The sequence below is a fragment of the Melospiza georgiana genome, chromosome 10, assembly GCF_028018845.1.
Source record: "Melospiza georgiana isolate bMelGeo1 chromosome 10, bMelGeo1.pri, whole genome shotgun sequence".
Classification (NCBI taxonomy): domain Eukaryota; kingdom Metazoa; phylum Chordata; class Aves; order Passeriformes; family Passerellidae; genus Melospiza; species Melospiza georgiana.
In genome coordinates, this window is record NC_080439.1 from 849941 (window position 1) to 919639 (window position 69699).

Consider the following 69699-nt stretch of genomic DNA (forward strand, 5'->3'; position numbering starts at 1 on the left):
CTCACTGTCCGTGCAGGCTCCCAGCTTGCTCGAGTTTCTAATGGCAACCACAAAAACTCTTCAGCTATGGCAAGCAGTGCCTCCATCCTTTTGTTAGGTCATGTTTGAAATCCTGCAAACTCTTTAAATAGCAACATCTTATGAAGTACAGTCATCAGATTAAAGAGCTTTTATCTGCATTTTCTAGGACTTTCTCTTAACTGTTCTCCTATGGAAAGAATGGTCTTTGAGTTACTGAGGGGAAATTCACTGTCAGAATTTTAAAATGGAATTGTAAAACTGGAAAAAAGAACGTATTTAACTAAACTGGAGATGAAGGGACACACTTCCCAGTTTCACAATTCTCCTTTAATATTCAGATTCATTTCATATTCACTGAACAGAAATTAGAAATAGGTGGAACTTTTGGAAAGTTTGATAATCTTTGACAGAAATCACCTACTTTAATGTTACACTGACCTAATTTTACTGGGCATGATTATCTACCTTGAAGCCTGTGGGAGTTTTACTGGTGAAAGTATTGGGAGATACAAACTGTGTTGGAAAATTAAAAGCAAAACCAAAGAAGAACATGTAATTCAAGCAAGGTGGGAAATGTTTTTCACATCAAAATATGAAATGCACACACACAAAATACAGTTACAATATTGAAATCTCAAATACTTCCAGTTGGAAAACTCCCTGTCAACTCTATAAATGTTGGAGCTGCCAGGCACCCTCCTTCTCTCACAGAGGAGACAATCTCTGCACACACCTCTGAGGAGGAAAGGAAGAGACATGATCAGGAAATCAGCTGGGAAATAAGTAATATCAGTCTAAATATCAGCAAATACAAAGTTCATTTTACAATCGTAGACAAGAATTTGTAACCTCCATGACAAGAGTCACAGGGACAGCAGCACCTCAGTCCTCAGTTGTGTTTCTTGGGTACACATTCTTTCTTAGTCTTTTTCTTGCATGCCAGTTCAGCAGTAAAACAGCATCTTGTTTCAACTTTGATGCTCCATGGGCATTACCAGGTCCTTTATTCCTGCAGTACAATGAGATGTGCTTTTCCCCTAAAGCTTTTAGTGAATGCTGCAAAGCTTTCTATTATTGCTGAGTATTTTAGCAACACCAAAAAAAAAACAATTAAGAGGAAAATAGGAATAATTAAATGTCTTCTGCCATCTTGGATTGATTTACAGTTATAATTTGGCTGGGCAGTGTTCACAGTAAAGTCTCTCACAGCCTTCGTACAGTTGTGGAGAAAAGAAGGAGGGGGCAGGAGGTCGGAAGGCTCGACCCCTCCTGAGCTCTGGCAGTGCTGTGGGATTGCCTGTGTTGCTGGAGTAACCGTGTCCTCCTTGGGAAAATGCTGCTGCTTGCATTGGAAGGAGGCTCCACTGCCTCGGCTCATGTCCCTGGAGAAGCAGTGAAACCAGTGACAGGGATGTCCCCAGCGCTGGCTCTGTCACACTGACACCTCGTCTTTTCTTTGCTTGGGGTGACCCCTGCCACTGCTGGGCTTGGGAAGGGTTTCTGTGGGACAGAGGGAGCCTTATCCCCTGCATGCTAATTCTGGGACAGAGAATGCTCTGAGCAGAGCACGCTGCCTCTTCAGCTGCCCATGAACAGGCCAGGGAAACAGGAGAGTTTCAGAAGAGTGTCATTTACACTGCTACTCCCTAGCTGGCAGTCAATGCCGATGGGACATGCAGTCAATTCCTCTGGGGATTAACCAGCAACTGGGCACTTCTCCTGGAGCCACTCCAGCCCTCCCCTCTCTGGGAGGCACAGAGGGGACAGATGTGCTGGGAATGGCCCTGGGGAGCCCAGAGGCAGCAGGGCCTGGGCTCCAGCCAGCAGCCAGGGTCACCTGCACGGCAGGACATGGCCAGGACCATCCTACAGGACACTGTGCTTGAGACATGAAACATTTGGCTCATAAATAAAGCCAGGTCTCACTGCTGGATTTGCTCTTTGATTGCACAGAGAGGCAAAGTGTGCTTTTGATGTGGATGTAGGGAGAAGAAGAAGATTCCTCCATTTTCCTTGGTAGATTTTCAGGCAATAAAAATGTTCCCCACTGAACATATCTGTGCACACCTGCCTCATGCTGGTTGTGATAAACAGGGGCTCTGGGTATCACAGAGTGTTTGCCTGCAGGCAGGTAAGGACATGCTTCTGGTTTGGTGCTGATTCCTGACACCAGCTTTCAGGTCCTGTGGCTGGGAAATGGGAGCTCTCCCTCACAGATGCTCAAGGTTCCACATCTGGGTTACCTGGAGTGCTGTGGAATGGGTGGAAAGCTGCCCTGCAGGTTCCTGCCCCCAGGCTGTGTGCTGGGCAGGGAGCTGCCCCAGGAAGGACTCGCTGGCCTGCCTGGGCCCTGAGTTTGGGATTTCAGTCAATTCCTGCCTTTGTCAGAAGGCTTAATAACCACGTGTACATTTATTTCTTCTCTTAAATTACAGAGTTGACTTTACTTTTCTTATGATGGCAATTTTATTGTAAGGTTTTGTTTCTCTTTCACTGTGCATGAAATGGAACACTGAGGTGGCTGTTCAGGAATCAAAATTATTCCTGTAATTGTAGCACAGTGAATAAGTATGTGCAAGAGAATAATCTTGTAAAAGCTGATTACCTCAGTCATTAATAATTAGGATTTATGAGTTAAGTAATATGCTTCAACTATATATCCAATACCTTGGCAATTGCACGTGGAAAGTTGAGAGATAATTTTAGAAATAATTCATTGGGAAATCCCAAGTGACAACTAAACCAGCATCTTAGGTTCTGCCTGTGGCTTCTCCCTTCAGCTCTGACTGTTTGAAGATGGAGTGGCAATTTGCAGTCTCGTCTCATTTGTGGACATACACATTTGTTCATTTTAATTTCTTTCTGCATTGCTTAATTGGATTCTTAGCAAGATTTTTTGTTTTACTGGGTTCTTCTGGCAGAAGAATTAATAATACATCTGAAGTTTAAGTGGATGTACACAGAGTTGTCTGATCCTTATATTTTACTCTATATTTTTTTCTGATTGTTAACAGACTCAGTATAAATTAAATTTTCATATATTTAAAAAGACAAGAAAGCTCTTTCAATCTACTCCAATTTTGTATCTTATTCAGTGATATATGAAATCTGGCAAATTCAAGTCTTGCAAGTATGGAGAGGACAATTACCAATCTAACAATATTTTTCTGTCCCTTCTCCCTTCAAGTTCATCCAGGAGCCTAAGTGGGTGAGTGCAGAGCTGTCACTGTGCGGGCAGGGCCTGCCCTCCAGCACCTCCAAACATTCCAGCTATTTCTGCTCTGCCAATTACACAGGAGCAGAATCACACCTAGATTTTGTCTTTCGTGCCTTTGAGACAGACAAATAATCCAGCTTCGTGATTCAGTACTAGGGAAGCATTCTATATTGTATTTTAGATTCCTAGCCAATGTGGCGTTTGATAGTGGAGCTCATTTCTCATGTGGATGCTCCCTGTGCTGTGACAAAATGGCTTTTAAAACACAGGACTCCTTATTTTTTTCCAGTGGAAGCAGAGACAGATTTTAACTGTAGAGGAGCAGAGAGCAAAATAAGGGCATGTTGTAATTATTACTGCATGTAACAGAGCAGAAAAATGCCCGTGTCTCTTTATCTCAGGACTCTGTGCGGAAGCTCTCCCCTCCTGGGAGTGCAGAGACCCTTGCCTGGGCTGCTAGAGTCGACAGAACTCCTGCCCTGGCACAGAAACGAGCATATATTTTGTTTTCCTTTTTAAAATCTACTTTGTTCTCCACTGATGTATGTTTAAGCTGTATGTTGTCCCAAAGTCACAGCCAAGTTTTACCATTTTTACAGACACAAGTTTTTCAGGGTGATGTAGTTTGTCAGAATTCCCAGCAGGTACTTTGTCGACGCCCCATTTTTTTAGCACGAAGCTGTTCCTTTCCCAGCCTTCTCCCAGCTCGTTGCCGGCAGTAAGGCAGCCCCAGCCGGCCAGGTGTGGGGGCACAGCCGGGGGGTCCCGATGGTGGCACCACCGCACGGCTGAGGCACGGCCGGGGGCACTGCCGTGTGCCAAGCGCGCAAGCCAGCGCCTTTCCCGGCAGGACACCCGCGGGTGTCGCCGCGGGAAGCACCGGGCAGCGCTGCCGCCAACCGGGGGCCGGGCAGCGCTGCCCTGCTGCCCGCGGCTCTCCTCGGCCAGCCCCGGTAACGCGGCCGGCTCCTGCCCAGAGCCCACCCCGCTCACCCCGCGGGCCCGGGCGCAGCCGGGACACAGCCGGACCCGCCGGTACCGGCGCGGGGCAGGGGAGGGCCCGGGCACAGCCGGGGCACAGCCGGGGCACAGCCGGACCCGCCGGTACCTGCGCGGGGCAGGGGAGGGCCCAGGCAGGGCAGCGGCTGTGCCGGCGGCTACGGAAGCGCCGCTCCGCCCGCCCCCAGCCGAGCCGCAGGTGGGGCGGGAGCGGCACGGCAGCGGGCGGTGCGGCTCTGCCCGGCCCTCCCCGGCCGGCCCGGCCCGCGCTGGCCCCGCGCCCGGCGGGGCTGTGGCGGCGGACGAGCCGCGCTCCGCGCCCGCCTCCCTGGCGAGCGGCGCCGGGCGGGCGGCGATGGACGGGCAGCCCCCGGCGGGCCCCGCCGCGCCGCGCTGGAGGCGGCGAGCGACCCCCCGCCCGCTGCCGCTCGCCTGGAGCAAGCCGCGGCCGCAGTCGTACCAGAGCCCCAGCGGAGTGCTCGTCACCGACTTCCCCGTGGAGGACAGGTGCGCCTTCCCCGTGACTCAGCCCGCCGGCACCGGCGGCCCCGCCATGGGATCGGTGTCCAACGGGACCGTGCGGCCGCCGGGCTCCCCCGCGCTGTCCCCGGAGCGGCGCTCCCGGCTGCTCGCCCTGCCACCGGACGGCCCCGTCGGTTCGACCGCCAACGGCACCGTCTCCCCGCCGGGCAGCGGGCAGGGCCGCCGGCCGCGGCCGCCCAGGACAGCGGGGCTGCCCGCGCTGGCCCCGCAGCAGGAGCGGATCGTGTTCGGAGCCAGCGCTCAGCCCCCACCGTGCCCCCGGGTTGGTGAGCCCCCGGAGGAGCCGGGAGGATCTCCCGGGCGCGGCCGGGCTGCCGGGCCCCCGCAGGAGCCGGTTGTGCTCCCCGGGCGCGGCCCCCGGGCTGCCGGGCCCCCGGAGGAGCCGGGAGGATCCCCCAGGAACGGCCGGGCTGCCGGGCCCCCGGAGGAGCCGGGAGGATCCCCTGGACGCGGCCGGGCTGCCGGGCCCCCGGAGGAGCCGGGAGGATCCCCCAGGAACGGCCGGGCTGCCGGGCCCCCGGAGGAGCCGGGAGGATCCCCTGGACGCGGCCGGGCTGCCGGGCCCCCGGAGGAGCCGGTGGTGTCCCTGGGGAGCGGCCGGGCTGCCGGGCCCCCGCAGGAGCCGGGAGGATCCCCTGGACGCGGCCGGGCTGCCGGGCCCCCGGAGGAGCCGGTGGTGTCCCTGGGGAGCGGCCGGGCTGCCGGGCCCCCGCAGGAGCCGGGAGGATCCCCTGGACGCGGCCGGGCTGCCGGGCCCCCGCAGGAGCCGGTGGTGTCCCTGGGGAGCGGATCGGCCGTGGCGGGCGCGGAGCCCCCCGCGCTGCTGAGCACGCACAGCCCCGCGGCGCGCAGGGTGGGCTCGCAGCAGCTGATCCCCCGCAGCCTGGCCGAGAGCCGGCCCGCGGGCCGCGCCCAGGGCCACGAGCGGGGCCTCAAGGCGCGCAGCCTGGTGGAGACCCCCCGGCCGGCCCTGGGCAGCGACCCCGAGGACGAGCCCGAGGGCGGCCCGGGCGCGCTGCGGCGCGGGCTCCGCTCCACGTCCTACCGCCGGGCCGTGGTCAGCGGCGTGGACCTGGACGGCTCCGCCAACTGCAAGAAGAAGAACAGAATGTCCCAGCCCATCCTGAAAGCGGTGGTTGAAGATAAGGAGAAGTTCTCGAGCCTGGGGAGGATAAAGGTAAGGTGTGCTGATAGGTGAAGGTGTTGGCTCCGTGGGAGTGTGGCCCTGCTGATCCTGCATTTCCCATAGATGCTGGGAGTTTTCAGATTGCTTTTTTGCTAACGCAAAACTTTTCATGTGACTGTGAGTTTTAAAAGTGCTGTTTTCCAAGTGAGGTCTTGGAGATGGAAGGCTCTGTTGAAACCCAGGAGGTTCAGAGCCTTTGCTAGCTGCCTCTTGCTCGCCTTTCCTGCTGGATTCTCCAGCTTTCACAGCTGAACCACGGGCTTAAAACCTGTCCCCCAGAAAGGAGTAAACAGGAAAAAAAAGGGACATTGTCTTAATAAAGTCTGTGTGCTAGAATAGCGACAGAAAAATGAACTTCCTCCCTCACTTCTCTGAGACATTACCTTTAAAGTATTTTTTAAAATCGCTGAGTGATTTTTAAATTGATAGAAATCACTTCAGGTGTTTTAATGCCTGAAAGTAAAAGCAGCATGCCTGTTTTTAAATCTTGGTTGTAATCCCTAGGAATTCTGTAGTAGAGTTACATTGAATGTTAATGTATTAAATTGCAAAGAGATACTGATAGTGTTCTTTCACTTATCATAATGTAATATTGTATTTCCTTATTTTAGATATAACTTGTTACTGTATGAAATGTATTCACAGATTTCTGTGTAATGAAGTACATCCAAGAGCTGATGCTGTAGCTTTTAAAATAATTATCAGCTTTAAAGCAGTTTTCAGCCAGTTTGAAATTACGGTAGTGGATGCTTCTGTGAAAACACTGCAAACAGCGAAATAGAAATTGATGAATTTGTCAACAGCTGCAGAGTGTGTTTGGTTTGGTAGTAGACTTAAAACAGTGAGTTAAGTTTAAGATAGGAGGACATGAAACTGTGTTGTCCTCACAGAGTTCTCTGCAAGTGGTGTTTTATGAAATAGACTCTTGGCCCTGGGACTTGTTGCACGAGAGCAGCTGTTTTATTTCAGGGGTTTGTTGTGCTCTCAGAAGGCTCCTTTACACAGTGCTCAGAGTGGTTTTGTTTGCAGAGGGGAAGGGCAGCCTCTCAGTGCTGCGCCTCCGCAGACAGCCCTGGGACAGGGGGATGAGCCGAGTTCACTGAACCCCTCTCCAGCCAGTGCAGTCTGTTTTTGAAACACAGGGAAAATACATCTAAACAAGGCATGAGAGAAATGAAACTAGTGTAGCTTTTCACTTTCTCTTGTGACACAATTGTTTTTACTGAACTCTTGTCCAACACATGAAGTTTACAGATTAGGCCCTGTTGATTTGGTGCCCAAGTCTTGAATAAAACAGACATTCTTGTTACTGTGATTATTTTGCATTCTCCTCCTTCTAACATATCTCTCTTTTCTCTTAAAATTACCTGCAGAAGATGCTGAAAGGACAAGGGACGTTTGATGGGGAAGGTGAGTCCTGTTCTGTCCAGACTTGCTAATAACTCCCAGGGGAAATGATCTTCAGGATCGTTTTGCTCACTTCCTTTGTACGGAGTCAGAGACTCAGTACCTTCTTTTTTAGTAATGCAGCTGAGATTTGGGACTATAATTTTGGCATTAGACCTGCCTTAGGGCTATTTTAAAGACTATGAAGTGACAGACTAAAAAAGGTGTGTCAAGGGCTTCTTTCCTGCATAAGCTCCTGTCCCTCCCCAAACCGGAGCTGTTGGCTGTGTTTGCCTCAGCCCTGACAGCTCTGTGCAGTTCCACAGTTAGCTCCTCCAGGTGGGACTGCCCTCCTGCCTGTTCTGGGGCTGTGCCCAGGTGCAGGACATTTGATCCATCAGGGGTTTGGGCCCTCCCTGCAGCACACACCTGAGTCATATACCCTGGGCTGGGGGGTCACACAGCTCTTTGTGCCTTCTCATCAGCTCGGGGTGCTGGGCTCAGCCCTTGGGCTCTGTAAGCATTTTCATTTCTTGCTGCTTAGGCTTCAGATGTAAGTGTCAGGAAAACACTGTCTGTGGAGCTGTATTTTTGTGGTACTTGTTAATTCTGGGTTTGCCAAGTTTGCTGCTTTTCCTGATACTTCAACAAGAAAACATCTATGATAAGTCCACAGAAGTTCTGTTGTAATAACTGCTACTCTCGTGGCTTTTCCCTGTTTAATGCCTCTTTGAGGTCATCTCAGCTGTGTTACCTTCCTCTTGTTTCTGTTTTCAGAGCTTCCCACTGTGTTCTCTTTGCATCATCCCCTTTCCTACTCTTTATTTTTATCTCTTCTCACGCTATCTCCTGATGATGTTTTCTGGATTCTCTTCAATGGTCCCATCTGTCTGGGGTGATACCAGCTAATAACGTTCTCTGGAATGCCTCCCACAATTGAGTTGCTGTGACAGTTTCCTCAGTTAAAAGTGTATAAACTCGACAGGCCCTTCCCCAAAGTTGCTCCAAGGGCCACACCTGGTCTGAGCAGGTGGGACAGACCCACCCAGCCAGGTGAGGGGCTGCAGGAGTTGGGGCCCTGCCTGGAGCAGCCAAACTTCCACTTCAGTTCCCCCTTCTCTTGTAGGGGAAGATTGGATGTTATCCAAAGCCTGGCCCACCTAAAAGTACCTTTCAGAGCCTGCCTGCTTAATGGCTGAGTTGGCCTGTGGGTTTTTGTGGTGTAGAATTTCTGTCCTTGCTCATTGCTGTTGCCAGGGGCGTGTGGCCAGGGAGGTTGGGAAGCAATGGGAGCGCTCCATGCCTGTGTTCCTTTGCCACTGATAGTTCTCAATTAATGATGGCACAACTCAAATACACCAGGAGGGTATTTGGTCTGAAGGTTCATAGATCTCCTGCTTACTCAGACAGGCTTTGTCTTTTAACTTTCTATTTGGAATAGTTCTGACCTCAGATCTCTGAAACTGGGAAACAGTGAAATGTGAAGACATATTTAGAGTTGACAGAAGAAGGGGTTGAGCAGTGTGCTTTTTCTGGACATGAAAATAGTGAGACCTGCACTCAGTGGCTGCTCCACTGACACACAATCCTGTTTTCTAATTGCTGGTTAATTACAGAACTGGGTACAGCAAACCAAGGAAGAAAAAATTGTTTGCTATTTTTTTTCTTGACAAAGGCCACATCTGTTCTTTAATTCGGTCTGGGAGGATCTTTGGGTACAGTGATCCATTGTCACTGTACTGCACCATTGTCCAGCCCAAATCAGTTGCTATCTTTGTCTCGTGGAGTGTGAGCAGCACAGTGACACTTTGGTTTCTTCCATTGTTTAAATGTTAGTTTAAATTTTTATGAGACCAACTAAACTAACTTTCTAGCAATGACTGACATACTGTTGTTATTTGACAGAAAATGCTGTATTATATCAGAACTATAAGGAAAAAGCTCTGGACATAGATTCTGATGAAGAGTCTGAGCCCCAAGAGCAGAAGTTGGATGACAAGGTTGTTTTTCACTATAAGCCCCTGAGGTCGACGTGGAGCCAGCTCTCTGTGGTGAGTTGTATGGCCAGAGACAGCATCTCAGGGTGGGTTGAAGCAAAGTCTTCTCTTACTCGCCGCTGGAGTTTTTGGCTGAAATTTGTCATCATCTTTGTCACTTTATAACAACGACATGGAGGTCCCAGTCAGTTACTGGTCTTTGTTTCACATAAAAAACAATGAAACCAAGTTCATTTTAGAGTCCTGTACTTGGCAAAGACACAACTTTACTGATTCATTTAAAAAAGAGTTGTGTGAGTTCACTAAAAGGGTGAATTATACTAAAGAAAGGCTTCAGTTAGTTTCAAACAAGTTGCTGCTGAATTGTTCTGTATCACTGCACAGCAGCTCTTAGGCTGGCTCGAGTGCAGATGTTTAATGGAAAGCGTTTTGAGAAGTGCAGAGCAGAGCTGGTGGTGCTGTGCTGTCCCTTGCACAGGCTGGGAAGTGTCTGCAGGGCCTTGGCAGGGCAGCATCGTTAAACAAAGTGAATTCAGCTCTTCTGCTCGGGGCTGCAGTCTCACTGCCCTCCCTGCTCATAACCTCACAGATCACTGAGAGCAGCTGCTACTGCCACAGCTCTTTCCCGTACATGGGATTTTGGGACTGAGGGAACCATAAAAATTCTGAACCATTTCTGTGCCTTCTGGAGGGATATCCCTATAATGAAGGGTTTGGGGTTGTTTTTTGTTAATGTAACTTGTAGGATGTTGTAGATGCTCATCTCAGGCATTAGAGAGATTATGCCATGACAAGATCACCTGGAGTATTTGACCATCGGCTCTGTATATCCCAATAAATGAGGGATTAAGCCTCAGGGAGCGCCCCAAAGGCTGGTTAGATGGTCTGATTAGCAGAGCTGTCTTACAGATGCTGATGATCCTTTGCACTTGAAAGTATTGAAAGATGAATATCTCTGATTCAGTAATTATAATGAAGGCAAGACAATGTGGGTTTGTAAATACGTGCATAATTTTCTTTTTCCAACAATCAGATACTTAAAATACAGTTCATTGGCTTCATGTTGCAAAAAAAAAAAAAGTGTTTATAATGAAGTCAAATTGTTTTTTTCTGCCTTCTGGGCAAACTAGCAGTTAAATGTTCAACAGCTGAGGTATTTTGGAAGGAACGCTATTTAGTAATAATAATGATAAGTTCAAAACACTAATTTGCTTTTAGACAGAAATAGCATGAGGACCACCTCAGGAGGAGAACTGTGCTGTGCTTCACTTACAGAAACCAGCTTGTTCTTTACTGCTCCTCACACACAAACTTGTGCACTGTCTGTATTTGATTTGCAAAATTGGAACTGGGGATTATATGGGAGAAGGTGGTGCATGGAGAAAACAAAATCTGGGAATGTGAGACTCATAGTGACTGTGTTTATAACTCTGGAAAAATTACATGCTGTCAATGTGTATTAAGAAGTTGAAAAGTGAGTCTGGAGTTGTTGCAGGAAGTCAGCTGGAAAATGTCAGTCCTGGGTTTCAGCACATGCTAGGAAAGGAGGAGGAGAATGCCTGTGGTGTTTGTGAGCAGTGCCTGTGCTGGGAAAGTGAGGGCAGGGGCAGAGGATCCCTTCTGTCTGCAGGAGGCTGCCCTGGCAGTGCTGCAGCTCCCACCACGCTGTGCCTGAGGGTAGTGCCCTTCAGGTAGGGAGTGCTCAGATTCTTCGTGAGAACAGTGATAAAAAGGGTGTTTCTGTCTTCCTGAAGTGAATTCACACATGTTGATCTCAGATGTGACTGGTTTCTCATTCATGTAAAATTCAGATGCTGTGAGTGGCTTTAGGGAGCCACTCACAGGTCACTGTGCAGGGCCACCCACAGGTCACTGCCCAGGGCTGCCTGCCCTCCGTGGTACCGGCCCAGACCCCTGGTGTGACTCTCTGGGGCTTTCAGGGCTGATGTCTGCACCTTTCTCTCCCTGTACTAAAGGGCTTGTGGTCACTTTGGCTGTGGTGCAGCCACTTAGTAGATTCCTGTTGAGTTCCCCCTTTCAGCACCTCCTCATTTTGGAGGCACTTTTTGTCCCTGAATGGAGTTCACCTGTCCTCCTCTCATCCTTTGCTTCTCACCTCCATGGTTGAATCAGTCATTGCTGAGGAGAAGCCAGTCCAGTGTTGGTAGTAGTGATGTTGGGCTTCTTCCATTCCTTCTGATCATATTCTTAGCTCAAATGAAGTTTTTGTTTGCTTAGTATCACACATGTGATGTTTTTTTAGATTACTTCAGCTTAAACATTTTGGACACATCAAAAGTAGGTATTGAATTTTCTTTGGCAGAAATGGCCAGAGCAGTCTCCATATCTGGGTCTCTGTCTTTTGGAAGTGTTGCTGTTGGTGGGGAGTGTCAGGCTGGGCCCTTGGCTGTGAGTTCCTGTGCCCTGAATTGCTGTGTGCTTAGTGGGACACACCCGTGTGTGCCAGCTGCAGTTTGGAGCAGGAATTCAGCAGGTGCCCATGGAGCTCCCTGCACTCTGGCACTGTCTGTGTTAACAGGGAGCACTGAAATCTGGGGGATGTGTTCCTAGCTATTTCCTGTGCTGTGTATTTTTAGAAAACTCTTCCACGGCATCCAGAAAAAAGTTACATTGCACCTTTCAGTGCCATTGCACTTCCTCAGGAATGCTCTGAAGCTTTCAGGCTCCTGATTAAGATGTACTTTAATTGTTAAATAAAAAGCCATCTAATTAGCTCTTGCTCAGCATCCAGAAGTGTCTGCTCGTGGTGCTGTGGGGGTCTGGGAGTTGTGTTCCGTAGGCTGGTGGCTCCCACACTGGAATGTTGCTGTAACTTCCACAGGCATTTACCTGTGACTCTGTGCTTTGGTGTGCAGACCAGAGTGTGGCACCTCCTTATTCCTGCTGCCCAGCGTTGTGGGGCCTGCTGTGCAGGTGTAAAATGAGGAATAATATATCCTTTAAAATGCCAGGGAGCAGGTGGAGCAAGAAGAGAAAGCTGTTGGTGATAGCATATTAGGAGAAGACTGACAGAAATGGGTGTGGGTCTGGTGTCTGTGATGTGCCTCTGCTCCACAAAGAGAGCAGGGCTTTCCACATGTGTGGTGCTGTGCCCTTTCCTTTCCCTTGCCCTGGTGTCCCTCCTGATCTGGGTCCTGTGTTTAGAACTCCTGTAGAGCCAGGCCCTCCTTGGTGCTTTGCTTTCTAGGTTTTGATAGTCCTGTCTCTCTTTTTAATCCCATTTTCCCACAAAAGGTATTAAAACATCGATTGATTTGTCTTTTCAGGTGAAGAAGAACGGCCTGTCAGAAGCCATCAGCCAGGAGGAAAGGAAGAGACAGGAGGTACTCTGTGTTTTGGGGCTGCTGCTCAGGGCTGCACTGCACGCCTGCCTCAGAGCTCTGGTTGTTGATAAGAGTTCATTGCTTGCCTTCCTGCTCTCCAGTGAAGTCTCCTCTCTCCCCAGGGAGAAAAAATGGGCCCAGAGTGTGCTGAGGTGCCTGTGTCCATGCCAGGGGCTTCTGGGCTGCTCCAGCCTGGCAGCACCAGGGTCGCTGCTGTGCCAGGGAAGGGGTGACAGGGACTCCGGCTCACAGAGGGGAAGGAAATGTGGCACAGGAGTTTCCATAGCAGTGGGGAGCAAAGAGCAGCTTTTACAGAGCTGTACCTACCCCTGTGGGCAGTGCTGGGCACGGGGTGTGCCTGCTGGAGCCCAGCTGGTCCCTGAGCCCTGCAGCAGGGCAGGGGCTCCCTGATGGCAGCAGCAGCATCAGGGTGCTTGTCTGTTCTCTCTGCCCTTTGTTCCCTGTGTCCTCTCCATCCACTTTCCCTTTCTCTTTGCTCCTTGTGTCCTCTCCATCCACTTTCCTTGTCCCCTTTGCTCCTGTGTCCTCTCCATCCACTTTCGTTTTCTCTTTGCTTCTTTGTCCTCTCCATCCATTTTCCCTGTCCCCTTTGCTCCTGTGTCCTCTCCATCCATTTTCCCTGTCCCCTTTGCTCCTTTGTCCTCTCCATCCACTTTCCCTGTCCCCTTTGCTCCTGTGTCCTCTCCATCCATTTTCCCTGTCCCCTTTGCTCCTGTGTCCTCTCCATCCATTTTCCCTGTCCCCTTTGCTCCTGTGTCCTCTCCATCCACTTTCCCTGTCCCCTTTGCTCATTGTGTCCTCTCCATCCACTTTCCCTGTCCCCTTTGCTCCTGTGTGCTGTCCCTGTGCTGTGCCCCCGTTCCTCCCTGCAGGGCTGTGTCCCAGGGAAGGGGAGCTTGCCAGGCCTGGCCAGGGCAGCTGTGTCCCTGCAGCTCCTCCCCAGGTGTGTCCTTCCCCAGCAAGCAGGGCTTGGCTAGGAGCCCTGCAGCATTACCAATCTGCCCCAGTGCCTTCTTTCCTCTTCAGGACATGGCTCAGCCTCCTCCTGCTGGGAAGCTTTTGAGACAAGGCATGTATTTCAGTGATATCCTTTAGGAGGCCTTAGTCAGTGTTTCCTGGAGCCACACTTGCATCCTTTCAAAAAGAACAAGTTCTTTGGATTCCTTTTAAATGTAAAGTCTTCAATGTTACCAAAAATTTTTTTCATGCCTGAGGGCTTTTAATTTGAATTTTAGAGGCCAGTTCTTTCAGTGGGAGCCTAAATAAATATTTTTAAGCTGTAGGTACATTACCAATTCATGCTTTTGCTGTATTTCTTTTAAACTGCCTTTTATCCATGTATTCTTTATCCATTCTTTGAATTGCTTTTTAGAGCCTATTAGATTATTTTATAGTTATATACATTATCACTGCAGAAAAATATATTTGTTTGTCTTCTGCCTTGATTAATGTCCATGTCCTGTCTTCATACACATCCCATCTTTCAGAATCTGTTAGTGAGATGGGTATCTGTGCATTTTTTGGCTAAAGAAAACGTGTCTCAGACTGGTTTGACCTATTTTCAGTAGGTGTTTCCTTGCAAGCCTGAGGTCCCGTGTGTGTGTGTAGCAGCTGCAGGGTGCCCATTGCCCCCTGAGAGCGTAACTGTCCTTGGGGTTCACACATCCCCTGACCCTGCTCTGTGCAGAGGAGCCCCAGGGTGGCTCCAGGTGCCCCCAGCAGTGCCCAGCAGGCACCAGGGAGCTGCCCCAGCCCCTGGCCGTGTGTCAGGCACCCTGCTCTGGATTTTGTTCTCCGCAATGTGTTGGGCTCAGGGTCAGGTGATTCTCTCTGCCTGCCTTGCACACCAGGAGCAGAGTGTCTGCCCCATTCCTGCTGTGCTGGTGACTTTGTTCCCAGCCTGGCAAGAGCTCCACCAGGGACCTCAGCCTGCTCCCTCCAGCCTCACTGCTGTGCTCTTGGGGTCACACCTGTGTTGAATTCTCTTCCATCTCCTGTTTGCAGTTGCATTGAAAACTCTGAATATAGACTTGTTAACAAAGACTTTTTTCCTAGTATTAAATAACTTATTTATAATTAATGATGCAACTATTATAGAGATGAATATTTAAGTCATAATCTCTAGCTTACATCCAAAACTTTGCTTTGCACTCCTGCTCAACATTTTCTTTTTGTTTTTAAGGAAAAAAGCCCAGTCACTAGTAAGTCTCTTATTTCCCCCTTCACTTTGCAGGCAATATTTGAGGTGATATCTTCTGAGCACTCCTATTTGCTGAGCCTGGAGATTCTGATCCGGATGTTTAAAAATTCCAGGGAACTGAGCCTCACAATGACCAAAACAGAGAGCCACCACCTCTTCTCCAACATCACGGATGTTTATGAAGCAAGCAAAAAGTGAGTGTGGCATTTCTGTACTTACCAGAGCTGTGCATCCTTAAGCATAGCAGCAGGTTTCTCTTTGGATGCTGAGTTATCCATTTTAGTTGTGAGCATTTCTTCCCAAACTCCTGCTGGTTTGCAGGTGGGAAGTGCAAGTGGCAGAGATCTGCACAGCAGTGTGAGCAGGGCTGGCCTGGGATTGGTGTCTCTGAAAATGGGAGGGAAGGGAACCACAGAGTGAATCATAGTGGGAATCAGCATCCTTCAAATGTGAGCAGTTGTGGGCTAAATGCTGCTCAGGCATTCAGACCTGCTCCTTGCAGGGCATCAGATGAAGCTCAGTGTGCCCTGCTGAGCTGTTGAACTGGAGCTGGAGTTCCATGCTTGCCCTGCAGAGCTGGCTGGTGCCAGGTGGTGCAGAGGTGCTGTCCTGAGGTGTGCTGTGCTCTGGGACTGTCACTCACGCCTGTGTGAGCACCAGGGCCTGGCTCTGCTGCCAGGGCCATCTCTGGGACCATCACCCACCCCTGTGAGCCCCAGGGCCTGGCTCTGCTGCCAGGGGCATCACTGCTCTGCTGCTTTGGGGCACATTCCTTCAGTCTGCAGCCAGGCAAACAGACACTGCAGATAGTGCCTAGAGAGGAGGAAATGGCAGATCTTACAAGATACAAGTGCATAGGAGTCTTGTTGCTGGCTGGTAATTACTGCCAGTGTTATTTAATCCAGGACATGCATATGTATGTGCTCTCAGAGTACTTCACACTCTCTTTCACAAAGTTACTGGAAGTGGCTTGGCTTCCTTGCAATTTGTTCTGTTCACAGCAGCAGGTGGATTATGTATTCCACATAACTAAAGCATCAGACTGTCTGTGTTGCTTTTCCTGTCCCTGATTTGCAGTCTGCAGTGAGCACAGTGGCTGCAGTGGCTGGTGAAGGTACTGAGTGCTCGCAGCTGTGGCTCTGTACAGCTTTACATGGATCTCTTTACCCGTGGAACAGAGAAATATTGGGCTCCTTTCAGAAAAGGGCTGAGGGTCGAACAAGGATTCTGAATGGTTTTTTATTTTGCTCCCCCTTCTTTTGTCCCCTTTGTGAATTCTTTAGCATTAAACCCTCATTTACCTTGGTGAAACTTGTGAAGGTCCATGTCCCCAGTCACAGTAAAGTCATTTCTTGGCTTTTTTCTCTGAGACACCACAGAGTCTGTGGAATTTAACATCTGTTGTGCAGCAGTTTGACTTTTGTCTTCTGAAGTTCATGCAGCAGCAAGATCTTGTTTTTTGGAGGCTGATGTGCTGTGTCAAGTGCAAACCCAGTTCAGGAGCTACAGAGCAGGAGAATGTTTGGGTTTGGCTGGGGACCCTTCCTTTCTCCCTCCCTACCCCCGTTCTTTGTCTCTTGCAGTTGAGCTCTTTTGTCAGAGGCTGGGGTTGTGTGGCCCCAGAGCCACCCCAGTCTGGTGGTACTGGTGTCAGGGAGTGCAGCTCATCAAAGGCTTCATTTTCCAGGAAAAGTTCCTTTTACAGGTGCTCCTTACACAGTGGGAGTTGTGAAAGTAAAGGACAATGGGGATGGGGAGAGCAATGCTCTTAGGGGAACTCTAACATCCCTTTTGATTAATAGTCTTCAAAGGAAGTGGGAGGGAGAGGAAAGAAAGGGATGGAAAAATACCACATTAGCCTACAGTTGTAATCTTATTCTTTCTTGTGTGTGAAGTCTCATGGTTTTAGAACTTGGATTTTTATGACTTGGGGTAAAATCAGAAGTCATAACTCCTTTTTAAACCTAAATGAATACATAATTTATGTCCCAAGTTTTGCAATACTGTTAAACTAAAACAAAACTGTGTGCTGGCTTTGAGCAACGTCATTTCTGTAAACAATGGAAGTGATTTTAAACCAGATACCAGCTTGGTATCTCCAAACTGCTGCTTTCTGTTTTCAAGGGGTTTCAAAGTAACAAAATCCACCTTTTCACTTTAAAATGGTTCTGCTGGTTTTTAAGCAGCCTTTGCCTAGTACAAAACCTGGGTATTAGTGTAGTTACCAGTGGTTTTGGTTGCTGGGACAAAAGATTGGTGAGCTGAAGAACCTGTGCTGATGAAAATACTTCATAAAAACCTTTATTTGAAACTGCTTAAAGCCTCTGTCTAGGAACTTTGACTTGGAACACGTTTAATGGAAACTCTCCAGTAACACCAGGATGGGCCTGTAGTGCCTGACAGGGCATTCCTGGGGAACAAAGCTGCCTTTGTTGGGAGCAGAATGCAGAGAGCAGAGACTGTCTGTGCCTTTGGGAGCTCCCTGGAATGTCTGTGGCAGAGGAGTGGGGATGAATAACCTGTGCAGCACCTGCTGTGTGTGTTTGTGGGAGCTCCTGGAAGGTGGCTTCAGAGAGCTGGAGCTCATTGACCCTTGTGTGATGTGCTGGAGCTCTCACTGGTCAGGGCTGTTGGGCTGGGCTGCGGGGATGCCAGGGAGCAGCTGAGCCAGGAGTGAGCCAGGAATGCAGCCTGGGAAATCTCTGTCAGGTCAGACAGCTCCCCAGGAGCCTCTCTGGGGAAAGAGGAGTCCCAGGAAAATTAGGGAATTTTCTAATTTTTTTTCTAATTTTCTAGTCTTCAGGAGCAGTTGGTCTGCCGGGTCACATCCCCAGTTTATAGGAAGAATGAAAGCTTTAGCATTTGTGCCTTCTCTGCCATTAGACCAGCAAAAGGCAGATGATTCTGTGATACCAGAGCAGCATTGGCAGAAGAAGATCCTGACAAAACCATTTTAACAGATTCTGTCAGGTTTTAAACTCTGTTTTAGTCGCAGAGTGACAGGATTGAGCACTCTGGTTGTGCCGGGTTCATGACTTGCAGACATTCCCATTTCGTGTTCCCACAGCCTGGGGCTGGGCTGGGCACAGGGGGCACGCAGGGGGCACACAGGCTGTAGGGCCAGCTGCTCCTGCCGGGCCCTTGCCCAGTGAAAGGAGCTTTGTGGGCTCTCAGTCTGCAGGCCCAGGTGTTACATTTGTGTGTGTAGCAGTAATGTGTGTTGGCTTCCATTACTGAGACTGTGGGAACTCAAACTGATTTCACTTCTGCACTTTAATAACCCTCTCTCCAGCCCTTTTTTATTTTGATTCAGCATGAAGATTCTATGGAAATAAGACTATTTTTCCTATTTTCACTATTTTAAATCCCCCTCCCCTTCCCTAGAGATGACAGTCATGTTGCAGATGTTCAGCTTCTGTCCCTGATGAGAAGGTTCAGATTTGGAGAGGTTAATCAGAAATCTCTGAAGTTATCTCAAGGTGGCAGTTGTTACTGTGGTAACAGCTGCACATATCACAGCCCCTATCTCCAGGGGAAGAGGCTGAGTTCTGCTTGCTGCCCTCCCCTGGTTTCTGTCCCTGCTGGTGCCAGCAGCACCCTGGAGCTAAACCTGCATTTTGAATTTGGCCCTCGGCCTTCAGGAGTGCTGCAGAGTGGATGGTTCTTTAAACAGTGTAAGGACAAGATGAGGGAAATGAAATTCTGTCCTACAGTGCTGTTTGACTTTCTCTGAATTGGATCTAACTTTAACCAGAAAAGTCCTGGATTTAACAAAGAGATGTTTGAAGTAAATCCTTCTGACATTCAGCAAAAATAGCTGCACACATCACAGCAAACTTCTTGTTGGTTAAATTGAATGGAATCATTCCATCCCTCAGTCTTGAGCTCTATGGCAGAATCTATCCTAAAATTGTAAGTGAAAGGGTTTATGATGTGTCTGGTTCACTGATTGTATCCAATAATTAGCAGGTTGCATATGGAAAACTACAGCTTTTGATTCAAACTTGGATGCAGGATTTCCTTATGGGACATATTGGGAAGTGGGACTTTGATATACTGCTCCTGTTTGTCTCTCTTTTCCCTTTTTTCTTTTCTTTTTTTTTCCTGTCTTCTCCTCTCCCATGTCTTTACTGTTCTTACAGGGACTGTCTGTCTGATGTCACTGATGAAGCTCCAGATAAATTCTAAAGGTGGAAGCTGTGGCCCAGCAGGGTCCAACACCTTGTCAGTGTGCCATAGCACTGCAGGAAATGTTGGATTTCCTCATTTCCTGAGCAAAGTGAATTGGCAGCAGTGGGAGGTTCTCCCAGCCATAAACATGTCTGAGCAGAGAGAAACAAATCCCAGTGTGGGATGGGGCTCTGCTGTGCCTCCTGAGACACTGCAGGCTCCGTACTTACAGGCTCTTTTTTCTGTAATTTTATGATTTGTGTGCCCCTTGGGGCTGGCCCTGGCACTGAACCCAAGCGCACAGGACAGGTCTGTGGCAGCTCAGGATGTGCTGTGCCCTGGAGGGGCTGTGTGGGGGACAGGAGGTGCTCAGGGCTCTGCCTGCTGCAGTGACAGGGCTCTAACAAACCCTGCCCAGTGCTTGCAGGCTGAGCCCTGTTAGTCAGCCAGTCCATCTGCACTTCCCGTGTCAGAACACCACAAAACCCAAATCCAGACCAAAATCCACTCGATTGTGGTGGCTCTGCTGACCCACCGAGAGCCTGGCAGCCACCCCGTGCAGCAGCTGCTTCTGAGCACACCTGGAGAGTGCCTTAATTTAGTTAAGCTCTGTTGCTGCACACACTCGGCTGCTGCTCAGCCTGTTCTGCTCCTCTAGCATGTTTGAGGTGTGTTTGTAAAGCAAACTGTGGAGAGCATCACTTGAAAAAGGTGCCAGATTTGAAGAGCCAGTGTTAGCGATAAAAAAATTGAATAAAGGGCTGAAATTAAATAAAGCAGATTTCAAAATATTGGAGCTTAATGTGAGCTCATGTGTTCTGAGTATTTCCTTGATATTTTCTGTGCTGTATGAGGATTTTTGTATGAACTTGTTGCCTGCAGGGAGTTGGGGGTTCTTGCAGTGAATGCTAGTGTACAAAGGCTTCAGCCAGGGCAGCATTTCATGTGTGAGGGGTGAGCTGCAGAGCTGCTCTGTGAGCTGTTCCACCCCAGCCGTGGGCATTTCCAGTGGGCACCAGGGAAACCAGGGCTGCTGCTTTGGGAGTGTTGGGAGTGCAGAAGGCAGTGGGAGGCATCCAGTGGCCAGACTCACATGTGGGACAGACACAGCGGGGAAGCTGTCAGAGCAGCATGGTCAGGGGAAGGGCCAGCTCAGGATTTGGGGTTCTGTGCCCATTTTCAGTGCTTCCAGTCCCTGTTTGGTTCCGGTGGAGGGCTGCAGGAGCACTGTGTCCTGCTCCACCACCACATGGCTCAGAACCCCACATACCTGTATTCCATCGAGCACTTCTGGTGCTGTGCTGCCTTTAATTGCAAGAGGAAATGTGTTTATGTGTGTATGAAGTCGCTTCATTTCTTTTCCAACCCTGTTTCTGGAAATTCTGGTCTGACCAGCTCAGTGATGCTGTTTGGTTGTGGCATGGGGGAGTGGGAAGTGGCTGTGCAAGTGCTGCTGCTGAGCTGCCAGGGGCCGTGTCCTGTGCCCTGGGGCTGTGCCCTGGGGCCGTGTCCTGTGCCCTGGGGCCGTGTCCTGTGCCCTCGGGCCGTGTCCTGCCAGCACTGCCCTCGCTGCCCTGCCAAAGGAGGGATGGCCTCGCCCTGTCAAGGCCAGCCCAGCTGGCATGGGTTGGTAACAGGGCTGTGTCAGGGGAATGCTTTGAGAGGAAGATGCTGTTTGCATGTGAAAGTGAGCAGTGGATGTTAACCCCCAGGTTCTTTGAAGAGCTGGAGGCCAGGCACCAGAACAACATTTTCATCGAGGACATCAGCGACATCGTGGCGAGGCACGCGGGCTCCACCTTCGACCCCTACGTCAAGTACTGCACCAACGAGGTGTACCAGCAGCGCACCCTGCAGAGACTGCTGTGAGCATGGAGAGCCCTCTGCAGGGCTCCCGGGGCTGGGGGGCTCTGGGTGCACCTTTTGGGTACCCCGGTTTGGGGTAGCTCCCAGCCGGGCTGGGCTGGCCCTGCTGGGCACCTCCTCCTGCCAGGTCGTGGCTCACACTCCCCTGCCTCTGTCAGTTCAGTGTCACACAGTGGGACAGTGGCCCTCCCTGTGTGGCACACCTGGGTCTGCCCTCACAGTCAGGGGTGGCAGCTCCTGAGCTTTGATGTCAGTGCTGGGGCTGGTGGATCTGAGAGAATAAAGCTCAAGGCTGGGGTGGTCTGACTCCTGAAAATCACATTCCTTTTTATAAAATCATGGTTTATTTAAAATGTAGCAACTCACAAAATCGTTTGGGAGAACATGCCATTGAATTGTTCCATCCTCTTTCCCCCAGAGCCACAAACCCAGCGTTTAAGGAGGTGCTGTCCCGGATCGAGTCCCACGAGGATTGCAGGAACCTGCCCATGATCTCCTTCCTCATCCTCCCCATGCAGAGAGTCACTCGGCTCCCCTTGCTGATGGATGTGAGAGCACCTGCTTCCCTCTTTCCTGCTGCTTGTTCTCACACTGTTAACATTATCTCAGTTCTGGGTCTCTCCAGTCTCTTCCTGCCTTCTCCCTTACAGTGCTCCTGGGCTGTGGATTATGGATTCTTGCTGCATTTTTTGCTGACTGGGACTGGGCCCTCCTGCTCCCCCATTCACAAGTTAAATACTTGGATGTTCTAGTGGGGAAATTGTACAGTAAAGGGTCAGAATGGTTCTGAAACTCAGGAGGAACCAGGCCAGGAATTGCATGTAGTGCTAGGATTGAAATGAACCCCGCAGCTCAAGTACAAGACCTGCTGTCCTGTAGGATGGTGAGGGCCCTTAGGCAGGGAATACTCTGGGAAGCTGAAGGATGGACTCCATCCCGAGGGAGCTGTGTGTGAGTGGCACTGAGCTGTCCCTCCCTGTGCAGGGACTCAGCGTGATGGGGGTGCCATCATGGTGTTTGTCAGGCAGAATTCACACCAGGAGCTGGGGTATTTCACTTAAGGTGCCAGGACTAAGTGAGGAGCTGGATCACCAGCAGGAGTGCAGATTGTGATCAGGCTCAGATTCCAGCACTGGTGGGAGCCACAAACAGAACTGATAATTTTGTTTGTATATTTTTAAATTGAGCAATGAGTAATTTGATCACCTGGACAGTTAGTTCATTCATGGGTATTGAGTTCTCTCTTCTCTGCAGTATGTTTCTAGGTAAAAAATGGAATAATAATCTAGTATTCCTGCACAGTGTCACTGGGGGTGCCTTCCCCTTCTTGGGTTTTTTTTTCCTATACCTCCTTCCCCTCTTTGGCTGAAATAATCTAAACAATCAAATCTAGCATTTTTTTTCCCACTCTTTCAGTTTTGTTTTTTGTATAAATCTCATCTTGAGAGGTTTTTCATTGCTTTGTTCCCAAACATTTGCAGGGAGGCTTTCCTCAGTGTGACTGAGTGACCGGAGTTCCCTCTTTATCTCAGTCCACAGCTGTGATTCAGCTCCTGGATTTCAGTTAAGATGTGAAATCTCTGTGGGTTGCAGTCTGTGCTGCTTGGTCCTCTGAAGTAACTGATGTTTTGTTCCAGACTATTTGCCAGAAAACTCCCAAGGATTCAGCAAAATATGAGAACTGCAAGCAGGCTCTGAAGGAAGTCAGCAAGGTATGCTGTCAAGTCATTCCTGAGTACTTCCAGGGAAAAATGGATGTTTTCCATGCATAAATACTGCATTGTTGTATTTAAGGAAGGGCACTGGGGATTGGGTTTGTGCAGAATTACTGCCTCCTACTTGGGAAGGGATCCCAAAGTGGATGATACTGTGGGGATTCTGGGTTTGTGGGGGAGCAGTGTGGCAAGTGAATCCAGCTGGGGGGAAGGTGTGTGTGTGGAGCTGATCATCAGCCTGGGTCAGAGCAGTGCCCTGCTCAGCCAGAATGGGGCTGGAGAATCACAAATGATGGGGTTCCTGTGGGATCACTGGGGTCAGGGGGAGCTGGGAGCAGTGCAGTTACGGGGCCAGGCCTGGTCACTGTGGCCCTGAAAACACCGTGGTGAGGTGGATGTGCTCCTGCTGCCTCTCTGCCCTGCTGGGGTGTGTGCCCCTGCTGGCTCTGTGCCCCAGCAGTGTCTCTGTGCCCTGCTGCCTCCGTGCCCCAGCAGTGTCTCTGTGCCCTGCTGGTGTCAGTCCCCCAGCAGTGTCTCTGTGCCCCAGCAGTGCCACTGTGCCCTGCTGGCTCTGTCCCCCAGCAGTGTCTCTGTGCCCTGCTGGGCTCTGTGCCCCTGCTCGCTCTGTCCCCCAGCAGTGTCTCTGTGCCCCAGCAGTGTCTCTGTCCCCCAGCAGTGTCTCTGTGCCCCAGCAGTGTCTCTGTGCCCTGCTGCCTCTGTGCCCCTGCTCGCTCTGTCCCCCAGCAGTGTCTCTGTCCCCCAGCAGTGTCTCTGTGCCCTGCTGGTGTCAGTCCCACAGCAGTGCCTCTGTCCCCCAGCAGTGTCTCTGTGCCCCAGCAGTGCCTCTGTGCCCTGCTGGGCTCTGTGCCCCTGCTCGCTCTGTCCCCCAGCAGTGTCTCTGTGCCCTGCTCGCTCTGTCCCCCAGCAGTGCCTCTGTCCCCCAGCAGTGCCACTGTGCCCTGCTGGCTCTGTCCCCCAGCAGTGTCTCTGTCCCCCAGCAGTGCCTCTGTGCCCCTGCTCGCTCTGTCCCCCAGCAGTGCCTCTGTCCCCCAGCAGTGCCACTGTGCCCTGCTGGCTCTGTCCCCCAGCAGTGCCTCTGTCCCCCAGCAGTGCCTCTGTGCCCTGCTGCCTCCGTGCCCCAGCAGTGCCTCCCAGCAGCAGCAGGCTCCTGTGCTGCAGGCCCTGCTCAGCCCTGTCCCGTTTGCAGCTCGTGCGTCTGTGCAACGAGGGCGCCCGCAAGATGGAGAGGACGGAGATGATGTACACCATTAACTCCCAGCTGGAATTCAAAATCAAGGTAGGATGAGGAGCGTGGTCCTGACCAGCCAGGACAGAGAACAGGGGAGCATCACCAGCATGGTCATGACCCACGGTGATTCTGGAAAAGTGAACTGTTGTGGCACGACAGAAATTAAAACTTTTGGTCAAGTATTTTAATTTTGTTAGAAGGTGATGCTACAGCACAAGGGATTTTGAATAAATACTGAGTGTAGAGTATTCTTTGCTGTAAAGATAAAACTGCTGTGAAAATTTTGGCATTAGGAGAGAGGCCAAAGGCTGCTGCTCACTGCTCAGATTTGCTTATGTACCCAATGGGAAAGGTGTGCCTGGGAAAGCACTTCCAGGCCAGGGAGGGATCCAGGGGTGTTTGTCCTTCCCCTCAAGGGTGGGATATCACAGGTTTCTATTAAAAACTTCCTGTACTATCACTCTTTTGTAGGAAACACCAGCAGACCCAGTCATAGGTAGGGGAGGTTTATTAGACTTTGTTCAAGTACATTTATTGTTTCTATTCAATGTTTGCTGCAATCCCATTTCTGTCTTTGATTTCTATAATTCATGTCTGATACCATTACACAGTGGGGATTCTTTTGACAGGAGATTGTTTCATTATCAGGCATGTAGTGAGTGGAGGTTGGTTCATGGTTTTAAAAGCATAGCTCTTGAAAGGCCCTGGGTCAGGCTTGGGGCAAATGCTGCCTCCAAAAAGACGTTTTCAACTTGCCCAAAGTATTTTTATTCTCAAATATTGTCTAAAAATTGATAGAAATAATATTTGCTTATAGCAACAGCAGCAACAAACAGAGCACTTCTGGGCAGGTGACACCAGAGCATTTCCTGATGGGTGGTACCAGACTCCAGTCTTGATGAGTCCAGCCCAGTGTGGGGGCTGAGCTGCTCCGAGGTTCCCTCAGATCCCAGGAGTGCCTCGGGGTCTGGGGTCCCTCTGTCCCTTATTTATCCCTCTCTGCCCTGCCCATCCCTCTCTGTCCCTCGGGCTCTGTGGCTCCTGGGTGACCCCACCTGCCCTGGGGCTTTGTCTTTCCTTCCTTTTATGTGAGATTTCCCATTTTGCATCCAAGCCCCAGCCCTGCAGCCCCTCAGGCCCCAGGGCAGGGGAGCCCAGCTCTGGTTCAAGGCATTTTTCACTTCTGAGAGCCTCTTTTCTGCAGCAGGGACATGGTGCATGTGATTTGCTCCTTTGGCAATTCAGGAAAACTTAAACCAAGCTGTCTCTGGAAGAGAGTCAATTAGGAAAATGGGATGAACTCATTTGGAGTACAGATTAGAGGAATTTTTTGTTCATCCTCAAATAGAACTTTTAAAAGTATTTTTTGCTTGTAAACCAATCATCATGGGACTGTAATTCTGTTTTATGGCCATTATAAATTAGTTAAAGTATTTCTGTTCTTGCCCAGTCTCACAGAGTTTTGGAGATTTGTTTATTATTTAGTTGGATGTAACTGTGGAGAGCTTCATGGGAACCAAGGGAAGTGACTCAAACCTCCTGGTGCTTGTGTACATGGCTGAACTGTGGAATTCAATTTTTAATTAAGGTTCAGCAGTTTTTGTTCTTAAATTTTGCATCTTTTGCACAAGAGAAGCTGTGGGGTTTGTTTAGGGAGTCGGTGTTTGTTCTTCCAGCAGTGAGGTCTCAGTCCCAGCACTGGGTTTGGGTTTGGCTCAGCAGGTACAGGCAGGCTGCAGTTGGCTTGGCCAGGGATTTACAGAGACAAAAAGCCAGCTCATGCAGAATGGGGGAGGCAGCTGACAAACTGCATGAAGGGATGTTGTTTAAAGTGTGTGAAAGGTGCTTCAATGGAGGGAAAACAGGCAGCTGTGCTCATCACCTTGGTCTGCCTGGACCAGCACAGTCCCACATCTCCCTCCCTCCACCTTCCTGGCCCAGAGGGACAAAAGGGCCTCATGCAGGCTCTGTCTCCTGCAGCTGGGAATGATTTGGGTTCATGAAGGCAAGGCTTCACATCAGGCAGCTCCGGTCCTCTGCTGCAGCTGCTGCAGGTGTTGGCCCTCAGCTGGGGCAAAGGGAGCTCCTGCCCCATCCATGAGCTGGATAAAGACAGGAGCTGTAGGATCCCTCATCAGCACTTTGAGTAAAGCCTGACAGGCAGCTGGGACCCTTCAGGAGAACAGCAGGGCCATGGAGGCCTTCCCTTGGTGCTGCCAAGGAGGGCACACAGAGGTGGGAAGGAAGGAGGCTGCACTCCCAGGTGAGGAGGGTTTGTTTGTGCACCCTGCCCACCTGTCCTGGTGACACTGGCACAGAGGGTGTCACCTCTGCTCCCAGGAGAGCCCTGAGGTACCAGGGACACTCCCATGTCCCCTCTTTGCCGTTGACACTGGCACAGGGGGTGTCACCTCTGCTCCCAGGAGAACCCTGAGGTACCAGGGACACTCCCATGTCCCCTCTTTGCCATTGACACTGGCACAGGGGGTGTCACCTCTGCTCCCAGGAGTGCACTGGCGCAGGGAGTGTCTCCTCTGCTCCAAGGGGAGCCCTGAGGTACCAGGACACTCCCATGTCCCCTGTGCTTCAGGAGCTGCTCTCACCCTGCAGACACACTCCTGAGGTCAGGCTTTGCTCGGTGCCCTCAGGAGCTCTCACAGCCTGTTCCAGCCCCGTGGGAACAGATCAGTCAGGTCTGTTCATTTCTCTTTTCCATGAGCAGCAATGACAGGTGCCCCAGTGATTCCCAGGTATTTGCAGCTGCTACCTGTGTGTTGTAGCAACGATGCAGTCCCTTGAACTTTGGTAACCTCTTTGTGTTTGTAATCTCTGAGCTTTGAGTTTATTCAAGCATTTTTCCCAAATAGATTGTACTCTGTTGTCTGTTTTTAATTTTTTTTTTTAATTGGGAAGGATTACAATGTGATTTTCTTGCCTTGCAGCCGTTTCCATTGGTTTCCTCTTCTCGGTGGTTGGTGAAAAGGGGTGAATTAACAGCATATGTAGAGGACACTGGACTTTTTTCCAAAAGAACCTCTAAGCAGCAGGTGTACTTCTTCCTCTTCAATGATGTCCTCATCATCACCAAGAAGAAGAGGTAAGAGCTTCCCCAGTATAAAACTGTTTTTGTGTTCAGTTCTCAAATCACAGTGACTTTTAACGTGATCCTGGCTGTGGAATGAGTTCAGGAGTTATTTGAGTCTCTGCCATGGGTTACCAATAACAAGTAACTGCTTGTTAAACAGGATTTACTTCTGGCAAACACAGTTAAGATTCCAAATTGTCAGAAGAATTAAAAAGATGGTTCTTTATGCCCTAGCAAAGACACGTTTGGGAAGGATGAAGTGTTGGGGCTGTCCTTTCCCTGCACACTTGCCAGGACTGCAGGAGCATGAGGCTCCCCTGATTTCATTAGCAGTGCTGGGGTGAGCCCTGCTCCCACCCACAGCGTTTCCATGGATCCACAGCATGGACAGAAATGTTTGTTGGACTTGGGGCTGAATGTTTGTGGTTTTCCTTCAGCAGCTGAATCGCAGAAGATTCTTAACATTGCACCAAGACACCTCTCCTGACTTGGAGCTAAAAATGGGCATTTCTGAGGCTGCACTCGGGGCTTTACCAGAGTTCATCTCCAGCCCTGGCTCTGCCCTGGCTCCATTGCTGAGCTGTGCCTCTGACCTGCTGGAGATGCTGCAGAGGAGGGAGCCCAAGGGCTCTCCAGTCACAGGGCTGCTCCCCAAGGCTGGGCAGGAGGGGACACAGGGATTTGGCATGTATGCAAGGCTTTCAAGAGGGATAAAAATCTGCTTTTCCCCACTGCCCAGATTTTAATTTATTGGGAATGTTTCTTCTGCCAGTTGTCCTTGTAGCCCCTGCTGTGTGTAGATGCAATCTGATTTTTTTTTAATCATTAAAATGCCATAATTCTTGCCAAGCACTAATGCAGTGTCCTGAGAGGAGCAGTCAGTGGCAGCAGGAGTGGGGATGCTGGATCCTGAGGACAGGCTCAGCCAGGGGGCTCAGGGAGGGTCAGCCCAGTCCTGCTCACACAGACCTGGCTGTGGGCTGGGGCAGGGCCTGGGCTGAAATCAGTGCAATGTTCACCCCCAGGGCTCGTGGGAAATGCACTCAGTGCTTCTACTTGTGCTTGATCCCTGCAGCAGCAGTCTGATCCAGCGGGTTTGTGGGATGGAAGTGAGGAGTGGGAAGGATTTGTAGAGGTTTATCTGCTGATTAATTAGTAAGAGGTTCTGTTATGATTAGCTGTGCACATGTACAGACTAGTTGATTAATTCATAAGAAATGCATTTATTATTCATTGCATAAATGCATAGACACATCTCTTTTTCAGACACAAGATTCCCATGTAGTGATGGCAGCACTCCCAGCTGGGATTGCCTGTTCTTCCTTTGGCTAAGGAGTTATTTAGACTAAAATACTGAACTGACTTCTTTAAAAAAAAAAAAATACACCTCCAAAATTCCCAAACTTACCCTAAAAAACCAAACCCCAGTCAACCCATGCCCTGCTTCAGGGCATCTGGGCAGAATTGGTTCCATTAGAAGCATGTTGTGTGTCCGTCATTTGGGAGTGCACAAAGTCATTGTGCAGAAAGAGCCCAAAGCCCTGTCAGTGTTTATTTCCCAGAACCCCGGTGAAAATGTCCGAAAATGTGCCCTGGGAGCCCAGCTGGGGCGTTGTGTTACCCAGAGCTCTGGCAGAAGCTGCTCACCCCTGTGCGGGCTGGGAGGAGCTGGAGGAGCCGTCCCCTCCGCGGTGCCGTGGCTGCCCGCGGCCCAAGGGAGCGGGGATCCGAGCCCTGACCCGGCTTTTGTTCCCTGCCTGCCCCGCAGTGAGGAGAGCTACAACGTGACCGGCTACTCGCTGCGGGAGCAGCTGCTGGTGCTGCCCTGCGACGGGGACGAGCCCGGGCCCGGCTCCTCTCCGGGCAGGAGCGCCCCGGGGATGGGCAGGAACGCGGCCTCCCACCTCTTCAGGCTCCTGCTGCTCTGCAACCACGCCGGGGACCGGGTGGAGATGCTCCTGGGAGCGGACACGCAGTGAGTACCGCGGCTGGGGGGTTTCTGCACCTGACTGTGTCCGCAGGCAGCTCCCCCTGCCCCGCCCACAGTAGTACATGTTCATTTATTTATTTATTTCTATTACCTCTTCTGGGTTAGTAATTTAACCTGCTGGGTAAGGCCTCGATTAGGGAGGAACTCTGCCTGCAGAGGTGAGCGTAAATGTGCCTCGGGCAGGTTCCTGTGGGGGCCAGCCCTGTGCTGGGTGCCTCAGCCGAGGGTCAGTGCTGCCAGGGGCTGTCACCGCGGGGCTGTCACCATGGGGCTGTCACCGCGGGGCTGTCACTGCAGGCACAGCACCAGGCTGTGGCACACGAGTGTCCCAGGCACAGCCAGAGCACTCTGGGCCCTGAGCAGGCGCTGGGATGTGCTGATGGTGGATGGAGCAGCAGGGTTAGAGCAGGAGCAGCTCTGCTCCTCTCTCTGGGGCGCCCTGAGGAGTGCCCTGCCTTAGAAACCTGTGCCTGCTCTGGGATGTGCATGTGCCATAGGAGTGCCCTGCCTTAGAAAGCAGCAGCACCCAGTGTCTGCTCTGGGATGTGCATGTGCCATCAGCTTCCTCACGGCCTCCCAGCGCTGAAAGAGTTCACTTGTTCTGGGGGAAGCTGGAGGCAGGACAGAGACATGAAAGGGAGTGCTCCAGACATGTCCCTGCCTGGAAAAATCGATAGTTTTAGGTTGGCTTTCAAAGTTTAGAATAACCATGAAAGGAACTGAAGATCATCAGTGCTTTCTATTAAAGATCTCATTATGAAAGCAGGAGATGATTCAGACTTGTTTGGAAATGCAATTTTATTGGGGAAAAATGCAGGACATTTTTAGTTGTCTGGGCTTTGTATGAAAAGACATTTTGTTCTGCAGACTTATTATTGATTTGTTCTGTGCTGTTTGCAGTATAAATAGCAGTCCAGCTGATGATCATTGCTCAGAGCAAGAGTCTGAAAAGAATTCCTGTATTTTAAGTTACCTATTTTTATAGTCTTATCTTTTGAGAAGGATGGGAGGAGAATTTCCAAGGCCAAACAGTTCAGAATAGTTTTGTGCAGGTAAAACTGAAATGTTTTCTCTGAGCCAAAGATTTTCACCATCTCCTGTGGCATCGGGTCCTAAGGAGAAAAGCACCAGTGTTAGGTGAGAACTTTCTATGGCCCTGGGAAGAAGGCAGAGCATACACAGGTGCTGGGTTACTCACAGGGGCTGAAGGGAGAGATGGAGGCACTGGAAGAAGCAGGGGCAGCCTCAGAGCTGAGCATTCTCCAGGACGTGAGCTGGGACGTGGTTGTGCTTTGCAGGAGTGACAGAGCCCGCTGGATCACGGCGCTGGGCCAGGACAGCGACAGGCAGCACACGGACAGGACCAGTGAGTGACAATGCTGGGGCTCCTGGGTGCTCTGCAGGGCACTGCCCTCACTGGGGCTGGGCTGCAGCCACCCTAAGGCAAGGGGGAAGGTGTAGAGGGGAAATGTTTTAAATGAATGGTGATTGTTGTGGTAAAAGCCCTGTGACTGGTGTAACTGAGCCTGGCTCTCTCCTTCCCCAGCCCTGGCTCAGGTGGAGACCATCAGGACGTACACAGCCAAGCAGGCCGATGAGCTCTCTCTCCAAGTCGCCGATGTGGTTTTGGTTTATCAAAAAGTGAATGACGGTGAGTGTGGATTTTGTGTCAGTAACCATTTGTCACCTCTGCAGGGGGATCCAGCTACAAAAATGTGTTTCCTATTAGCACAGGGCTGCAGTGAGTAACAGTTCAACTTCCAAGGAAAACGTGAGCGTTTGGGTTCAGGTTTCTAAAGGAAGCAGCAGCTGTAACCAGCTGTAGAACATGGCTGCTGGCCAGTATTGGCATGGGAGGTGTCCACAAATAGGAAATTGAGTTTGTCTAAAACCACAGAGCTCAGACATTCTAGCGAGTGCCAGGGTTGTCCAAGAGAAACAGCCCCAGTCTGTCGTGCCATGGCCTGGGCTCTCCTGCTGCAGCTCTGGCACAGGGTGCTTGCTGAGGTTTGACACAGGATCCTGTGTCCCAAGATCACTGTGGCTCTTGCCCAGACCTGCCCACAGTGGCACTGATAGCACCAAGTGCTGCCCAAGTCAGTACTTGAGGGACTAAATTCTAACTTGCTGTTGCTCAGTTACCTGTGAAATCAGAGATTCTGTCACTGTACTATAGCATTACTTCAAACTATATTTGAATGACAAAGACAGCGAAATTGTGCAATGCTTTGCACATACTATTTTTTACCTGGTCTGGCTGGATTGCAAACACCTGCCAAAGCTCTCCTGACCTGGGGCATGATCCCCAGTGAAGGCAGATGCAGAATGCCCCTCAGTGCCCCCAGGGCAGGGCAGGGTCGGTGCAGAGGTGTCACTGCTGTCCCTCCCTGCAGGCTGGTACGAGGGGGAGCGGCTGCGGGACGGCCAGAGGGGCTGGTTCCCCTCAGAGTGTGCCAAGGAGATCACCTGCAGGGCCACCCTGGACAAGAACATGGAGCGCATGGGGCGCCTGCTGGGGCTGGAAACCAACGTGTAGCCGTGCCTCAGCCAGCTGGGGCTGCTCGGGGACAGCAGGGCCACAGCCCAGCAGCACCTGGACACTGGGCATCCCTGCTCTGACAGCTCCGGGCTGAGCCCCGGCCCAGCAGCAGCAGCACTTGCAGCAGTGGCTGGGCACTCCTGCAGCTCCTGCCCAGCTCTGGCCTCTCTAAAGGCTGACCTACCTCTCCAGGGCAAGTCCAGGGCTGGCCCTGGCCTGGCACAGGCACAGCTGGCACCACCTCACGAGGACTCTGCAGCTCCATGAGGCTGCTCAGCCTGCTCCAGGTTCTGCTGTGGGCAAAGGATTTCTGCAAGCTGGATAAAGGCACCACCCTCTGCAGAGCAGGTGCTGCTGCTCCCTCCTAGCACAGGTATTTTGCTGCAGAGTCACAGGGATTTAGTGCTGGCAGTGGGGCAGTTGTTTATGGCTTCCTCGGCTGTTGACTGAGGTCTTGCCTCACTCAGTGCTTCTGAACAGGGGTGATGAGAACGTGAACTGCACCCACTGCTCTGGGAACAAACGCACTCGGGGCTGAGCAGGGTTCAGGGCAGGTGGCTGCACACAGGTGGGAGAGTGTGGATGTGGATGAGAAAAACCCTCTGTGTTAAGGACCAGCTGCTGACTCAGCAGTGTAGAAACGAGGGGACAACTTGTACTACCAAGGCTTCCTTCTGTTGCCTTCCCCAGCCTCTGCTGGTTTTTATGTAAGATGCTGATTTCAGTGGTGAGTGAACTGTTTGTAAAGATGTGTAGATCTAATAACTTAAGCTACATTAGGAAGGCAGTAATTTTGTACAAAAATACTTACCTGGACAGTGTGACAGTGGTTATACAGCCTTGCAAATTAATTTATAAGTGGACTGATAGAATAGTAATGAGAGAAACTGTAAATTGAACAAAGACTTATTTAACATAGTAAAAACACTGCTACTGTTTTAACAAATTTTACTGTATACATGTGGATGTTTAACACATAACTGAATGTATAAATCCAGGCATTAATTTTATTCAGATTTTTTTAATGCACTGTATATATTTTTCATACCTAGTTTTTCAAAAAATGCTGTAATGTTTTGTAAAGACATTTTTCATTTTTCCTATTGTTGGACACAGTTCTTCAGGAATTAAAAGACTTCTATGATTTTATAGGACAACAATCAATAAAGTGCTTTTAAATCCTTACTAAAAAAAGTTTTGATTTTGTATTAAATGCTATAAAGCCACCAGTTGACAATGTCATTTTTGTCAGAGAAAGTAAATCTCTTCAGTAAACACTGGCATTTTACATTTTCCTGTTCTGTAAAGATAAATAGCACGATCTTGTGTCCTACCTCATGTCATAGATCCCATTTACCTGTTGGACTTGGAGCCGTGCCTGGGACAGCATCTCATTGCTGAGGCACCATTAAGGGGGAGATGGGAAAAGTCTTCAGTTCCCTCTGCTGCTTGGGGGTCCAACCTGCTGTGGTGATCCCCCAGAGAATGCACCAGGCCTGCAGCCACCGGGGCTCTTCTCCCCTTCCTCAGCCTCCCTCCTCTCTTCTCCCCTTCCTCAGCCTCCCTCTGGCATCCCCAGCCCCAGGGCAGGGTGATTCTCCTCCTCTGTCCCCTCATTTAGAACACCTGAGGGTGGAATGGTCAGTTGGTGCTGGGGAAGGAGGTTAAACCACGTTTTGTGCAGCTGGCAGTGGCAATGAGGAGCTTGGCACCCTCCATCCCTTGTTAACCCAACAGAAAGCACAGCCTAGCCACTAACTTCAACTTGTTTCACTTGAGCTGCTCTGCTTTCCCCAGAATGAAGCATAAATCCCCCTGAACTTGATGATTAGAGTCATGTCTGCAAAGAAAGAAAACCAAAAAAACACCAAAGAAGGGAGAAAAGTTATATTTCCAGGTTTTTCTTCTCAAGGATAAACCTCAAAATCCTTAACAAACTTTGTTATTCAAATAATCTCCCATAGCTGGAGACCATTCAAAACAGAACATTCAAAACAGTGAGAACAGTTGAAATAAGACTTGCGAAAAAAGACTCGTAATGGAATACTATAACCCATACATGAACTTCTTAAAAAAAATACAAAACAAAAAACAAAAAAAAGCCTCCAATGCAATGAACCCTTAACACATAACCCAACATGACTTTCATCTACCCATGCTTTCTGCAATCTGCTATTTCAGTCAGTAGTGATGATGGATGGGGACAGAAAACAAAGGAAGATTAATTAAATGGGATGAAATGCAGAAAAGGAGAAGAATTTCTGAAGATTGTTTCCTCCCACCGTACAAATTCAACAAGTGTTTTCAAGTTTAGTTAAATTAAGCTGTAATTACCTTCTGTGGAATACTGGTGAGCAGACTGCTGCACAGCTGGAATAACACAGCAAGTGTAATTACTCACCACACCCCATTAAAGGAAAAAAAAAAACCAAAACAGTTTAGGTATTACTAAGCAGTATTTTAGCAGGGTTTTTAAATATCTGTCACCTGCTGGGTAAAAATCCCAAAGAAAAGAGCTACAGCAGGACAAGAACCTTACACCATCCACCAGCTGCCTCTCTGTCCCTCACGAAGCCACACGGAGCACAGAACACATGCACATACACACGCTGCCAAGCATCCCCAGGTGACTGGCTGCCCCTCAGGACGAGCAAAGCCGCAGCTCCCCCTGCAGCAGTCGCTGTCCAGCCCAAGAGCTGCCGTGCAGAGCAGGCCAGGCCGGCCAGCGTCAGCTGTAGCGCTCGCCCTGGAAGCGCGGCGCGAAGTTCCGCACGCCCTCGTTCTCCTGCGTGGTGATCAAGTCTATGATCGCTGTCAGCACCGCCGTGTCCCTGCTCTTGATGTCATCCCAGTCCACGGGATGGGGGCTCTCTATTTTCTCTTGCAGGAGGTCATCCAGTTCTTTTCTCAGTTTCTGGGAAGTGTTGTAACAAAGGAAAAGAAGGAAAAAGGCAAGAGATGGGTGTTACTGCTACACACAGCAGCAACAGAGAGGTTCCAGTGCCTCGGGCCCCTGTTCTCCCAACCTTTACACCTGCTCTTCTCCCCTCAGTTCATCTCCACACTGCTATTTTCACAATCAAACACTCTCTCAAAACCCAGTCTCTTTGATAAGAGGTGACCACCTCTGGAAGTGAAGCCTCTAACAGCCCACCCAGCACTTAGCTAACTACCTCAGGATTAAAAAGACTGGTTTAAAATAGAAATAAAATTTAAAAAAATAGTCCGGTATGATTTTTGGGATCTAATATTAAACAGTTCTATGGAACCCATTCCTATTAACTGAGGAGCCCCACTCACCTGTTTCCACATCTGTGTGGATATCTCCTGTACTGACCAAGTCATCCCACAGCATCTGTGCAAAATTAAATCTCTTTTGCTTACTTTGTGTGCTAGAACTGCTTGCTGGGAGTGCATTTCAAACATCCTGATTGATTTATCTCCCTGAGTGATACATCAATAGGCCCACAGGAATACCGAATCCAGAGATCCCTAAGCAGAACCAGTGTTACACTGAGCCTCCCAGGTACACGATTTTGAAACAGTTACCTTGACCAAGTTTGCTATTTTTTCTGGAGACTGGAAGACAATCCACTCATCCACAGCGATGGTGTCCTGGTCCTTATCCTTCTGAATGGATATATCCCCTCCAAAGAACAAGAGGCAGTATGGAGACACCTCCGTACAATCATACAGGTAAATCTGCACACAACAGAATTCTCTGATCACCCTCTAAATATCTCCAGTGCCATCAGTAATCCTTAATGAGACTCCTACAGATTTCCAGAAGATCCTTACTCAGTTACTCACAAATTCTAAAGAATGCATGAAGCAACTCAGTTAAAAAAAAAGTTACACGAAATTAGATTGCACAAGGGCAAAAATGGTCCCAAGTCTTTCAGTCTTTCACACAGTGGTGAAATGAAACCAGATGCTCCAAACAATGAGAGGAAAAAACATCAGCATATTGAGAAGTGTTAGGACTGTATTGAAGTTAAAAAAAAAACACTAAAAGAATTTACACCTGTTACTGCCAGACCTTAAAAAACCCAAATCCTCAAAAAACCCCCAAGAACTAAACTACAAAAGTTGATTATTTGTGGTACAATACCCCAGTATCACAAAGGAAATAATCTGCTGGTGTGTACGAGGAATGGCCTCGGACAGGAAGGCCCCAGAGCAAAGGCTGAACCCTGACCCAGTCTCATTAAGAGGGGATAATAAAACAAATGAACCCCACAAGCACAGCTCTGACTCACACTGCTGGTCCTCATCTTCAAATGGTACACCAGCCAGTTGTAATGGAACTCTGTCTCCTCCACATTCACTGATTTGGGATGGATATTGACTGATCCATCTGTCTTGGTGCAAACTTTCACCCTTCAAAGAAAAAACAACAAAAAAAAGAGTCAGATAATACAAGAAGTGATAAATCAACAGAGCAGGATCCCTGGGGTCTCTTTTCCCAAAGAACCAGGAGTGACAGTGTTTGACCTGCTGCTGTAGAACCCCTTTAGAGCAGTGCTGCTGAGGTGTTGTAACATCATGCATGGCTTGAGAAGGTCACACAAGTTAGTTCAGGTGCTACCAGGAATCCAGATGTTAAGAAATCAACAATCCCACCCTTCTCAGAGGAAGGAATGCACAACCATGACTCCAACTCCAAAGTGAGATTCATTCATGCCATTCACTCAAGCCACTGCTTCACCTTGCCAAATTATGCCATGCAGAAAACACCCTGAATACAAACCAACTTTAAAGCAAACCCTCACATTTTTCTCTTTTTGCTGAAGCTGGGCCGGATCTTTGCCACCTTGGGATACAGGCCAGCACAGATGACTGCTTTGAGCAGCTTCTCATTACCTGCAGGAGACAGCAGAGTGAGTGAGGCACTTCTGCAAGCTGAGATTTCAGCTGGGATAAATGCTCCCTTTCCCTCCATGGTTACCTGAGTTGGTGTTAGATTTGGGATCCTTGGGGTTTCTACTATTCACAAACCCAGCTGCAAGGAGATGCTCAGCAAACTGCCCTTTCATGTTATGCAGCATCTAGGAAACAACAAACATTGCACAGAATGATGCTGTGCCAAAGGCTCCTCCCCTTCCCCACACACAGGATCCTGTGTGGCCCTGGCAGGTGCTGTTACCTGCATGGTATTTGAGGACAGGAAATACTCCCAGCAATAGTCCTTCTCATTCCTGAAACCACAACTCCGAGCCTCTTCCCAGCCCTGGGAATGGAAACCAGAGGTGTAAGGGGTTTGTAAGTGAACACTACAGGCTTAAGGACAGCCAAAACTGGAGGTCATCAGTCACATGTTCCCTACCAGGGAGAAAGCAACTCCTTTGATCTCTCTGTATATGTGCACACACCACAGTGCAGAGAAACACAACTGCACAACATGCTGAATCACAGCCTTCCTTTTGCCCTGGTGGGCAGTGATACCTGGCTGTTTGCCACAGCACCCACCCTTTGATGGAATTAACAAAGTTCTGGGCAGTAACTTGCGTTTTCCAGGCCGTTTATTTCCTCCTCTCCTCACCACAACACAGTACAGCACAACATCCCACACTCTGAAGTTGGCTTCAGCCTCTTGTAGAGGCCAAGAGTGAACAATTTCAGCAAGGTAACTATAGTACTGTGTTCCCTTTGTCATTTTCAGACTTGTCCTCCAGAAATCAGGTTACTGAGCCTGGAGACAAGATTATGCAACACCAGAAGGGTGAAAATCAGTTGGGTTTCATGTTTCTGTAGAAGCCAAACAAGAAAGCCTACAGAGCATAGGCTGATCAGCTTTTTCCTTAGGATCATTAATATTATTCAAATTAAAATTCTAGAAGAAAAAACCACATGAAAACATGCTTACAGTGAAGGCATTCACCACAGTCAGATGGTCGCTTTTCGAGTTCTTTGACAGCTCCTTTCTTCTTGCATCTGCGATTTTCTCTTTGCCCTAAAAATCAGAACCTACATAATACCTAGACTGACATGACAGTTCTCTTCTCCAAACTCAGGTACATCTGTACAGCAGTACTTTGTATGTAACACATGAAAATTATAGGTATTTCAAACATTCCACAGGAAAAATGATAATTCATAGTATGCAAAGGCAACTCACTAGTAAAAATGTAATTACCATGACACTAATGAAAGTGCTCTTAAACTATAACACCTCCCAGCATCCTCCTGAGATTCTTAAATTCCCACAGGTAACTGGTCTGTGAGACTTTACCAGAGGGATGACAAAAGGGTCCTTGAAGCTGAGGCTGGCTGCAATGGTCAGCACGGGGTCCAGGCAGCAGAACAAGGCTCCAAACAGGATCATCTTCCCAATGTGTGGCTCCACGGGCAGCCGTGCCAGGTGCACACCCAGGGGAGTCAGCTCCTCCTGCCTGTCCAGAGCATTCTGCCAGCACAAGGGCAGAGAGGAAAGAAACACACACCATATGAAATGGGGAGCATTTCCTTGGTACACAGGTACCCCCCACTAATACCCAAACCAGCTGTTCCTATCTATGGCTACAACTCATCTGTACAAATACCACCAGAGCAAGGAGTCAGCAGAACAAATGTGCCATGAACCTCTCCTGCCCCAGCAGCCAAGGGAACAATGACACCAGGTGCTCCTCCCACGTGCTCGTTTGCCTCCAGCTCCTCACTGACCCACCGGCAGCAGGAAGGCAGGGAGGCAGCAGGGCACAGAGGAGGCAGTCCCCGAAGTGCAGGGCCACGTGTGTGTCTGGAGTCCTTCACAAAGTCCCTCTGCAGCACTCTGCAGGGCCCCAAGCACCATGGATTGTGTGCAATGTCCCCTCTGTGCAGCGAGGGTCCACCCAGGCTCTGTGCCAGGGGAAGGGGCTGCAATGCCCAGAGCTGCGCAGGCACCCCTGCCTGGTGACACCCACAGTGCCACGGCTCTGAACAGATGAAGCAACACTTTACCAGCTCCATGAGGTGATTTATGGCCAACATCACAGCATCACGAGAGGGGGGGTCCATCAGTTTGCTCAGAAAATAGGCAATTCCACCAAGCCTCAGGATCTGAAAGAAAAATCACAACAAAAGCCAACAGCAGCTGGAGAAAGATGGTTGTCTAAAACTGGTTAGCAGTAACCACACTCATTGAAGTAGTGTGAGTAATTCACAGCCCCAGTTAGACTTTCTTGGGTTAAGAACTAAGGACAAAAAAATGTACTAGTGATGGAATTTGCAGCAGAAGAATCTATTCTTCATTCAGTTCACTTACACATGGCAATCCTTCTGCTTTCATACGGAATTCAATGCAAACTGCCAAAAAGGAAATTCACACCAGTTCTAAAACGACTTTGTAGTAAAATTCTTTTAAGAGATCGTATAAATTTACTCACTGGCATTCTCACTGTTTTGGATGAACAACTCTAGGCTCACAGTTGGATTAACTTATTCTCTCACCATTTATCCCAATGGAAAAATAGGTAATAAATATTTTTGAAGATTCCTGCCTTTACCTTGATTTGTAAGCAGAGTTCTTCCAAGGGTGTCCTCAGGATCTCTGGTAACTGATAATCATCCAGCAGGCTGGCACGCAGCCCGTTGTACAGATGGTAACAGTGGCCTGGCTGAACCCTGCAATGATTTAAAGAAACCATTCTTATGGGTTTGGGCATTTGTTGGGTATTTTAAACCAATGAAACTGATACATTATGGGTCTATTTCTTACAAAGAGCTTCCCAAAACTCCTCCAGGAATTAGAACTGAAGTGCATTCAATTGTAAAACCCACTTCAGTCTTCTGAAGACCCATCAGCAGGAAAGAGGCATAGAGAACACAGAAATTAATTTTTACACCATTTCCACTTTACTGTATCAGCCTCATAAATCAGGTGTGAGGGCAATGACAAAAATTACAACAAAATGCAGGACACTCTTCTATAGGAGGGAAACTGTGGAGTTAAACACAGCACAAGTCAATTCAGCTTCCTAGGAAAGGAAATCATTCCCTGCCCAGGAACAAGAGCCAGCTGTGCCAGCACATGCAAATAATAAAGAACCTTCAGCACTGTGGGAAACTCAACAGCCCCAAACTTCCCTAAGCACCCCCTGTTCCTACCTTCCTGCTCGACCCTTCCTCTGCTTGGCATTGGCTTTGCTGACCCACTCTGCAGCCATGGTGCTGATGTTGTTCTGGGTGTCAAAGTGAGTCTCCTTTATTTTCCCCCCATCTATAACGAACACCACGTCATCAATCGTGATGCTGTTGGAAAAAAAGAGGAAAAAAAAGCAACTTTTCACCTTTGCAAGTGTGACCTAGGATTGGCTTTGGCCTCTCTTTATTCCCTCCCAAACAGAGTCAGCAATTAAAAAAATCTGCCTTTGGAATTTCATTAAGAACTATGTTACTGATTTATTCTCCTTGGTCTGGCAGAAGTTCCCACTTGGACTCTGAACAGAGGACAGGCAGCTCAGATTATCCTGTACAAATCATTCTAGCAATTGTTTAGTATTCCTGTAGTTTAACTGTTCAAAACAACAGAGTTGGCTGGATTGTTTAAAACAATTATAGGAAAACTCTGTTTAGTCTATAAATATTTCTAAACTAATGGCACAAACACAAACATATTTTCAGGAACACCAAAGAGGCTCATACTTTAAATCATCACTTCCATTTATTTTGTTAAACACATAGCTTTCCTGGCTCTGGGCAGCCAGGCACTTACCTGGTTTCTGCAATGTTGGTTGCAATCACAATTTTCCTGACTCCTGGCGGGGTCTTCTTGAACACCTGTAATTATCCAGGGCCCATTTATGTCTTTGCCAAAAGCAAACATGTGCTTCATTCTTTTTTTTTTTTTTTTTCTTGTAGTTGTGAAAAATTGCAATAAAAGAGAAGCATACCTGAGTCTGGTTAACAGTAGGCATCAGTGAATGCAAAGGGATGATAATAAACCTATCTGAAAGTTAAAAATCAGTAGAAGATATGGTGTAAGCACAGAAACTTCCAATTTTACAGGAAAATCTATTAAATCAACCATGCAGAACAGAGAAAATAGGCCGCAAGTCAGGCTACTGCTTCTTGCTCTGAGATCACAGGTATTTGTATCATAACAGCAAATTCTAAAGTGAAAAGGTATAAAGGCCTTTTTTACAATGCTATAACATGAAGAGTTAAGACAATATGTGAAGTTATGTATAGTAATTCAGACTTCCTTTTTAAATTCTGAAGTTATTAAATAATACACAAACTGACACTCAATCTGCCAATGAACTGGAATTCTGCATCTATGGAATGTACACAACCACACTGCAAGTCACCATCTGAACAGCCAAGAGCCCAGCTAAGACAGGTGAGATGGAAATATGAGAGATGCAAAAGGACAAGTTAAAGTGTGTCAGACAGGCACAAAGTACTTGAGGGTTTGTAAGAAATTCTCAAATCAACAGGATTTAAGGGAACGATCAGCAAAGCAGGGGAAGCTGCTCAAGGATGAAGCACAGAGGAAGCACACACAGAATGGAGTTCAGTTTTGGATGGGAGCTCTCCCAGCTGCAGGAAAGGACAAGAGCAAGAAGATGCAGGTCACGTTGTTTTTCAGATTGTCACTCCCACACTGAGGAAAATGAGTTGTTGTTAGCAGAGGAAAGGACACCAGACACACAAAAACTGCTGAACACTCTGGAGAGGAGACAAGGGAAAAAATGAATCCAGCCCAACTGCAGCAACCCCATGCAAAAGGAGTCTGCCCCCAGTGCCACTGCCAGAAGTCCCACAGAGAGTTTGGGTTTTACCTGACTTAAACATGACTTGAGACATCAAGAGCTCATGCAAAGTGCTGATGTTATCCCAGCCTGGCAGAAACACCAGAATTGCACCATCCTACGGGGAAAAGAGGCAGTGAAGGGAAGAGAGGTCAGAACACATCACACACTGCACAGAGAGCCAGCTCCTTGCACACTGACATATGGTGGGCATGTGAGATGTGAAACCTCACTGACCCAGCCTGGTACAGTCTGTCAAGGGTTTTTTTTTTTTTTTCTAGAAAAGAGCTACCTCCATGTATTTATCTGAACATAAAAGTAGTTCAAAATTGTTCAATTACTTGGAAGATGAAACAAAAACTTCTTTCTGTGTGACCAGCCAAAGCCACTGCCAGCTCTGGCACTGCCCCCAGCTCAGTCCCACTGTACCTCCTCTTCCAGCACAATGTGTCTGATCAGTGCTGCTATAAGGTCCAGGTCCACCTTGTCATCATCCATCATTTCCAAGGCACTGATTGTGCTTGCTGAATACCTGCAGCAGGGAAAGCACAGACATGTAAAGCTCTGAGTGAGCCACCCAGCCATGAACCCACCTGCAATCAGCTCAGTTCTCTGAGCAATTCCTGCACCTCCAAAGGGCTCTCCACATTTAGTTCAGTGTGATTATTGTCAGTTCAGAACTGCTGAGGAATTACCATGTCATGACTGAACTGTTTTGAAGCACTTGCATGACCTCCCTCCTTCTCATTGATGAGCCAGGGACTGACAATTTGTATTTAGGTAATGAACTGAAACTTGAACAAGTCAGAGGCAAAGGGAGCTAATCCTGCTGTCTCTAAAGCACTTCACTAGCTGCCAGCCAACTGTACAGATAATTCCATCACCATTTTCCACAGCAGCCGCTATCCCACTGTTCCTAAAGCCCAGCAACACAACACAGCACTAATTTATGGTTGTCACTTCAGAGCTGCCTGTAAACTGGAAGCAGAAGAGAAACTTGAGCCCAACCTGCCCTGCAGCTGCCTTAGGTAGCCTGGCCACTGCTGCCTGTAGATCTCCTCCTTCTCCTCCTTCTCTGGCCTGCTCATGTGGCCCTGCATGAAGCCCCTCCTCCAGTGCAGCCGGCGGTCCGTCTTCTCCGGGGTGTACCTGTGCACAGCAGGAGCAGACACAATTCCATTTGAAACTGAGGGAATTTACAGCAGCTGCACAGTTCTCAAACCATGGACAATATGCTGTGCTTTAGCTAAATCATGTGTAAGAATCTTCAGTTTCTCTTCTGACAGAAATCTTACAAAAGCAGGGACCAGCCCTACTAAGTAAGAGAACACATAGGGGAAAAAAGTGAACAGCAAGAAAGACTAGCTTAATTTAGAGACCTGAAAATTCACCACAGCAACAGAGAAACTGTTCTCCCCCTCAAGCCAATATTCCCAGGTAACTGTGGAATATTGGGTAACCTGTAATTACTGTACAAGGCCCCCCTTAGGAGGTTTACTGTTGAAAAATACAGGCAACTCTTCTTTATGCCAAGTTAATCTTTGAACATACATACACTAGGCTAAGCCCCCACCCAAATACTCTCTGAAATGATGTTCAGAAAAAACACTTGCCTCAACTTCTCAATGACATCTTCAAGCAGATATTCCACCACTGGGAAAGTGAACCCAGGGATGTGAATCATCGGGCAATGGTCTGTGGAGGGAGGCAGAACTCAGTTTTAAAACCACTGATGAAATACTGCACTGAAAGAACAGAAGCAATAAACATTCCTCACTAGTTCTGCAATATGGCTGTCATGTCTACAGGACATTTCCAGTTGCCAGGGAAGATGTCACATTCACCCCCAAGTAAGGCTGCTGAATAAAAAAAGGACAGGCAGCAGGCAGTATTCTGCACACCACGATGTTCAACTGGTTCCAGCTACTGGAAAAAGCTGTGAGACTGAACAACACAAAGTTCAATCTGCTTGCCCCCTCAGAGCAAGAATGCTAAACGTGGTAAATATTTACTAGGAAAATACTCTGTGGATTCTGTTTCCATAATGTGTCTGAAAAGCAAAACCAGAAGCAATGAGATAAAACTGAGAGAAACTGCATGTCCAGCAGCTGGCGGGTATTTGTAAAACTGAAGTAATTTCTTCCTTTGATACAAATCAATGCTATCATTCAAGAACTGCACTATACTTTTAGAAGCCTAAATTACTTAAGAAGAACATTTCTAGGAAGCATTTCACCTACCAAAGTACTCGGAAAACTTCTCTGCATTTAAAGTAGCACTCATCAGTATGACTTTCAGATCCTGCCGAACATTCAGAAGATCTTTAATAATGCTCATTAAAACATCCGATTGAAGATTTCTTTCATGGATTTCATCAAGAACTACATGACTGATGCTGGACAAGTGCCTAAAAAGAGAAGGGGAAGAAGTTAAACTTTTGCTTTTAGAAAAAATAAAAAGCAGAGCCATGACTGTTTGGAACAGCTCAGGACTCATTCCATAATTGCATTCAGTGTCTCATTAAACAGGAGCTCTTACTTATCTGACTGGAGCCACTGCAGGACAATTCCCGTGGTACAGTACAAAATGGAACCTTGTTTCCTTGGCAAGCGGCTGAAAGAGACACAATAAAATAAGAACTCCTCAGTTTCCCTCTGTATTTAACAAAATGCTGTAAAACCTTAAACCCCAGCTGCAGGTGCCATTGCAGACATGATGCAATGTGCCTCACTGCCTCCCTCCCTCACAGCACAATTGGGCCACTGCTGCATCACCTCTGTGGCTAGGGAATGGAGCAGGGAGAGGCCCTGGCTTCCAGGCACCCCGTGCTATCCCCTGCACACCAAGGTGCTGATCCCCACTTCCTGCAGCTCAGAGGGCACTCACATGCACAGCACTGGCAGCAAAGAGGAATAGCAGAGATTCTATAAACCCCAGGTAAAATGCTGGGAGGGCTCAGCTCTCCTCTCTCACCAGCAGTTTTGCTTCAACAAATGGGTTCCCTTACGTGCTGGTACCACTTCAGATTTTTCAATTATAGCCAACTACAAACGTAAAAGCTTTTGCTCTGCAAGCTTCTGTCACTGCACCTATTACATGGTCCCAGGGAATTGGTCCATAAATATGTGTAGCAAATGCACAGCTTTCCACAGAAATATGGTTTGGAGCATTTTCATTTTTTCTTGAAATTCCTTGATTATGGACATCAGTTTTATTTCTGCCCACAGCAGAACCGTTTACAAGAGCTGAAAACGGGACTTATTAGACAAAACCTAACTTAGAATAGTCACTGTCACATAAAAGATAGTAAATGCACTCAAACCTCTTCCTAAAATTCAAAAACCTTATCCCTTCCTCGCAGGAATTCCTTCAGGGGAAAACACCAGCAGGAAAGCAGTTCTTTCTTTTTAGAAGTACTTTTCAAATTGTCTCCTTTGGATAACAAGAGACCCTTGCCATGGAGCTGCTCACCTCTGCAGGCGGATCTGGTACCCCGTGCTCCTGCCGTTGCCACAGCTCTCTGCCCTCTCAGCAGCCACTCTCTCAGCCACCTGAGGGGGACAAAGAAAATCAGGCTGATCTCTGACTGAGCTGCTCACCAGTAGGAACACCTGGTTCTGAGAGGTTTGTAAATTAAGAAATGCCCTGAAGAACACCTTTTCTCCTCCCATGAGAGCAGCAACCCAGGGACAAGACTCTCTAGGAACACAGGGCATTAGCAGCCCATTCCCGTTTCAGAGCTTGGCCATCTGACACTGAACTACCAAGGAGAGTAACTACTGAGCATTTGAAAGCCAGATTCTTTCCTGCTCATTAACACACCTCTAGAGGGCCCGACACTGCATTAGTTTTTATCTTAGTGGGCATTTGCACTGCCCAAATCCATTAAACCCACAGAGGTACCCCATGACTAAAGCCAGGGAAGAAGGAGGCTGCAGTGCCAGTGCTCCACAGACACTGAACCCTGTGAACAGCCAGTCAGCGCAGGTTCCCAGCACCGTTACTTGCAGCAGCCTGGGCAGGGGCACTCACAGAGATGGCACTGATCCTGCGGGGCTGTGTGCACACGATCCTGCAGGTGGAGCCCAGGCCACGCTCGATGTGGTCGTCCAGGATGAACTGTGTCACCTGCGTGGTCTTGCCGCAGCCCGTCTCGCCGCTGATCACCGTCACGCGGTTGCTGTTGATCAGCTTCACCAGCTCCTGGCCACACAGAGACACAGCTGTTACTGCTCTGCTGCTGCAAACACACTGTGGAGGATTCTGACAATTCCCTGCTCCTGTGGGCTGAACTCTGAGCAAAGTATCAACGTGCTCAGCTGCCTCCTGTCATGCTACCAAAAATGTTAAATCTCACAGAAGCCATTTCTGTACATTTGCACTTCACATGTGTAGGGTCTAAGGCATGCCCAACCTCAACACTAGCTTTAAATGCTTTAGATCCTGAATGAAAGCAACATAGAAGAACTAAAATGAAAGCCTGAAATACATTTTTAACCTTTCTGCTTCCTGCTTTGCTCCTGTAGATCTCTGGTGGCTGAACACAAGAGTTTGCCCTGTGGGACTCCAAGCCTGCACAAACTAAAGGTTTTCAGCACAATATTTTAACATTTCTTGTACCAAGAGGAACACTTTCCCAGCCTCGTCCTCCCCTCCCCAAGGACTGTTAAGGGCAGTATGACTATTTAAAGAAACCAATCCTAACAGCAAGGACATTATGACAAATAGAGGGACTGTAGGAAGGAGCTCACTGATCACCCACTGAGCCTGCAAAAGCAAACAGAATATCAGAATATTCCATTTCTACTGCATACAGGAGATATCAGCCTAAGAATTAACATCAATTAATAACAGCCCCTGCTTTGGAGCACTGCACCACAGAGACTCTCTCAATGCACACTCACCTCTCTCATCCCGTATGAGGGCAGCTTCTCTCGGAATCTCTGGGGAAAAAGGAAAAATGTTTCTCTTTAAACATCTTTTCAACACTGAAGCAATAGAACAGATTTCACCTCTATTAGATTTCACCCTTTAGTTTGGGCTAAACTACAAAATAATGACAAACTGCTCAGCCACACTTGTATAAACACAGGCCCGTGGGAAATAACTTTAATTCCTGTGTTGTTTCAGTTTCATTCAATTTAGAAAAATTATTTCAGCCCAACAGTTAAGTACACGACAAGGCAGGTATATACAGGTGCAAGAGCAGGGCCTGGTATGGAAGAGAGAACTGGTGTCCAGGGAAAGACCATTTTCTGTACATGGCTGTTCAAAACAAAACCCCTGTTTTCAAAAGGCCATTCCTTCAGAGCCCAGTGCTGTGCTTCTAGTTTCAGACATAACTGCAGGGACACAATCCATAAAAAAGAAAGAGACACCTACCCAAAAGAACAACATGTCAGCTTCAAATTTCAGATTCTGTTTCTGAAATTTGTCATTTCCAATTTTTAACCACTGTTCTATCAATAGGTATGAATTTTATGAATTCTAAAGATAATTTTTAGCAAAAGTAACATCATGACGACTTTCTAGTAAATTATGAGGGATTACATTTTGAGGTTAGCTTAATTTAAAAAAATCCAGTTAAAACTTTTCAACTTAACACAGGGAAAAGTACCTGCATTTCAATATATCTGGGATCAGATCTCTTCTTCATTAAGTCTTCTTTAAGTTGTTCATCTAAATCAGCATCCTGCTCGGTTTTTTCACAGAGGAATTCCACATCCAAATCCAGGGATGTTTTCTCCCAGGTTGGTATCTGTCTCACAGGAGCTTTCTCAGCATCTGGTTTCACTTTGGCAGGCTGCTCTGGAGCAGGGCTGGAATGACAGAACAAGAACTTCAGATTCCCCCAGCTGTGCCTGGCCACACGCAGAGTGCAGGTAATTACATCCAGCAGTTAATGAACCAACAGTCCATGGGAACAGAGAACCACGGAATGGTTTGGGTTGGAAGGACCTCAAAGCTCACCCAGAACCACCCTGCCATGGTAGGAGCACCTCCCACTGCCCCAGGTGCTCCAAACCCCAATGTCCAACCCAGCCCTGGGCACTGCCAGGGATCCAGGGGCAGCCCCAGCTGCTCTGGGTCTGTCACTGCAGCGAAAATCATTAAACCAAAATAAAGTCTCAAACTACCAACCACCAAAAACCTGACATCAGGATCTAAGAAAAAACACACTTTGTTCTTTTGCACCAAAAAAAAGCCCCAAAGCATCATCAGAAAAGGACAGCTTGACCCACTGCCCCATAACTGGATCCCACAGCAAAGGGAGCCCCAATCCCCTCATTCAGCACACGGGCCCATTCCAGCTATTCCTGCAAATCCTTAATGACTCCAGAACAGACCCTGCAAAAACGTTCCAAAACTGCACAATAACTCAAAACAGAAGCCATAATCCACTTCAGGAAGAGTTGTTCCAGAGGCCAAGAGAGCTGAAAAGTCCCGTGCATCTACTGTAGTAGGCCTTGAGATGAGTTAGAAGTTTTATGAGTTTAAGTAGAAATTCAACACCCTAAACTCAGCAGTAATGAAAGAGTTTTACAGCAATGACTACAACCATTTCAGTGTGACAATGTGACATGTGGAGAAACTGGAGGGTATTTGTTGAGCCAGTACACTCAATAAAGGCAAATCACTTCTGACACATCTTCCTGACAGCTTGTAGAAAGTCTGTGCAATTCAAAGTAAATAAATGAACTGGTAATTATATCTCTTTACCCTTCTTCATCCCCAGACCACCAGGACATGGCTTCTTGCTCTTTGTCGTTTTTAGTCTGGACAGAATTCAGCAGCTGCACGATTTGCTCTTCCCGGCGCTCGTCCATGCGCACCACAGCTCTCTAGGGCAGAAAGCACAGGGTCCATCATCAGCGGGGAGCCCGAGCAGCCCAAAACGGCCGCGGCAGCCCTCACACACCGGCCCGCCGCTGTGCCCAGGGCTCCGGGCACCACAAACAACGGCTGCGGCAGCCCTCACACACCGGCCCGCCGCTGTGCCCAGGGCTCCGGGCACCGCTGCTGTGACCAGGGGCTCCGAGCACCACAAACAACGGCCGCGGCAGCCCTCACACACCGGCCTGCCTCTGTGACCGGGCACGACCGGACACCTCCGGCTCTGCCTGCGCGGAGAGGCACAGGCCCTCGCCCCAGAACGCGTCCCTCACCTGCTGCCGGTCGGCGTCCCGGTTCTTCTGGCCCTGCCTGCGGGCGTACCACAGCCCGATCTCGCGGCCCTTCAGGTGGCTGGGGTGCCGTCCCCGCCCGCCTCCGCCGCCCGCCGCGGAGGAGGCGGCGGCGGCGCCGCCATCGCTGCCGTGGCCCCGGCCCCGGCCGCGACCGCGGCCCCAGTCACGGCGCTGCTCGTAGCTCATGGCCGCGGGTGCCGGCGCGGCTCAGCCCGGCGCGGCTCAGCCCGGCCCGGCGCGGCCCCGCCTCATCCGCCGGCACCGCCCGCCTCATCCGCCGCCGTGCTTCCGCCCACCCGCCCGCCCGCTGCCTTGCAGAGCACGGAGGCCGGATTCGAGTCCCGACCCTACCGGACCCATCCGCGGGCCCAGGGTTCGAGTCCCGGCCCCACCTAACCCAGTCCCCGGGTCTCGGGTTCGGGTCCCGAGCCGACCGAACCCACCTGGGGGCCCGGGTTCGAGTCCTCACCCTGACCCGCTCTGCGGGACCCGGGTTCGGGTCCCCCAACCGGCCGCTGTGTTGCAGAATTGGGAATTTGTATCGTTTTCTTAGTGTTTGAATTCGTATACTTTCAGGCCTAATGAACAAGAAAACAGATTTAATCCGTGAAACAAAGAGCAGCCAGTGCTGTCCAGGTGTTAGAAAAGTATTTCTAGTACTATATCGATTTAGATACTGACAAGGACTGCAAGTGAATCAAAACTGCTGTAACCTCCCACATGTGGAGCTGCTCCCTCGTTTCCACAGGTTCCTGCAGACACGCCACCCAGTGCCAACAAACACCAAAGCTGGGGTTTGAGATTTTATTTAGGATTCCATTTAGACACACGTGTGCCTCAAATAAATAGGTATATAAATAAATAACTTAAAATCCACCGTGGAAAGCTGTAAAGCACTTGAGTATTTGTTATCCCCTTGATACAGCATTAAGAGTTCGAATTGATTCAACAGCGCACCTAAACAAAATTTGCATGATAGGACAAAACCAGCAGATACTGTATTTGCGGGGGTAAGTGACGGACAGCAGCACTGCCTGTCACGGCAGCCGGGGCGCGTAGATTAAACCCAGTTTTAGCTGCTGCCCTCCCGCTCTCGGTAGGCTCTGTTCAGCAGCTGTATCTCCTCCTGGTGCCCCGCCCGGGCCGAGCCCTGCTGCTGGCTGTTGCGGCGGTGCGCCTCCACGGTGTCGGGGATGGAGATGCTGAAGTCGCTGTTGGACGGCACCAGCAGCGAGTAGGAGGCGCTTTCGCCCAGCTCGCAGCTCACGAACCGGTTCTCCTTGCGGGAGTAGCGCAGCGAGGGCGAGCGGGCGTGCGCCGAGGACTGGCTGATGCTGCTGACGATGGACACGGTGTCCAGCGCCTCGGGGGCGTCGCAGATCTCCAGCACCTCCAGGTGAATCTTCACGCTCGCGTCCGCGAAGCCGGGCTCGCCCGGGCTGGGCTCGTGCCCGACGCTCTTGGAGCGGTACACCTCGATCCTCTTGGCCGCGGGCGCGATCTTCTGCCCCTCCGAGCTCACCTCGTACGTGGACAGCGAGAGCGTTTTGCCGCCGGGAGCCTGCAGGGACACGGTGCCCTGGAAGGCACAGAGGGGCACGGCCAGGGCTCCGCCCGTGCGCTGCGGGGAACAACGTGGTTAGTGATGAGATTGCCCAAAATCAGCACAAAATCAGTTACTGTGCTGAGATTGCCCAAAATCCGGCAAAAACAGTTACTGTGCTGATTGCCCAAAATCTGGCAAAATCAGTTACTGTGCTGACACTGCCCAAATTCCGGCAAAATCAGTTACTGTGCTGAGACTGCCCAAAATCCGGCAAAATCAACCATTATGCTGATTGCCCAAAATCCGGCAAAATCAGCCACTGTGCTGAGACTGCCCAAAATCTGGCAAAATCAGCCACTGTGCTGAGACTGCCCAAAATCCGGCAAAAATCAGCCACTGTGCTGAGACTGCCCAAAATCTGGCAAAATCAGTTACTGTGCTGAGATTGCCCAAAATCCAGCACAAAGCCACTGTGCTGATTTCCCCAAATCCAGCAAAAATCAGCCACTGTGCTGAGATTGCCCAAAATCCGGCAAAATCAACCATTGTGCTGATTGCCCAAAATCCGGCAAAATCAGCCACTGTGCTGAGACTGCCCAAAATCAGCACCAATCAGCCACTGTGCTGAGATTGCCCAAAATCCGGCAAAAATCAGCCACTGTGCTGAGATTGCTTAAAATCCAGCACCAATCGGCCACTGTGCTGAGACTGCCCAAAACCCAGCAAAATCAGTTACTGTGCTGAGACTGCCCAAAACCCAGCACAAAGCCACTGTGCTGATTTCCCCAAATCCAGCACCAATCAGCCACTGTGCTGAGATTGCCCAAAATCCGGCACCAATCGTCCACTGTGCTAGCATTGCTCAAAATCAGCACCAATCAGCCACTCTGCTCCCTTGTTAACTCCTCTCACTGCCTGCTCCTTGCAGAATTTTACACACTTGGTATTATGACTTGAAAGAGCAGTGAAAAGTTTTTTGCGGTATTGTACACCTTAGCGTATGAAGTCCCAAGTGCCTGTGACTGACTGTGAAATCTACAGAATATGACAACCAGAGTTTAAATAAAAGCTGATTCCTTCAGTGCATGGTTATGTCTGGCTTAATCAAACTCTTGGATTTGCCAGACTGAGCGTGAGGCACCTGGAGGGAGAATGAGCAATCTCCACTTGCGGGAATGAGCACTCCAGGTCTGGAGAATGAGACGTTGCCAATCACTTTCTGAAAGTGCCTCTTTCTGAAAGTCTTCTCAGGCTTTCTCAGTATTTGCTGTTAAAGTGAAAAAGATCCATCAAGGCTCCTCTGTCACTGCCCAGTCAGTAACCAGGGAGACACTCACTGAATGCTGTCATTTCCCACTTGAACAGCTCCGTGGAAATGTTCAATCCCAGACACCTTTACCTGTTTCTAAAGTACAGAATCCATTTATCAGGGCAAACCACAATGCTGTGCCCTGGGGAGCACTGTGGATAAAGTGCTGGGACTAAACCCGTGGTTATGGGGCCCAAGGGAGGGATAAATGCATTTATCCTGGGTTTAGGTACAGCCAAGGAGCACTGATTATTACTGGAATTACTTTCAGTATAAATTATTATTAATGAGAACAGAAAGTGACATTTATCTTGTCCTTGATCCCATTATTAATTACCCATTCTTGCTTCTCGTGACACATCCATGGCAGTAAATAGGAATCCACAGCCAACCAGACTCTGCTGGTACACCCTGTGAAGCCGTGTCCCAGTGAAGCACAGGTGCAGCACAGGTGCAGCACAGGTGTGTCAGCAGTGTCCCAGTGAGGCACAGGTGCAGCACAGGTGAGGCAGCCAGGGAGATGCTGTGTATTTCTCATGTTAAACACTCCTGTGCTGTGCCTGGTGTTCCAGGGAATGCTCACTACCTTCCTGCAGCCAGGGAGATGCTGTGTACTTCTCATGTTAAACACTCCTGCCTGCACTGCTCCTCCTCAGTGAGGTCACCTGCACAGCCTCCCCCTCTCCTTCCTTGCAGGGCACATAAATGGGTCCTGTGCAGCCTCTCCAAAGAGTTTCCTCGAGGCAATCCACAGATGAGGTAGAGAAAAATAATCAGCAAGCCTGGAACAAACTGCCAGCCTGGGAAATTTTTGTTGCCTGAGGGCACTGAAGCACAGACAAAATAAGACAAGACATATTTACACTCAATCTCTTTAGGAAGGGAGATACACGGGTATTTTATGAGATGTTAGAGGTATTTTTCAAAACTGCAGCTGAGCAGGAGCTGGAAATGACAAGTACAATTTTCTCTCTCCCTCTCCATTACAGCCATCCTATCATATATTCAATTTAGACCCTGCTGCCTCATTCTCTCATGCCACTTTTATTCCAGAGAAAACACTTTGATGGAGCAGCTCTTTACTCACAGAACAGACAAAGAAGAGCCCACCAGCTCCACAGTCATTGCTGCCACCTCAAGGAGGTGCCACTCTTCAGGCCCACAGCTTCCAGAGGGAGCCAAAGCCATCCTGGGTCCTGTCTGGCACCTGCTCTTCAAACATCAAACCCCATCAGACTGGCTGGTCCCACATCTGTGGGGATGGCTGATCCCCTCCTGCTGCCAGCTCTTACAGCTCCTCCTCCTGATGAGAAAATCAGCAGCCCTCCACCAAGAACCCCTGTATTTATGGACTCTCAGAGGAGCCCCTGTATTTCCTGCAGAAGGATGAGGCCAATCAATGCTGGGGGAGTCTCCCTCTTTAACACATGTAGGAAATGCAGAGTGATGAGAGCAGAGTGACTTCTCTTAGACTTTGGGACTTCCAGACATGATGAATAAAGGAGATGGTTTTCAGCTTATCAATGTGTGGCCCAAATTGATCTTTCATCCAGCATAAACCTGAGCAATCATTAAAGTTATTTTTACAGAGCTGGCAGGGGTTTCAGGCCCTGCCCTTTCCCAGCTGCAAAGCAAATGTCAGCTGTGAAGCTCTGGCAGCTCCTGCTGAATGTCAGAACCATTGTGACTGCAAACCTGGAGCTCTCACCCCACGGCAGCTCCAGTGCCTGGCACTGGGCTGTACCTGGCAAGGTGTCAGAAGTGCACGAGCTGTGACTCTTTGTAATGCAGGAAGGGAAGAGCGTGTCCCCAAGTGCCACACAAGGCCCCAGGGCACATAAAGCACCCCAGGCAGTCACCGAGCTGCTCACAAAGAGCTGCTCACACCTGCTGCAGTGCCACGGCTGCAGCTGAACTGGCCCCAGGGCACACGGGGAAAGGAATTTTATAATTTTTGTTTTAAATCATCTGGAAACTCCTACAAGGAGCTATGAACCTGGCACAGTGATTTCATTAACCAAGCTGAACATGGCACATGAGGCCTTGGCAAGGACTGGTAGATTAAAACCAGGCTGAGTCACCACTCCCTTTTGCCCCCAAACACAGGAATTCTTCTCTGCAAACTGCAACAGAGTGAGCAGTGGTGTTTTTATGAAAAGGATGATCAGTCCCATTTGAAATATCAGCCCAATTCCTACTGTGACTCAGATGATAAACTTGTGTTTCTCAGACGGAGAGAGAAGCCCATATTTGAATACAAAACACACCTTATGCATCTCCTGTGTATGTGCAGAGGTTGAGCACGAGCTGATCTGGCTCTGAAATCACCCTGTTTGGATTAGGTGACTTCTAGAGAGCCCTTCCTAATGAAGCCTTCCAGAGCTCCTGTCTGACAGACTTCACCTGGGCTCTCACCCCACTCCCACCTGCTGCAATGCCCAATGGCCACTGAATTCCACGGGGGAATTCTCTGGAAAATGTCATCTTTTGGAGAGAAACTTCCTATTCACTTAGATAAAGTAACGAAATTCATGCTTACTTCTTACCATACACAAATCATGCAGGTGCACACAAAATAAGAAAACCCCATGATTAAGAAGACAAGTAAGAAATTATTGCAGGATCAACACCCGCAAATAGGTCTGTGGTGACTAAACATTATTCAGTGCCATGTATGAGTTTTACTAAAAAATGGGATTAATAGAAGTATCACTGTCAGTAAAAATCATTCCTATTTCATAAGGAAACCCTTATTATCAGCGAAGAACAAAATTGCTCCTTTACCTGCCGAGGGTTCCTCTCGGATCTGCTCCGGCACCACTCCCAGTCCGAGAGCTCGGGCGTGGGGCTCTCCTGGTGGCACAGCCTCCACTCTGGTCCTTCAGGGAGCGGGCCAGGGCTGGTGCCCTGCTGGTCCTGGTCCTGGCAGGGCCCTGTGCCAGCCCTGGTGCCCCGGGGGCCGTGTCCCAGTGCCCCTGTCCCTGTGTGTCCCAGGCTGTCCCTGCCTCTGCCCGGCTCCCCAACGGCAGAGCCCACCAGGCTGGGGTAGGACGAGGGTTTGCCATCCCTGCTGGCATGGGGAGGGCTCTCCAGGGATATCCTGTAGATGCCACAGCCCTGCTGGAACGACAGGTTGAACTCAAAACCGCCGTGCTTGCCTAGGCAGGAAGGAAAGGAAGTGTGTTAGGAGTTGGGACCAAAAAGAAAAATGAAATTGCAAACATAATGCAAATGACATGTTAAAACATGGAATAAACAGGCAATTTTCCCTCCATTACAAAAATGAATTGTTGAGAAGAAAGGCTTGTGAGAAGGAGCTGCCTTCTAGATGAACTGCAGTCGTTCTCTCTGGGAAAGTGGCCCCAAGGGCAGCAGGGGCAGCACAAGCCATTCTGCACCTGGATGGTGTGTTAAAGCCATGCACTGGGGATGGCTTTTCTCTAAGATTCAGGAGTTCTTTCTCCCTGAACAAGCAGGGAAAGTCAGGAATTTGTCCACTGATGGTAGAGGATTTTCACTTCAGAGAATGGGAAACAACTCCCACATCCTCAGAAATATTTAGCCCTTAATATTTGCAGTTGAGACCAGATGATCCCTGTGAGCCTCTTCCACCTGACCCCCTCTGATCCTCCAGCTATTTTTGCACAAAGCCCAAGGAAAAACAGGGCTCTAGCAGATGCCAGGAAGGTTACCAGGGCAGGTGTGCAAGCTCTAACACAACAACAACCCTTGCACACTTACTTTTGGCCCCTGGCGAGGGCACTGCATGGGAGCTGCTCCTGCAGTTGATGATGCAGCCGCAGGGCAGGTGGAGCCAGTGCTGGGACAGCACAAACACCGGGGTGACTGCAGCAGCCAGCACCGTCAGCAGGAAGCTCAGGGCCTCAAAAGAGAGGCTCTGCAGCCCAGTGATGTACTGGACAGCCATGTGTATCTGAAAGGCAGAGCATTTTGAAATGTAAATCACTTTGGGCACAGGAGAGGCTCCCAGGAACAAGGAGAACATCTCGCTGTGGATATGACACCACTGTAGGACACAGATTGTCATTGGTGTTGGCTGAGGACACTTGTGGCTCCAACAGACAGTGGAGGAAACACACTGACTGCTCTCCTCTGATGCTGTATTTCTCAGAAAAACCCTCGCTGAAGCTAAATATATCTGCTGAGCACCATTGAGCAGCTGCCAGCGCCAGCCAGTCCCATGTGGCACCGAGGAGCCCCAGCCTCACACAGCCAGGGGCAGGGGTAAGTGTCCCACGTTCCCTGTTCCCAGCAGATCCCTTTCCCCCATGTTCCCCGTTCCCAGCAGATCCCTTTCTCCATGTTCCCCATTCCCAGCAGATCCCTTTCCCCACATTCCCCGTTCCCAGAAGATCCCTTTCCCCATATTCCCTGTTCCCAGCAGATCCCTTTCCCCACATTCCCCGTTCCCAGCAGATCCCTTTCCCCATGTTCCCCGTTCCCAGCAGATCCCTTTCCCCATATTCCCCATTCCCAGCAGATCCCTTTCCCCACATTCCCCGTTCCCAGCAGATCCCTTTCCCCATGTTCCCCGTTCCCAGCAGATCCCTTTCCCCATATTCCCCATTCCCAGCAGATCCCTTTCCCCACATTCCCAGCAGATCCCTTTCCCCATGTTCCCCGTTCCCAGCAGATCCCTTTCCCCACGTTCCCTGTTCCCAGCAGATCCCTTTCCCTACATTCTCCATTCCCACCAGATCCCTTTCCCCACATTCCCAGCAGATCCCTTTCCCCATATTCCCCCTGTTCCCAGCAGATCCCTTTCCCCACATTCCCTTTCCCAGCAGATCCCTTTTTCAGGTTCCCGTTCCCAAACTCACACAATGCCCACAGCAGCACTCCCTCCTGTCCCAGCACTACAGGGTTTGCAAAGGTGCCACCAAACTGCATTTTAATACCAAACTCCTCTTTTTAACCCAAAGGATGTGTCTCAGAGGACAGGACAGAGGAGCTCTTAGCTCAATTCCCAGCCCCAGAATGCTGAGCAAGCCCTGTCCCACAGCTGGCAGTACCCAAGGGGGACCTTACTGCCCTGGCGTTCCTGTGACATGAATGATGTGATGGGAGAGTGTCAGAGCCATGAACCGGGCTCTGCCAAACCCTCTGGCACCAGTGGAACTCATGCAGTGACACAGACCTGCTGGAGAGCACCTCTGCTGGCTCAGCTACCCTACGAGGAACAGCTGCACCGGCCACTGTTCATGTTTCAATCCATGGCCCACAGGTGACGTCCCACTGAAATGTAAGTGAGCATTGCAAAGTGAAGCCATCGGAGAATTTACCATCATTGGCAGCCAGAGAAGGACTTTGGTCAGTGCCAGGATCAGCGAGAATCGTTTCTGGGCCAAGCCCACGGTGGAGCTCCTGCTCTGGGTGCCGCTCTCAGCCAGACCCTTCCCAAACACCACCTCCGAGGCTGGGAAAGGCTCCCGGGCTCCGTGCCCAGGGCCCAGCAGCGGCAGCCGAGGGGCCCCGCAGCCCCAGGGAGTGCCGGGGCAGCTGCAGCCTGCAGAGCCCCGCGGGTGCCCGGTGTGCAGCACCTGGGGCTCCCCCGAGCACAGCAGCTGCAGCGAGAGGGGCACGGCCAGCGCTGCCAGCAGGCAGAGGCACAGCGAGTACACAGCCAGCACCAACACGGTGTGGGAGCTGCCGCAGTCCCCGAAGCAGCCCCAGGACGTGGGGATGTACCTGCCCCAGCCACAGAGAGGCAAAGCGCACAGCAGCAGGCTGACGGTCCAGATGGCGAGGATGGCCCATGCCACACTCACACGGCGCCCGGAGGAGCTGCAGCGCAGTGTCCCCGGCGTGCTGAGGGTGTAGAAGTTGTAGGAAACTATAAGAGACCCTTTCAGGTTGCTAGAAATGCCCTGGAATAAATACAAAAAGGCGGAGGTGGTGCACAGAGGCTGGGGGAGGACTTCACTTGACCACTGCATGAGCATGAAAATAATCACCGGCACGATGCTGATCAGATCATCTGCTGCCACAGAGGTCACAATCCACGAAACCGTGCTTTTGGTCTGCAGCTTCAGCAGGGAAACCAGTGAATAAATGCTGCCCAGAAGGGCTGGGAGTGCAATGGCAAGAGTCAAGCAGAACAGAAAGACATTCCAAGTTCTCTGCTCACTGGGCTTGTCCAGAATGCTGTGATGCTCCGTCAAGAAGCTCGTCCCATTGAGTGACAAATTACCAGGAGTCACCGACATTGTCCTGGGCGTGTTTTCCTTTGCCTTCTCACTGATTCTGCAAGTTTTCACCGGCTGAAACCAGAACTGTCAGCTCCACATCGCAAGTTTCTTTGTTTTCCTAGACTCTCTTCTGTGGCATCTGATGAAGAAATATTCGGGAGGCAGCACCCCAAATGAGCAGAACTCATGCTGTCAAAAAGCCAGGCAACAATGAAGCAGCAAAGGTGCTGAAAGAAAGAAATGGAATTCTTCAAGATCGTTCCGGTGCTGTCAGATGAACTGGGGCTGCTCGGGTGTCCGCATGGCGCTCCCCGTGCCGCATGCAGGGGCAGCCGTACCCGGGCTGGGGCAGCCGGAGCAGCGTCGGGAGAGGCTGCGGGAGCAGCGGGAGGAGCGGTGCCCGCAGGATGGAGCGGGAGGAGCCGGCAGGATGGAGTAGGGATGCTGCCGGCCCGGCAGGATGGAGCGGGAGGAGCCGGCAGGGCGGAGCGGTGCCGGAGGATGGAGCGGTGCCGGAGGATGGAGCGGCAGCAGGGACGCTGCCAGCCCGGCCCCTCCCGGCTGAGCGGCAGCATCAGTGTCCCCGCCAAGCCACACCTCCGCCGAGCGCTGCCGGCTGATGGCAGCCCGGGATATCAGCCCGGGATATCAGCCCGGGATGGCAGCCCAGGGTGTCAGCCCAGGATATCAGCCCAGGATATCAGCCCGGGATATCAGCCCGGGATATCAGCCCAGGATGGCAGCCCAGGATATCAGCTCAGGATGTCAGCTCAGGATGTCAGCCCGGGATGGCAGCCCGGGATGGCAGCCCAGGATGGCAGCCCAGGGTGTCAGCCCAGGATATCAGCTCAGGATGTCAGCCCGGGATGGCAGCCCGGGATATCACTGCCCAGGATGGCAGCCCAGGGTGTCAGCCCGGGATATCAGCTCAGGATGTCAGCCCGGGATATCAGCCCGGGATGGCAGCCCAGGGTGTCAGCCCGGGATATCAGCCCGGGATATCAGCCCGGGATATCAGACCAGGATGGCAGCCCAGGATGTCAGCCCGGGATGTCACTGCCAAGGTTATCAGCCCAGGATGGCAGTGAGGTCACACCTGGCACTGAGAAAACCCAGCCATGCCACACTTCTCAGGAGCCACTCCTGCTGTGGAGGCTCCAAAATGTCTGTGGCATGTTGGAGAAAGAGCCAATGCTGTGCAGTCTGTAACAGCACACCACGGTGGGAAACTGCACAGGGAGGGTTAAAGGTAGCATCCAAACTGCTGAGGAAACAGCTCTCCCTTTCTGAAGGGAGGGAATAAAATAGGAGAGGGCATATGCTTGGAGTGACCCAGCTGTGACCCCATCTGGAAGCAGCAGAAAATCAGCTGTGTACGTGGGACCTCCTCCAATAATGATAAAATTAATGGCTGCAAGAGCCATGTGTAAAGCTGCAATTTTCATGCCTGCTGTGCATTCCCAGGAGCTCAGCCGTGGGCTGTCTCTGCCCCTCATTGCTCCATCTTTACTTCCCCATCACCTTCTCTCCCGCCCAGCTCCAAGGAAGGCAGAGGGAGCAGATTGGGAAACTCAGCCCCAGGAGTGTGATCAAATTGAGTTTTGATGACAGACTGAAAGCTCTGGAACCAAATTCTGCCTCTGGAGAACCAGGAACATGTGTAAGGACACTGCTGGTTGGCACTGCTCTTACCTACACCCTGCATTTGATAGGGAACCTTCAGCCTGGGCTCCAGGGCTCCCACCAGCTGTAATTCCGGGGAATCTGTGCCTTGGGAAGTGCCCTGGCAGGGTCAGAGTCCCACGTGTGTCTGAGGAAGGGATGCCCAGGGCAGGAACACCTGACAAGGCAGAGCTCTGCACCCTGATCAGGAGGTGTCAGATTCGGAACATGTGGAATATTATGTTTAATATAATATATACAATACAGAGCTCTGCACCCTGATCAGGAGGTGTCAGATTCGGAACATGTGGAATATTATGTTTAATATAATATATACAATACAGAGCTCTGCACCCTGATTAGGAGGTGTCAGACTGGGAACATGTGGAATACAGAAAGATCCATCCAGAAAGGAAGTGCAGAGCTATGCCTCTGACATCAACTATTTATTAATGATTCCAGTCAAGAGAAAGAACTCATGAATACTTTAATGAGATTGTGAGGGGAAACGTCCCAAAGACGATAAAATCACACTCAGCAAACAGCCTTTCAGCTGCAGGGACGGTTCCAGCCTCTCTGATGTAAGGTTTCTGACTCAGATAGTGACAGACTGCAGGAGCCAGGCTGGGTGCCAGCCCAGGCTGGACAGAGTGTGTCAGCATGGAAAGCCCTGCCACAAACACCTTCCTTCACCAGCCTAGATGGAAACCATGGCTCACTGCCCCAGAGACGAAGGTTTCAGAGAAAGATTAAAGAAATCATGCTTGGAAAGGAGGCAGAGTGTTTTCAAACACTGAATCTTTTCAATTCATGTGTTTATCTTATTCCCTGGGGCTGATGACAAGCTGGGCTCTGTGCTCACAGGGGAGTGGAGTGTGCATCAGTGTCACTGTTGGCAAAGCAGTGTCCCCATCCCTGGGACAGCCAGTCCCCATCCCTGGGGACACCCAGCCCCTCCTGGGAGCATCACCTGGGGACAAGCAGGGACCTGGAGCTCTGTCCTGCCCAGGCACAGGCAGGGAGCAGCTCTGGCAGCACAGAGCTCTGTGCTGCTCTGTCACAGTGTCAGGGGGTAGCATGGTCAGGACGGACAGAGATGAGAGATCTCTGAGGCCAGGTCGTGGAATTTGTGGTTTATTGCACAGGGCCTGGGTGCAGGGCCCTGCTGGGATTGGGGTTTATTGCACAGGGCCCTGCTGGGAGCTGCAGCCACAGCTCAGAGCAGGACTGAGAGAAGAAAGGGGCAGAGAGGGTGAGAGGGTGAGAGAGCAAAAAAGGCAAGAGAGCCAAAGCATAAGAGAGTAAAAAAGGTAAAAGAGTAAGAGGGGCAAGAGCTAAGAGAGCGAGGTTCCTGTTCCAATACAATAAATCATTGTCTGTGTTGAACATTCAAATTCTCACTAACCAATCTAGTACAATACACAAATCCTATGGCATTTACATACAGTCTATAAGAATCACTACATTCCCATCCTGTGTTACATTTTAAACCCTACAAACTCCTCTTTGGGCCCTTCTGCCAAGCTGTAGGGTCTGCTCTGAGCCTTGGGCCTGTCTGCAAGCAGAGGGTGTTATTCCATCAAAAGGGGATCACCTTCAGCAGCCACACCATTGTTTTCCAGTTGTTCAGTAACTGAGGGATCTCAAAGCTTGCTTTCATTTCAATCTCACTTATAGTTTCCATATTCTCACAATCTTTTGCCAGGCAATCATATTTATAAGGCTTTCCTGTTCCATCTTCCCAGCATCGCTCCCCACACCATGGCTGCTGCTCTGGTTGATTTTATTTTATCAAACATTTCCCAGAGCCACGAGCAGGCAGGGCTCCCATCAGGCTGGGTTTGTGCAGAGCCAGCCTGGCTAGGGCTCAGAGAGCTGAGAGACGAGAGCTGAGCATCAGCAGCCCCTTCCTTACACAGCCTTTGCTCTGCAGAACATGTACTTATGAAATATGCATGTGCTCAGGGGTGATTAGGATGCAATTCCTCATTTTGATTAAAATGCTGCTTCCTTTATGTTTACTGAGCCTCACAAAACAGCCTGATTTGTATGCTCACATTGTATTTTCGTGAGGTTTTTTTACAAACTAAATTTAACTTCACTGCTATGCGTGCAAAAATGAATGCAAATATGCAACTTTCTTTAGCTTGCAGTTGCTAAAGAGAGATGAAGTGTTAAGTCCAAGCCCAAAATGACGGCTTTATTTCTGGGGTGGGGTGCTGGGGTGCTGGCATTATTTTTAATCATTAATTTTAATCAGGAACCCTTTTTTCCCAGAATTACATGCCCAGATGCTTCCAGATGCATTGGGCCTGGAAAAACAGGTTACTGTTAGACCCTGAGCCTAAATTAGAGAATCCCATCAAAACCTTTTACTGCTAGAATTCCTGAAGTTGTTAGGATCTGCAAAAAATTTCCTCGTCTAGAGAAAATCGAAACTCATTTGGAGCAAGCTGCATGAGATGGCAAAATGGGCCTTTCTTTCTCACAAATTGCAGAAAACAAGCCCTGGAGGACAGAAAAGAGGTTTATTTCATAGGGAAAGGTGCAGCAATTTTGTTTTCCTGTCCATTTTACCAGTGCTTGTATTACAGATTTTGTATTACTCACTCCTGTGCCAGCACTCCACCAGGGCCTGACATCCATAGCACAGTTCTGGAATTGAGCTGGCTCCTGAATCAGATTCTGTTATTATTTTAATGTCTCCTATACCAGTGCCTCTGAAAGACCTGCCAGAAGCCTTTCCACAGTGAAGATATCACTGGTCCTTGAGCCCCTAACAGTGTCCTCTCTGCTCTCCTGTTTTGAGGCAGTAAATTTCCCATTTCCTTGCCAATGCCCAGCCTCCCTTCAGTCCTCAATTTCAATTAAACTGAACAAAGATCTTAAGGCAGTGTTCTGGTATCACTCACTGGGTATCTCTAACCTTCATTAACAGGGAAAACTGGGAGCTGGTCAAGCCTGGCAGAGCTCCCTGTTCAATGAGAACACGTCTCTAAAACCCCCAAATCTGTTCAAATGGAATTATTCCTACAAGAAAACGTCTGCCAGTGCCAGGATCCTCCACTCCATCTTGTCTGCTGCTAAGGAAATTCATGGCAGTGACTGTGTGATTTCATTCACCACTCTTCAGTGAAATATTAATGAGCTTTTTCCACTCTCCTCTGCTTCTCAGAACTGTTCCAGCCTTTATCTCCTGCCAGATTTGAATGAGGACAACAGCAAAGGTCACCATGACAATGGTAACTGTGAACTGCTTGAGCACAGGATGCATTTATCCCTGAGCATTGCCAAGGCCACTTACAGATGTAGTAGCAATCCTAAACGCCTGCCTATCCTCCACTGAAAACATTTCAATCAGACAGCAAATGATGAGCAGGGCAGCAGCTCCCTGTGGGGCTCCTTGGGCGCTTGGTGCAAATGAACACTGGTCTGTATAAATGTACAAATTGGCCTGTGCAAATGTATAAATTGGTCCGTATGGATGTCTGCCCTGAGCAGACAATGAACATCGGTCTGTATAAATGCATAAATTAGTCTGTATAAATGTATAAATTGATCGTATAAGTGTCTGCCACGAGCAGACAATGAACACTGGTCTGTATAAATGTACAAATTGGCCTGTGCAAATGTATAAATTGGTCCGTATGGATGTCTGCCCTGAGCAGACAATGAACATCGGTCCGTATATATGCACAAATTGGTCTGTATAAATGTATAAATGTATAAATTGATCGTATAAATGTCTGCCACGAGCAGACAATGAACACTGGTCTGTATAAATGTATAAATTGGGCTGCGCAAATGTATAAATTGGTCTGTACAAATGTATAAATTGGTCTGTGCAAATGTATAAATTGATCTGTGTAAATGTCTGCCACGAGCAGACAATGAACACTGGTCTGTATAAATGTATAAATTGGGCTGTATAAATGTATAAATTGGGCTGTATAAATGTCACAAGTACACAATGAACATTGGTCTGTATAAATGTGTAAATTAGCCTGTATAAATGTCTGCTATGAGCAGACATGAACATTGGTCTGTATAAATGCATAAATTCGTCAGTATAAATGTATAAATTGGTCTGTATGTCTGCCACAAGCAGGCAATGAACACTGGTCTGTATAAATGTTAGGAAGACATGTAAGAGAAAAGACATTGAAGTAGAAAAGGAAAACAAATTTACTAAGCCAAATTGCAGTGGAAATTATACCAGAACCCAAAAAGCCTGGGCTCAGCGGCTTCCCAAAGGCACAGAGAAGGGCACGGGCTGTCCCAGCACGACTGCAAGCTGCAGAAGAAGCTGCAGGTGAACGAGCAGCAGGAACACAAGCAGTGCAATGAGCAGACCTCCAGGCTGAGGGCTGGCAGCAGAGCTTTGCTCTGGAGGAGCAGGAGGAAGTATTTTACAGAAAGAGTGGTCAAATACTGGAATCATCTACCCAGGGAGGTGGTGGAGTCACCATCCCTCAAAGAGTTTAAAAAAAGACTGGATGTGGCACTTGGTGCCATGATCTAGTTGAGGTGTTAAAACATGGGTTGGACTCGATGATCTTAAAGGTCTCTTCCAACTTAGAATTTCTGTGATTCTGTGATTCTGTGACCCCTCCTGTGGGGTTATGGCCAGCAGCTGCCTCAGCCCGACCTCAGGGGGACATTGGCATCCCCAGAGCTGCCCTCCAAGGGTCTGCACACAGGGAGGAGCTGCTGCCCAGCCCTGCTCCCCTGCACCCCCCTGCCCAGAAAAACCTATGGCAGGAAAATTCCAATTTCCACAACGTGCTAAGAAAAACTGAAAGAAAGATCCTTCACTCCTTTACTGTGCTCCCAGGAGAAAACCCACCCTGCCTTTGTAAACTGCACTCTTCAAGCTCAACAATAAAATGACTGTCCTTACATCAAGGATAGGAAACAATGAAGCCATTTCCATGGATATTTCCTTCTTTCCTTGCTGTTCAAGGATGCTGGATGGCAGCAGGCAAGGGAGTCTCTCTACATCACCACAACGCCAAGGAGGGCTTGGATTAGGGTAGGAACAATAGAGGGGGGGATTTTTACTCCTTCTTAACCTCCTCCACACTCATTTTCCCATAATGGATGGTTTTTCGTGATCTGTTTCCAGATCAGATGCACTCGGGGTGAGCACAGCCAGAGGCAGAGCTGCCGTGGGCACAGGAGGGCACTGCCACGAGGGGACAGACAGACACTGATGGCAGGGACAGGGGACAGACTGACACTGATGGCAGGGACAGGGGACAGACAGACACTGATGCCAGGGACAGGGCACAGACAGACACTGATGGCAGGGACAGGGGACAGACAGACACTGATGCCAGGGACAGGGGACAGACAGACACTGATGCCAGGGACAGGGCACAGACAGACACTGATGCCAGGGACAGGGGACAGACTGACACTGATGCCAGGGACAGGGGCTGCCTGAAGCCACAGCTCATGCACGGGAATGGGATCCCCCGGACCAGGACTGTGCCATCAGAAATCATCATTTCCAGCCCGGGCCGCTGGAGGAGAAGTGTCACAGATCTCTCACCTCTGGCATTCACAGCCCCTGCTGAGTGCAGAGACCCCAGAGCACCTTCCCAGGCAGGAATCCCTTCCCTGGCCATCACAAGCAGCAAAGGAAGGAGTGCCCGGGGCTGTCTCCTGAACCACAGCCCGTTCAGACAGCCCCAGAGCCCACTGCAGCTCACACCAGCGCTCAGAGCAAGCTGGCTGCTCTAAATGGGACATTGTAGAACATAATGAACTTCCATTATTCATTCTCACTCTGAAATCTGCCTGAACATCTGTGCTTGTTGGGATTTCAAGTGGGATTGTTCAGACAAAATTACAGAAGAATTTGCAGTGTGTGAGAGGAGGTTCTGGTATGATCAAAGGAAGAAAATCAAAGCTTTACAGGGCCTCACATGACAACAATGAAGAATCTGAGCTTTCATTCTGCTCATATGCACCTCATTTGCTGCTTTTGTGACTGCTCAGGAGTGCCCAGTTCATGGCTCCTCATTTTCACCTATGTAAAACTTCTTTGAGTTCAGAAAGTGAGGCTGACATCACAGGTTAAACCAGAACAATTACGGAAACATTGATCTCATCACACACAGCCCCCTCTGCCGAAAGCTGGGCTGGGCAGGCAGCACTGTGCTGCACTTCTGCCTTGTGCAGCCCTGAGGGATGCAGTTCAGTCCTTCCTCACAATCCTGAGCAGCTTTTGTTCTATTTTTACCTCCTCAAACACAGGATAATTTCCCTGAAAGCAGAGTGAGAACACCAAAACAAATTCTGGAGCCAAAGTTCTGCCCCTGGAGTCAAGGCACCCAATCTCTGACACAGCTCCCAGAGCAGGCAGCAGTGCCAGAAGTGGCTCCCAGACCCAAATCTTGCTCTGCTAAAGCCGGGAGCAATCACTCCAAAACCTGCATCCTGTCAGGAGATATCACACTGCTGAAGGATTCCAGGGAAGTGGAGCCAACATTCCTGCAGCCAAGGAAAGGTTTCCTCTCAGGAAAACAGTTGGAGATAGTCTTGAACTAATTATAACGGAATTTGGAAGAGGCCCTGAGACTTTCCAAAGTAGGGAAATCCTTACTACTTAACTGAATTTATTTAGAAAATAATAAATAAACCCCCCCAAAATGAAGGACAAAGCAAGTTGTAATTGGGACTACTGAAGGATTTTCCCCTCTGAAACTGGAAACTCCTGTGGAGTTGCTCTCAGTGCATGAGCTGGTCCCAGGCTCTGGCACTGCTCAGCTCTCTGTTCCAGCAGAGGGAGAAGGGACACAGGAGCATGGACACCCAGGAAAGTGGGGAATGGACACCCAGAAAAGGGGAGAATGGACACCCAGGAAAGGGGAGAATGGACACCCAGGAAAGTGGGGAATGGACACCCAGGAAAGTGGGGAATGGACACCCAGGAAAGGGGGGAATGGACACCCAGGAAAGGGGGGAATGGACACCCAGGAAAGGGGAGAATGGACACCCAGGAGAGTGGGGAATGGACACCCAGGAAAGGGGGGAATGGACACCCAGGAAAGTGGGGAATGGACACCCAGGAAAGGGGAGAATGGACACCCAGGAAAGTGGGGAATGGACATCCATGAAAGTGGAGAATGGACACCCAGGAAAGTGGGGAATGGACACCCAGGAAAGGGGAGAATGGACACCCAGGAAAGTGGGGAATGGACACCCAGGAAAGTGGGGAATGGACACCCAGGAAAGGGGAGAATGGACATCCATGAAAGTGGGGAATGGACACCCAGGAAAGTGGGAAATAGACACCCAGGAAAGGGGAGAATGGACACCCAGGAAAGTGGGGAATGGACACCCAGGAAAGGGGAGAATGGACACCCAGGAAAGTGGGGAATGGACACCCAGGAAAGTGGGGAATGGACACCCAGGAAAGGGGAGAATGGACACCCAGGAAAGGGGAGAATGGACACCCAGGAAAGTGGGGAATGGACATCCAGGAAAGGGGAGAATGGACACCCAGGAAAGGGGAGAATGGACATCCAGGAAAGGGGAGAATGGACATCCAGGAAAGTGGGGAATGGACATCCAGGAAAGTGGGGAATGGACATCCAGGAAAGGGGAGAATGGACACCCAGGAAAGGGGAGAATGGACATCCAGGAAAGGGGAGAATGGACACCCAGGAAAGGGGAGAGTGGACACCCAGGAAAGGGGAGAATGGACACCCAGGAAAGGGGAGAGTGGACACCCAGGAAAGTGGGGAATGGGCATCCATGAAAGTGGGGAATGGACACCCAGGAAAGGGGAGAATGGACACCCAGGAAAGTGGGGAATGGACACCCAGGAAAGTGGGGAATGGACACCCAGGAAAGGGGGGAATGGACACCCAGGAAAGGGGAGAATGGACATCCAGGAAAGTGGGGAATGGACACCCAGGAAAGAGGAGAGTGGACACCCAGGAAAGGGGAGAATGGACACCCAGGAAAGGGGAGAATGGACACCCAGGAAAGTGGGGAATGGACATCCATGAAAGTGGAGAATGGACACCCAGGAAAGTGGGGAATGGACATCCAGGAAAGTGGGGAATGGACACCCAGGAAAGTGGGGAATGGACATCCATGAAAGTGGAGAATGGACACCCAGGAAAGTGGGGAATGGACATCCAGGAAAGTGGGGAATGGACACCCAGGAAAGTGGGGAATGGACACCCAGGAAAGTGGGGAATGGACATCCATGAAAGTGGAGAATGGACACCCAGGAAAGTGGGGAATGGACACCCAGGAAAGTGGGGAATGGACACCCAGGAAAGTGGGGAATGGACATCCAGGAAAGTGGGGAATGGACACCCAGGAAAGTGGGGAGAATGGACACCCAGGAAAGTGGGGAATGGACACCCAGGAAAGTGGCTCAGGTGTGACAAGAACCACCACAAACCATTTTCCCAATTGTTTGGATTCCTGTCCCAGTTTGGTGCTGATGAGCATCAGGTTATTGCAACATCTCTCCTTGTCCTTATGCATTGCCAGGAGTCCTGGCACAGAATAGGGACCCATTTGCCAGCTTGCATTTCTGGTTTGTTTTTCCATCTTGCTTAATTACCTGTAAATTTATACTGGTGATACAACTTATCCACTCTAAATATCTCTGTTCTTGCTCAGCTGGCTGGAGCAGAAAGCCTGGCACCAGAAATATGCAAGATAACTGCATGTACAAATGAAAATAAATAGATACGAGTCACAAAAAGCACAGCTCTTGCAGTTAGCAGCATGCATAGTGGAGAGTGCTTTCAGTCACTGCACCACACACTTCTCATGTTCAGCTTTATAGAATGAAATAAAAATGGCATTTTGACACGGTATGGAGTGGAATACCTTCTTTCTCAGTGCCTGCTCAGTTGAATATTCCCTCTGTGTATTTTCTGGAGGGGGTGTTTGATCATGATTTTCCTGTACATTTTCCTGCTCTTCAGCAGTGCATCAGCAGCTGGAATGCCACAGAAGGGGAGCAGCAATCACAGCAAACACTAATGGTGCTTTAAAGGACTGCTGATAAACACACACAGTGTGAACAACCTCCTCTGAACCAAAGGAACCGCACTAAGGACAGACCATCTCCTGTGGGTTTCAGGCACCATTTTTCCAGATATGCCACCAGTGCCCACGACAGGACCCAGAGAAAGGGCCTGGAAGCATTTGAGTGTTTCTCATAAAATCATTTTCATCTGTACATGTAAATTTAAAATTTCATGTAGTGAATATGCTTTCTATAACAATTAAGTTCATGCTATGGCTGAGAGCAGAAAAACACAAGCAAATAGAAAAAATAAGGTACGATAACACCAAAGCAAAAAGCTTCATATTCCTTACAAGTGCATTGATGTGAGCTTGAAATATAAAGGGGGAAATTTACTGTGCAAATTGCTTTTGAAGCCTTAGAGACATTAAACTAATGCCCCTAAATGTCAACATTAAAGGGAATTTTATGAAGAACCAGGTTCTTTCCCTGTGCATAAGGATAAACTTATTTTGGAGGTAAGAACTCTGATCTGTCCATTATTATTTTAAAAAAGTAAATGTTATTATTAATCGCATCTCCATTTTTTTATGGACTTCAAAGTCATAGAATCGCAGAATGGTTTGGGTTGGGAGGAACCCTGGGGATGTTCCTGCAGCAGAGGGAGCTGCAAACTCGCATCCACACCGCATCTGCACGGCATCTGCACGGCATCTGCACCCTGGGGATGTTCCTGCAGCAGAGGGAGCTGCAAACCCGCATCTGCACCGCATCTGCACCCTGGGGATGTTCCTGCAGCAGAGGGAGCTGCAAACCCGCATCTGCACCGCATCTGCACGGCATCTGCACCCTGGGGATGTTCCTGCAGCAGAGGGAGCTGCAGCCCCGCATCTGCCCCGCATCCCCACCATGCAGGGAGCCCGGCCCAGAGCAGCCCCCGTTGCTCGCAGCGCAGCCCGGGGATGTTCCTGCAGCAGAGGGAGCTGCAGCCCCGCGTTTCCACCCTGTTCCCACCGCGTTCCCCCCGCAGGCAGCAGGACCCGGCCCAGCCCGGCAGGGAGCGGGGTATCCCCGGGTCCCAGGGCAGTGCTGTGCCCGCTGCCAGGGAACACCACAGCGGCCGAACGGAAAGAAACCGGACGCTTATTTACTGCCCAACATCCAGTGACAGCTGCCTCACTCTTCCTGAATCTGCACAATCCTGTACACTCGGTATCCTCCCTGAGTCCTGATGGCATTCAGGCAGGCTCTGAACTTCACCCCAAGTCTGCTGGGCCTGAATATTCAAAGTAACAAAAATCAAACTTATACAAGATTGGTACAGGGTGAGCAAACGATCTAATTCCTCAGAGCCTCATTATACAAAGTTAGGTAAAGAATAAATCTGTAGGAATGGAATGGGAAAATTAAGGACTGCACACAAATGCTGAAGAGCCTAATCAAAGGGTTTTTTCGTGTTCTTATAGGAAGGATGACTAACTGGAAGATACAGTGCCTGTGCCTTCCCTTTCAGTCACTTT

The 69699-nt window shown here is 49.6% G+C and overlaps 3 protein-coding genes across 3 annotated transcripts; 1 reads left to right on the top strand and 2 right to left on the bottom strand.

The window, feature by feature from the left end:
* The first annotated feature begins 4592 nt into the window (after positions 1–4592).
* Positions 4593–31681, top strand: ARHGEF26 (Rho guanine nucleotide exchange factor 26). The gene is made up of 15 exons (XM_058030939.1): positions 4593–5090; positions 5496–5957; positions 7340–7376; positions 9258–9403; positions 12637–12693; positions 14948–15108; positions 20797–20949; positions 21369–21498; positions 22588–22662; positions 23873–23962; positions 26857–27011; positions 28768–28974; positions 30288–30355; positions 30536–30640; positions 31383–31681. Exons 1-15 carry the CDS (start codon positions 4593–4595, stop codon positions 31523–31525), a joined length of 2487 nt encoding a protein of 828 aa, XP_057886922.1. The 3' UTR covers positions 31526–31681.
* A 1718-nt stretch (positions 31682–33399) lies between these two features.
* On the bottom strand, positions 33400–48635 carry DHX36 (DEAH-box helicase 36). The gene is made up of 25 exons (XM_058030938.1): positions 48429–48635; positions 47983–48104; positions 46880–47081; positions 46167–46205; positions 45295–45465; positions 44734–44813; positions 43801–43875; positions 43503–43669; positions 42876–42957; positions 42271–42411; positions 41692–41794; positions 41293–41380; positions 40402–40457; positions 40224–40288; positions 39617–39760; positions 39016–39133; positions 38471–38569; positions 37761–37934; positions 37395–37481; positions 36675–36758; positions 36477–36576; positions 36301–36391; positions 35788–35908; positions 35078–35230; positions 33400–34442 (listed from the first exon to the last, which is right to left on the bottom strand). Exons 1-25 carry the CDS (start codon positions 48633–48635, stop codon positions 34257–34259), a joined length of 2955 nt encoding a protein of 984 aa, XP_057886921.1. The 3' UTR covers positions 33400–34256.
* Positions 48636–49521: 886 nt separating this feature from the next.
* On the bottom strand, positions 49522–57534 carry GPR149 (G protein-coupled receptor 149). Its single transcript, XM_058031464.1, has 4 exons — positions 56608–57534; positions 55046–55238; positions 54089–54462; positions 49522–50070 (listed from the first exon to the last, which is right to left on the bottom strand). The coding sequence occupies exons 1-4, from the start codon at positions 57529–57531 to the stop codon at positions 49522–49524; spliced, it is 2040 nt and encodes a 679-aa protein (XP_057887447.1). The 5' UTR covers positions 57532–57534.
* Between the last annotated feature and the right edge of the window lie 12165 nt (positions 57535–69699).

Coding starts and splice junctions, on each gene's coding strand:
- ARHGEF26 (XM_058030939.1), top strand. CDS start 4,593: ATGGACGGGCAGCCCCCGGCGGGCCCCGCCGCGCCGCGCTGGAGGCGG. Junction 27,012..28,767: donor ATCATCACCAAGAAGAAGAG/GTAAGAGCTTCC, acceptor CCTGCCCCGCAG/TGAGGAGAGCTACAACGTGA. Junction 30,641..31,382: donor TTATCAAAAAGTGAATGACG/GTGAGTGTGGAT, acceptor CCCTCCCTGCAG/GCTGGTACGAGGGGGAGCGG.
- DHX36 (XM_058030938.1), bottom strand. CDS start 48,635: ATGAGCTACGAGCAGCGCCGTGACTGGGGCCGCGGTCGCGGCCGGGGC. Junction 45,466..46,166: donor CCTCATACGGGATGAGAGAG/GTGAGTGTGCAT, acceptor CTGTGTGGCCAG/GAGCTGGTGAAGCTGATCAA. Junction 35,909..36,300: donor TTCAGCAAAAAGAGAAAAAT/GTGAGGGTTTGC, acceptor TTTTCTTTGAAG/GGTGAAAGTTTGCACCAAGA.
- GPR149 (XM_058031464.1), bottom strand. CDS start 57,531: ATGTCGGTGACTCCTGGTAATTTGTCACTCAATGGGACGAGCTTCTTG. Junction 55,239..56,607: donor TTCTCTGGCTGCCAATGATG/GTAAATTCTCCG, acceptor TCTGCCTTTCAG/ATACACATGGCTGTCCAGTA. Junction 54,463..55,045: donor GCCCTCGCCAGGGGCCAAAA/GTAAGTGTGCAA, acceptor CTTCCTGCCTAG/GCAAGCACGGCGGTTTTGAG.